This window comes from Anomaloglossus baeobatrachus, chromosome 4, assembly GCF_048569485.1.
Source record: "Anomaloglossus baeobatrachus isolate aAnoBae1 chromosome 4, aAnoBae1.hap1, whole genome shotgun sequence".
NCBI classification, from domain to species: Eukaryota; Metazoa; Chordata; class Amphibia; order Anura; family Aromobatidae; genus Anomaloglossus; species Anomaloglossus baeobatrachus.
In genome coordinates this window covers 175,216,683-175,288,771 of record NC_134356.1, presented here as the reverse complement: position 1 = coordinate 175,288,771, position 72,089 = coordinate 175,216,683, and the positions used below count along the sequence as shown (strand labels likewise).

General features: G+C 45.9%; 1 protein-coding gene across 2 annotated transcripts; it reads right to left on the bottom strand.

Annotated features, from left to right (window-relative positions):
* Positions 1-26,577: 26,577 nt before the first annotated feature.
* On the bottom strand, positions 26,578-55,840 carry YIPF5 (Yip1 domain family member 5). 2 transcript variants are annotated; one of them, XM_075344590.1, is made up of 6 exons: positions 55,751-55,840; positions 50,805-50,924; positions 42,251-42,420; positions 39,285-39,430; positions 37,803-37,984; positions 26,578-27,022 (listed from the first exon to the last, which is right to left on the bottom strand). In XM_075344590.1, exons 2-6 carry the CDS (start codon positions 50,912-50,914, stop codon positions 26,860-26,862), a joined length of 771 nt encoding a protein of 256 aa, XP_075200705.1. In that variant the 5' UTR covers positions 50,915-50,924; positions 55,751-55,840; the 3' UTR covers positions 26,578-26,859. The 2 variants fall into 2 exon arrangements, with proteins under 2 accessions (XP_075200705.1, XP_075200706.1); XM_075344591.1 differs by lacking the exon at positions 55,751-55,840 and adding an exon at positions 55,410-55,528.
* Positions 55,841-72,089: the final 16,249 nt, after the last annotated feature.

The following is a 72,089-nucleotide window of genomic DNA, read 5'->3' as shown; positions in this document are numbered from 1 at the left end:
CGGATGTGCGGCGTGACGGTCGGCAGCTCGGAGTGTCGGTGTCGGAAGCTCGAGTAAAGTGGCTCGGAATTCGGGGCATGACCTGGGGTAGGGTATGCCCTGAGGTGGCTTATTATAGCCGTATGGATCGTGTCCCTGATGTGTTAATTTTGCATGTGGGAGGGAACGATTTGGGAGTAAGGTCGGCGAGGGAATTGAAAAGGGATATAAAGCTGGACCTGTTACATTTGTGGAGGGCGTTCCCGGGCATAGTTATCGTTTGGTCGGACATTATAGCTCGGACGCAGTGGCGTTTTGGGAGGTCGGTGGACCGTATTAATAGGGCTCGGAGCAAGCTGAACCGGGCTATTGGCAGGTTTGTGGCGAGAAATGGTGGGTTGGTGGTGCGGCATAGAGAATGGGAGGAGTCCACGGAGCAGTATCTAAGGAGAGATGGGGTTCACCTGACTGATGTGGGTCTGGATTTATGGATGTTGGGTTTGAGGGATGGCCTAGAGCAAGCACTGGGGGTGTGGGGGGCCCGGGCCAAGTAAGGGTGTCACTTGGCCGGCCTGTGGCGGGGTGATAGGTCCGTCTGAGAGGTTGGGAGTACCGACAGTCGGCTTGTTGGTACGAAGTCGCTCAAGGGGAGTGGCTTCGGAGTGGATGGGAACTTGTGGGCGGAGGTCCCGCAGGTTCTGGGTAGGGGTAATTAACGATGGAACGTTGTTACCCCTCACCTCGGGCCGGGTGGTCACGGCCGAGGTGGTCCTCTGGGCCGGTTTGGAGGTTACGGCCGGGGGGTTAGGAATGATGGTTTGCCTCTCGGACGGATCTATCGGTGTTTCTGGTTATACGGGTATATATGTATAAGGTTAAGTTTAACAATTGAGTGGCATGTTGGGCCACAAGTTTGGTATACATATATACGGTAAAATAAAACTGTGGCCATTCCTGCAATAAAGTCGTGGTTCTCGTCTTCATTTAGGTAGATATGGTACGGGGGGTGTGTTTTACAGGATAACCTGCTTATCCCTTATAGATGCGTCATGGTTAAAGCAAGACATACCTTTTTTCACAGCCTGGCTGTAACACTGCTTCCGGGTCTGCTTATTACATCTCACGCCTATTCACTGGTTCCCCACCCACTGTCTGTGACAGCGCCTGTGATTGGCTGCCCTCACAGAGGCTGTGTCTACCAGAAGTGTACAAACAGCGATTTTTTTATTTACCTGTGTATCAATATAAGAAGACCCCATGCGGCTTTTTTTTTAATTAAATATTTTTTAAAAAAGGAAATAGCAGCCTACAGCTGCCCAGAATTGTCACATCCATTAGATGCGACAATTCCAGCGCTTTACCAGGCTCATCCTGATTACCCTGGAGTAACATAAGGGGTTAATGACAGCTGTGAGGTAAAAAAATCATAGCTGTTGTCAAGCCCTGGATTAGTAAGGGGTAGGGGGTCTATGAGACCCCCCAATACTAATCATGTAAGTCAAAAGAAATAGAGAAAAACCTATAAAAAAAAACAAAAAAAACAAACAAACACCCCTTTCACTAAATTTTTAACCCCCAAAACACCCCTGCAGGCCATATGTAATCCACACAGGGTCCCAAGCCAATCCGTCTCTGCTACATCTTAGGTAGCAGAGCAAGTTTACATTAGAAAACGTGACCGCTTACTGCGTTTCTCGCAGAAGTGGGCTCCTCAGGAGGCCAGTAGTAAATACAATGGTGGTTCAGGAAAACACCATCTCATCGAATAGGCTGTTTTCCCTTGGACACCAGCACTATTTGGGTCTGCAGTATGCTATTTATCAACAGGATCCCCTCTTTGAATCAGCCATTTGGCTACAGAGGGTTTCTCTGAACCACCATTGTATTTACTATTAACCTCCTGAGGAACCCACGTCTGGGAGAAACGCGTTGAGGCTTGAAATGATCATTCTGTTTATATCAATGAGATAAATTATCTTCCTCCCCACTATCCACCTGCCACACCAATTTTGTCTGTTGCACTGATCTTAGGCACTGCACCTTTTTCCGGCAGGGACTTCAGGGTCAGCAGGGAGAGTGTGGAGTGGGGGCACCATATAGCATTTTTAGGGTACCAACCACCGCTGATAAGCAGTGCACACATAGGTGCAGCTATTGATAGCTAGCAATCTACCCTGTGCACTTTTAGTAATCACGGTGTGGTTTTAAATAAGTGAATAAAGTATTCAAGTTTTATAGGGACAGTCTATGTTCATGTTTCTTAAGCAAAATCAGCAACCACTGGCAGAATTCCGCATATGCGGCAAAAAAACGCACCCAAAACCCGCAGACTGTTTTACCGCAGGTTTGGTGCAGATTTTCCGCGATTTTGTCCCTGCATTTTTTAACCATCAAATCAATGGCAAAATCGCAGGTACCTGCGGAAAAGAAGGGACATGCCAATTCTTTTTGCTGCATAAATTCTGCAGCAAAACCTATAGGGGGAGAAAAAAAAAAAAAAGCAGTGTGCAAACAGCATTTTGGATTTCTCAGATTTTGCTAGGGAAGGACTGAATGAACATTATGAACAACACCGCGGCCTTAACATCATAAACTTAGGTCTTGGAAGTGTTATTAACTGTGGATAAATAAAAAATTAATGCTATATGGATGACAATACCAGTCTGTTTTTGCTGGATGTGATATAGTTCACGGAAGTGTATAAAATAAAATCTTCCTAAGGCCTTGTGCACACGTTCAGCATTTTTTTTTGTTTTGACTTACAAATACTGAAGTGGTGCGCGTGTTTGTTATACTTTTCTTCTGATGATCAGGTACGCTACCTGATGAAGATAAGAGCGAAACGTACGTAGGAGCACATTGGGGATATACGAAGCACAGTCTGAGATCAGTAAGCACTGTTTTATCTATTTAAACCTTTTTGCACTTACATAATTTATTGACTAAATGTTTATTTGTCTGGCGGATAAGGAGCAAGATTTAAAAGCACTAGGCACTTTTTATCAGGTTCACACCAATGTTGGTTATCTGGGTGTTGGAGTGGGTAAAGATTCTGAGGAAACACTAGACACTGTACTTAAATATAGAGCATTATGTATGTTATATTGGTTTATCATTATAAATTTAATTGTCGCTGTTATAGTAATATAAAATACTAATTGCAAAAAGTGCAAAAATAAAATGTTGAGTTTTTCTAATATATATATATATAGCACTTTTTAAATTATATTTAATATTTTTTTTTTTCACTTGAATAATATATATTTTTTTAAACACCCTTACTATTTTATATTTATCACACTTTATATAATTATTTATTAGATATTACTATGGCACTGCGACACTTTAAATAAATATGGTATTTTTTCACTAAAAATTTTATATGTAAAATATATTTTTTCACCTTAATTTATTTTGTTCTAGTACATTATTTATTTATGCTCTCCAGATTAATTATATGGTCTTAAATTTTTATTTATGCTGTGTATTTGTTATAAGTGGATTTTTTGCCTTTATGATACCCTGAACTGTGGACGTTGAGTTATCCCCCTATTTGTGTACTTTAACACGTGCTATATATTTTTTATATGTTTTGTTTTGGATATATGTCTTTTTAAATAACTGAATATAAATAATAAAATAATTTTGGGCCTAATACCTTGTTTTGGTTGTTTTTAAAGCAACCTTTGAGTTGTGATTTTAGTATTGGTGGTTCTTTTGCCCAAAAAGTTACTTTTTACTATCTATAAGAGAATTGTGTATTTAAAAGCCCACTATAGACACAGCGATGAGTGTGTCTATATTGACATCACCGAGAGAAAGTGGCTTCTTCTCTCGGTGATGTCAATATAGACAATGTACAGCGTGAAAGCTGTGACAAATGAGGAACAGTATGGTGTTAATATTTGCCAAATATATATAGATATATATATATATATATCTATATATATATATATATATTAAAAGCAATTTTAGCTATTGATCTATAATATACATACATACACACACATTATATACAGACCACAAGTTTGGACACACCTCATTCAAAATTTTTCATGACTCTAAAAATTGTAGATTCACATTGAAAGCATCAAAACTATGAACTAACACATGTGGAATGAAATCCTTAACAAAAAAGTGTGAAACAACTGAACATATGTCTTATATTCTAGGTTTTTCAAAGTAGCCACCTTTTGCTTTGATTACTGCTTTGCACACTCTTGGCATTCTCTTGATGAGCTTCAAGAGGTAGTCATCGGAAATGGTTTTCCAATAATCTTGAAGGCGTTCCCAGAGAGTCTTAGCACTTATTGGCCCTTTTGCCTTCACTCTGCGGTCCAGCTCACCCCAAACCATGTTGATTGGGTTCAGGTCTGGTGACTGTGGAGACCAGGTCATCTGGCGTAGCACCCCATCACTCTCTTAATGCCTGCTTTACACGAGTCGACCGATCGCGCGATTTCACGATCGATCGTACCCGCCCCCGTCATTTGTGCGTCACGGGCAAATCACTGCAAGTCGTGAAACCCCCGTCACACGTACTTACCTGCTGAGCGACCTCGCTGTGGGCGGCAAACATCCTCTTCCTAAAGGATGAGGGACATTCGGCGTCACAGCGACGTCAAACAGCAGCCGGCCAATAGAAGCGGAGGGGCGGAGATGAACGGGACGTAAACATCCCGCCCACCTTCCTTCCGCATAGCCGCTGGGAGCCATGGGACGCAGGTAAGCTGTGTTCATCGTTCCCGGGGTGTCACACGGAGCGGTATGTGTGTTAATTCATAGTTTTGATGCCTTCAATGTGAATCTACAATTTTCAAAGTCATGAAAATAAAGAAAACTTTTTGAATAAGAAGGTGTGTCCAAACTTTTTGTCTGTACTGTATATATAAAATCTCAAACACGTCTCCATGAGCAGCTTAACTTTCTTCTAAAATTGTCTGTATAGCCAGTATTATATTATGTGTAACATGTTGGCAGCTGGAGAGGATAGGCGTTACTTGGCTGGGCCTGGCAGAACACAGAGCCCTGTGGGTATATATATTTTTTTTTTGATGGTAGGTTCCTTGTAACAGTATAGTAGTGCTTGGTAACATTAGTTGGAATATAATGACTATCCACTTAAAATTACTGCTACAAAGCAGATTCAGACTATTTCTTATGAATTTACACCCCAGCTCTTAAACTTGATGATTAACCCCCAAATATTTTAGTGATAAGGTAGAAGTGAGCTATCTAAATATCTTTACAAAAGGTGTTGCTGTGTTTTGCCATGTTTAAGTCCAAGGGGATGGATACGAACGCATGCTTTATATTTTTCTAAATTAAACCTGAATTAAAATATTTGTACGCAAAAGTCATCTAATAGCTGTGATGCCTATGAGAAATCTAACTGGGTCCTTGCTTTTTTTTTTTTTGGTGAGGAGGGGGGGGGGGGGGCACAAGAATCACAAAAATGGCATGTTTTGTATTCTTGGTCAGCAGTGGATATCGCCAGCCAAATATAGTCCAAGGAAGGACAGCCAGTGAACTGACAACATGGTTGTGTTTTAGCCACCCCTTGTTAACTGCTAAAATACAACCCCCCCCATCCTCCAGCCCACAAAGGCACACCTCAAACCGGCACCTGTCAACAGATGTTTTGGCAGTCAAGGGACATTGTTATAATGTGATTGATAGCAGCCTTTGAATATTCCACCAAAACTGACATCCAATAAAAGAATAGTGACGGCAACAAACGATTAGCGGTTACTGATTGATATGGTATTGTCAGATGATTACTGCAGCCAAACTTGTTAATTATTAGGGACTAGCATGGCAGCCTACAGCCCCCTGCGTCACAGGGCTGCCGATGGAAGCAAACGGCGCGATCTCCGTCGTGGCCATTTAAATCATGCTGTCACATTTGGACAGTGTGATCTAAGTGGCAAGCAGGCGCAGATGGATCGTGGATCCAGCAGCGCCTGTTAGGCTATGTTCACACTAGAAAAGTGATTTTTCTTAAGAAATTTCTTAAAGGGACTGTATCGTTTCATTTTTTTTTTTTTTGTAGACCAAATCAGCTAACAATATTATTATAATTGTGTAACAACTATTTTCTTAATGTATTTCAACTTTTAAATATGTAAAATAAAACTTTTATATTAAAAATACTTATAATTGCCAGTAGGGGGAGCTTCTTCCTGTGTACACATCAAAAAGCTATAGTAATCCTTAGTAGAATTACGATAGCTGCAAATTTCGGCAGTCACTAGATGACATGCCTATTCTCCTCCCCTTTTGGGTGTTACACTGCACCCAAAAGGGGAGGAGGTGTATTTCATAGTAATGTGTCGCCATTTTCTGGGTGATTGTATATGAATTATACAGCTCCACCCGGAAGTAAAGAGGAAACACATTATATATATATATATACACATATATACAGACTACGGTCATCAGTCTCCCGTGCGCCGCAGGCCCGCTCCCGTGTGGTCATCAGTCTCCCGTGCGCCGCAGGCCCGCTCCCGTGCGGTCATCAGTCTCCCGTGCGGGCGGCAGGCCCGCTCCCGTGCGGGAGATGAAGCAGCTGGAAATCAAGTGAACTGTAGAAAAAAATAAAAAAGACATACTCACCTGTCTGCAGACTCCCGGTGCCATGCCCGCTCCCAGCTCCTCTTACGGTACCGCTGCTCAGGCTGTGTGCCGGCTCCAAGGCTCGCCCGATGGATGCAGGACCTGGCGGAGGATCACCTGATGCAGTCACCTTACGCATCAGCTGATCGCAAGTCGCGCGGTGACGCCGGCTTTTTACCGCCCGGCTATCAGCTGATGCCGTCAGGAGACTATCAGCTGATCACCGGCAGTTCCTGCAGCGATCGGACAGGAGCCAGCATGTTTTTTCCACTGATGCATCAGCTGATTGTATAAACAGCTTTTATACAATCAGCTGATGTGTGATGTGATTCACATCCTTGATCCTGACATCATCTGATCGGTATGCCTTCCAGCAAACCGATCAGATGATATTGGACGGCGCGGGACCCTTGACCCAGGATTACTGCGGAGGGGGGTTCTTTATTTCAATAAAGATGGAGTCACTAATTGTGTTGTGTTTTATTTCTAATAAAAATATTTTTCTGTGTGTTATTTTATTTGATCTTTACTAGAAATTCATGGTGGCCATGTCTAATATTGGCGTGACACCATGAATTTCGGGCTTAGGGCCAGCTGATAATATAAAGCTAGCCCTAACCCCATTATTACTCAGCGAGCCACCCGGCATCAGGGCAGCTGGAAGAGTTGGATACAGCGCCAGAAGATGGCTCTTTTATGAAAGCGCCATTTTCTGGGGTGGCTGCGGACTGCAATACGCAGCGTGGGTGCCCAGAAAGCTTGGGTACTCTGCACTGCATATTCCAATCCCCAGCTGCCTAGTTGTATCTGGCTGGACTCAAAAAAATGACGTGGGCTTCGCCCAATTTTTATTTTAATTATTTCATGAAAGTCATGAAATAATTTAAAAAAAAAAGGGCTTCGCTATATTTTTGGTTCACAACCGGGTACAAATAGGCAGCTGGGGCTTGGGGGCAGCCCGTACCTGCCTGCTGTACCTGGCTAGCATACAAAAATATGGCAAAGCCCATGTCATTTTTTTGGGGGGCAAAAAACTACTGCATACAGTCCTGGATGGAGGATGCTGAGCCTTGTAGTTCTGCAGCTGCTGTCTGCTCTCCTGCATACACTATTAGATGGAGTATGCTGAGCCTTGTAGTTCTGCTCCCCCTGCCTGTCCCTCCAGCATACAGTCCTGGATGGAAGATGCTGAGCCTTGTAGTTCTGCAGCTGTCTGCTCTCCTGCATACACTAGTGGAGAATGAAGAATATATTGAAAAAGGAAATGTCAGACCTTTTATCTTTTTTTATTTTTTAAACAATCTTTAATGGCATTGTTCAATGATAAAAACGCAGCAAAAAAACGCGGTAAAAAATCATGCGTTGTTGCCGCAGTTTTTTGCACGTTTGTATGGTGGCTCAGTAGTTGGCACTGTACGTTGGCTCAGTACTTGGCACTGTACGGTGGCTCAGTACTTGGCACAGTACGGTGGCTCAGTAGTTGGCACAGTACGGTGGCTCAGTAGTTGGCACTGTACTGTGGCTCTGTAGATGGCACTGTACGGTGGCTCAGTAGTTGGCACTGTACGGTGGCTCTGTTGATGGCACTGTACGGTGGCTCAGTAGTTGGCACTGTACTGTGGCTCAGTAGTTGGCACTGTACGGTGGCTCAGTAGTTGGCACTGTACGGTGGCTCTGTAGATGGCACTGTACGGTGGCTCAGTAGTTGGCACTGTACGGTGGCTCAGTAGTTGGCACTGTACGGTGGCTCAGTAGTTGGCACTGTACGGTGGCTCAGTAGTTGGCACTGTACGGTGGCTCAGTAGTTGGCACAGTACGGTGGCTCAGTAGTTGGCACAGTACGGTGGCTCAGTAGTTGGCACTGTACTGTGGCTCTGTTGATGGCACTGCACGGTGGCTCAGTAGTTGGCACTGTACGGTGGCTCAGTAGTTGGCACTGTAAGGTGGCTCAGTAGTTGGCACTGTACGGTGGCTCAGTAGCTGGCACTGTACGGTGGCTCAGTAGCTGGCACTGTACGGTGGCTCAGTAGCTGGCACTGTACGGTGGCTCAGTAGATGGCACTGTACGGTGGCTCTGTACGGTGGCTCTGTAGTTGGCACTGTACGGTGGCTCAGTACTTGGCACAGTACGGTGGCTCAGTACTTGGCACAGTACGGTGGCTCAGTAGTTGGCACAGTACGGTGGCTCAGTAGTTGGCACAGTACGGTGGCTCAGTAGTTGGCACTGTACTGTGGCTCTGTAGATGGCACTGTACGGTGGCTCAGTAGTTGGCACTGTACTGTGGCTCTGTAGATGGCACTGTACGGTGGCTCAGTAGCTGGCACTGTACGGTGGCTCAGTAGCTGGCACTGTACGGTGGCTCAGTAGTTGGCACTGTACGGTGGCTCAGTAGTTGGCACTGTACTGTGGCTCAGTAGTTGGCAATGTACGGTGGCTCTGTAGATGGCACTGTACGGTGGCTCTGTAGTTGGCACTGTACGGTGGCTCAGTAGTTGGCACTGTACTGTGGCTCAGTAGTTGGCACTGTACTGTGGCTCTGTAGATGGCACTGTACTGTGGCTCTGTAGATGGCACTGTACGGTGGCTCAGTAGCTGGCACTGTACGGTGGCTCAGTAGCTGGCACTGTACGGTGGCTCAGTACTTGGCACTGTACGGTGGCTCAGTACTTGGCACTGTACGGTGGCTCAGTACTTGGCACTGTACGGTGGCTCAGTAGTTGGCACAGTACGGTGGCTCAGTAGTTGGCACAGTACGGTGGCTCAGTAGTTGGCACAGTACGGTGGCTCAGTAGTTGGCACAGTACGGTGGCTCAGTAGTTGGCACAGTACGGTGGCTCAGTAGTTGGCACAGTACGGTGGCTCAGTAGTTGGCACAGTACGGTGGCACAGTAGTTGGCACAGTACGGTGGCTCTGTAGATGGCACTGTACGGTGGCTCTGTAGATGGCACTGTACGGTGGCTCTGTAGATGGCACTGTACGGTGGCTCTGTAGATGGCACTGTACGGTGGCTCAGTAGTTGGCACTGTACTGTGGCTCTGTAGATGGCACTGTACTGTGGCTCTGTAGATGGCACTGTACGGTGGCTTAGTAGTTGGCACTGTACTGTGGCTCTGTAGATGGCACTGTACGGTGGCTCTGTAGATGGCACTGTACGGTGGCTCAGTAGTTGGCACTATATGATGGATAAGGGTAGGATTAGATACACAGCTGTGCAGACAGTATCACACAGGAGAGAAATACACAACTCAGCACACAGTATCACACATGAGGATTAGATACAGCTCAGCAGACAGTATCACACGAGAGGATTAGATACACAGCTCAGTACACAGTATCACACAGGAGAGAAATACACAACTCAGCACACAGTATCACACATGAGGATTAGATACAGCTCAGCAGACAGTATCACAGGAGAGGATTAGATACACAGCTCAGCACACAGTATCACACAGGAGAGGATTAGATACACGGCTCAGCACACAGTATCACACAGGAGAGGATTAGATACACAGCTCAGCACACAGTATCACACAGGAGAGGATTAGATACACGGCTCAGCACAGTATCACACAGGAGAGGATTAGATACACAGCTCAGCACACAGTATCACACAGGAGAGGATTAGATACACAGCTCAGCACACAGTATCACACAGGAGAGGATTAGATACACAGCTCAGCACACAGTATCACAGGGGAGGATTAGATACACAGCTCATCACACAGTATCACACAGGGGAGGATTAGATACACGGCTCAGCAGACAGTATCACAGGAGAGGATTAGATACACAGCTCAGCACACAGTATCACAGGAGAGGATTAGATACACAGCTCAGCACACAGTATCACAGGAGAGGATTAGATACAAGGCTCAGCAGACAGTATCACAGGAGAGGATTAGATACACAGCTCAGCACACAGTATCACACAGGAGAGGATTAGATACACAGCTCAGCACACAGTATCACATGAGAGGATTAGATACACAGCTCAGCAGACAGTATCACAGGGGAGGATTAGATACACAGCTCATCACACAGTATCACACAGGGGAGGATTAGATACAAGGCTCAGCAGACAGTATCACACAGGAGAGGATTAGATACACAGCTCAGCACACAGTATCACACAGGAGAGGATTAGATACTGTGTGTGAGCTGTATCACACAGGGGAGGATTAGATACACGGCTCAGCAGACAGTATCACAGGGGAGGATTAGATACACAGCTCATCACACAGTAACACAGGGGAGGATTAGATACACGGCTCAACAGACAGTATCACAGGAGAGGATTAGATACACAGCTCATCACACAGTATCACACAGAAGAGGATTAGATACACAGCTCAGCAGACAGTATCACAGGAGAGGATTAGATACACGGCTCAGCAGACAGTATCATAGGAGAGGATTAGATACACAGCTCAGCACACAGTATCACACAGAATTAGATACACAGCTCAGCACACAGTATCACACAGATGATTAGATACACGGATCAGCAGACAGTATCACAGGAGAGGATTAGATACACAGCTCAGCACACAGTATCACACAGGGGAGGATTAGATACACAGCTCAGCACACAGTATCACACGAGAGGATTAGATACACAGCTCAGCACACAGTATCACAGGAGAGGATTAGATACACGGCTCAGCACACAGTATCACAGGGGAGGATTAGATACACGGCTCAGCACACAGTATCACACAGGAGAGGATTAGATACACTGCTCAGCACACAGTATCACAGGAGAGGATTAGATACACGGCTCAGCACACAGTATCACACAGGGGAGGATTAGATACACGGCTCAGCACACAGTATCACACAGGAGAGGATTAGATACACGGCTCAGCACACAGTATCACACAGGGGAGGATTAGATACACGGCTCAGCACACAGTATCACACAGGAGAGGATTAGATACACAGCTCAGCACACAGTATCACACAGGGGAGGATTAGATAAACAACCATGCAGACAGTATCACCAGTACACACAGGGTAGCAAATGGAAGGGTTGACACACACACACACACACACACACACACAGAACGTGGACGGGGCTGAGGACAGCTGGGGGAGGGAGGGGGTTTCATTACAGACGGTAATGGCAGGGGGCTGGTGAGAGCACAGGGAGGGGACACACACCGGCGGCCGCCAGAACGAGGCTGGGGACAGCGGAGGGACGTGATTTAATAACAGACGGTAACGGCAGGGGGCGGGGGCTGGTGAGAACAGAGGGAGGGAGGGTTGTGTAATCGGTAACGGGGGGAGGGGAGGCGTCCCGGACTTACATCCCGGCGGTTGACAGGTGTAAAGCGGCGCAAAGAGCATGGATTGAATCTCCACGAAAATGGCGCTGAAATCTTCCGTTTGCTGTGATATGGACAGCCCAGGGGGCGCGTACAGATCACAGCACACACCCACTGTAACGTTAAACATAGGGTCGGATAGCGACCACTATTCTTTACGGCAGCCCCTGTGCATAGAGGAGTGTGTAACTGTCGTTACACACACAGCAAATCCAACATGGCCCCCAGTGCATACAGTAAAATTATAATTACATAAAAACTAAATAAGCTACGAATTTCATTTTGAATTAGAAATACTTCATTTCAGAATCACTTATTTTAATAAAAAAATAAAAAACCGCTATACAGTCCCTTTAAGAAGTTTCTTGAGAGTGAAGGATTAGCGCACCTGCGTTAAAAAACGCACCAATAATGCAGGTGCGTTTTTAATGCTTTTATAGCAATAAAGCACGTTAAATGAAGAAAAAAAATAAAAATAGATAGCTCGATATAGAAAGATAGATAATAGAGAGATAGATATATATCTATTATCTACCTATCTATATCTATTTTGGGGAATGGTTGGATAAATAAAGCTGGAATATCTATCCCTCCATTATCTATGGTGTTTATGTTCCCCCCCCCAACCCCCACACACACTGCAGTTCTCGCGGCCGGTATTGTGTTCACATCACTGGCCGTGAGAAATGTCCTGGAGTTACCCGCAGCCTCGCTGAGGGAGCCGCATTCAGCACTCGCTCACTGAACGAGGCTGCGTGGAGAACTGTCAGACGCGGCTGGAGCAGAGCTGGAAGCGCCGTGGGACACCGCTGTGGATTACGTCGGAGCTGTGTGTTTGGGGGTTTAATGAAGTGGAGAAAGAGGGGCTTTTTGTCTTTTATTCAAAATAAAGGATTTTTCGGTGTTTGTGAGTTTTTCTTTACTGTCACTTACAGATTAGTGACAGCGCATCATAGACACTGCCATTACTAATCTTGGACTTAGCGGCAGCTATTGGTTGCCATTAACTCCATATTAGCCTGATCGCCACCCCATCACGCCAACAGGAAGAGCTGGTAACACGCCGGGACTGCCGCATAATGGATACGACCAGTCCCGGGGCAGCGGTGGGCTGATATTCTGGGCTGCGGGAGGAGGGGGGGGAATTAACCCTGTCCCTCGCCCTCCCCAGCCTGAGAATACCGGGCCGCCGCTGTGTGTTTACCTCGGCTGGATGGTAAAAATACGGCGGAACACACGTTTTGTTTTTTTAATATGTACGTTTGATTTCTACATGTGTGTGCATTATATATGTATGTGTCTATGTGTGAGTGTGTGATCACTACTTTCTGCCAACACTGGAAATGGAAGAACTTCCTCATCCCCTCCTAGTGACATCACTTCCCTGCAAAACGCAGGGCAGTGATGTACACTGTCACGATATACGCAGGAATAACGCAGGAATAACGCACATCACTTGCTACCTGCGTTATTCCCTGTGCTATTTCATAATTACATTACAGTCAATTGAGTGAAATAACGCAGTTAGCTGCAGAAAAGAAGTGACATGCTCATTCTTTTTCTTAAAAAAATCTACTGAAAGAATTTTCTTAAAAAAAGAAGGGAATTTTGTTACTTACCGTAAATTCCTTTTCTTCTAGCTCTTATTGGGAGACCCAGACGATTGGGGTATAGCTACTGCCCTCTGGAGGCCACACAAAGCACTACATTAAAAGTGCAAGGCCCCTCCCCCTCTGGCTATACCCCCCCGTGGTATCACGGGTTCTCCAGTTTTAGTGCCAAAGCAAGAAGGAGGAAGCCAATAACTGGTTTAAACAAATTAACTCCGAATAACATCGGAGAACTGAAAAACCGTTCAACATGAACAACATGTGTACCCGCAAACAACAAAAAAACATCCCGAAGGACAACAGGGCGGGTGCTGGGTCTCCCAATAAGAGCTAGAAGAAAAGGAATTTACGGTAAGTAACAAAATTCCCTTCTTCTTCAGCGCTCTATTGGGAGACCCAGACGATTGGGACGTCCAAAAGCTGTCCCTGGGTGGGTAAATAAATACCTCATGTTAGAGCTGCAAAACAGCCCTCCCCTATGGGGGTGTCACTGCCGCCTGCAGGACTCTTCTACCTAAGCTGGCATCCGCCGAAGCATAGGTATGCACCTGATAATGCTTGGTGAAAGTGTGCAGACTGGACCAGGTAGCTGCCTGGCACACCTGTTGAGCCGAAGCCTGGTGACGTAATGCCCAGGACGCACCCACGGCTCTGGTTGAGTGGGCTTTTAGCCCTGAAGGAACCGGAAGCCCCGCAGAACGGTAGGCTTCAAGAATTGGTTCTTTGATCCATCGAGCCAGGGTGGCTTTAGAAGCCTGCAACCCCTTGCGCGGACCAGCGACAAGGACAAAAAGTGCATCGGAACGGCGTATGGGCGCCGTGCGGGAAATGTAGATTCTGAGTGCTCTCACCAGATCTAGCAAACGTAAGTCCTTTTCATACCGGTGAACCGGATGAGGGCAAAAAGAAGGCAAGGAAATATCCTGATTAAGATGAAAAGAGGATACGACCTTAGGAAGAAACTCCGGAATGGGGCGCAGCACAACCTTGTCCTGGTGGAACACCAGGAAGGGAGCCTTGGATGACAGAGCTGCCAGCTCAGACACTCGCCGAAGCGATGTGATGGCAACAAGAAACGCCACTTTCTGCGACAGCCGAGAAAAGGAAACTTCCTTCAGAGGCTCGAAGGGCGGCTTCTGGAGAGCAACTAGTACCCTGTTCAGATCCCATGGATCTAACGGTCGCTTGTACGGGGGCACAATATGACAGACCCCCTGCAGGAACGTGCGCACCTTAGGAAGACGTGCTAGACGCTTCTGAAAAAACACGGATAGTGCCGAAACTTGCCCTTTAAGGGAGCTGAGCGACAAGCCCTTTTCTAACCCCGATTGCAGGAAAGAAAGAAACTTGGGTAATGCAAATGGCCAGGGAGACACTCCCTGGGCCGAGCACCAGGACAAGAAAATCTTCCACGTTCTGTGGTAGATCTTAGCAGAGTTCGACTTTCTAGCTTGTCTCATTGTGGCAATCACTCCTTGAGATAATCCTGCAGATGCTAGGATCCAGGACTCAATGGCCACACAGTCAGGTTCAGGGCCGCAGAATTCTGATGGAAAAACGGCCCTTGGGACAGTAAGTCTGGTCGGTCTGGCAGTGACCACGGTCGACCGATCGTGAGATGCCACAGATCCGGATACCACGACCTCCTCGGCCAGTTTGGAGCGACGAGTATGATGCGGCTGCACTCGGATCTGATCTTGCGTAGCACTCTGGGCAAGAGCGCCAGAGGCGGAAACACGTAAGGGAGCTGAAACTGCGACCAATCTTGAACCAAGGCGTCTGCCGCCAGAGCTCTTTGATCGCGCGACCTCGCCATGAATGCCGGGACCTTGTTGTTGTGCCGGGATGCCATTAGGTCGACGTCCGGCACTCCCCAGCGGCGACAGATTTCCTGAAACACGTCCGGGTGAAGGGACCATTCCCCTGCGTCCATGCCCTGGCGACTGAGGAAGTCTGCTTCCCAGTTTTCTACGCCTGGGATGTGAACCGCGGATATGGTGGATGCTCTGTCCTCCACCCACATTAGAATGCGCCGGACTTCTTGGAAGGCTTGCCGACTGCGCGTCCCTCCTTGGTGGTTGATGTATGCCACCGCTGTGGAGTTGTCCGATTGGATTCGGATCTGCTTTCCTTCCAGCCACTGCTGGAAGGCCAGTAGGGCAAGATACACTGCTCTGATTTCCAGAACATTGATCTGAAGGGTGGACTCCTGCGGAGTCCACGTCCCCTGAGCCCTGTGGTGGAGAAACACTGCTCCCCACCCCGACAGACTCGCATCTGTCGTAACTACTGCCCAGGATGGGGGCAGGAAGGATCTTCCCTGAGATAATGAGGTGGGAAGGAGCCACCATTGTAGAGAGTCCTTGGCCGTCTGGGAAAGCGAGACTTTCCTGTCCAGGGACGTTGACTTCCCGTCCCATTGGCGGAGAATGTCCCATTGAAGTGGACGCAGATGAAACTGCGCAAAGGGAACTGCTGCCATGGCTGCCACCATCTTCCCTAGGAAATGCATGAGGCGCCGCAAGGGATGCAACTGGCCCTGCAGAAGAGATTGCACCCCTGTCTGTAGTGACCGCTGCTTGTCCAGCGGAAGCTTCACTATCGCTGCTAGAGTATGAAACTCCATGCCAAGATACGTTAGTGACTGAGTCGGTGATAGGATCGACTTTGGAAAGTTGATGATCCACCCGAAAGACTGTAGAGTCTCCAGCGTAGCATTCAGGCTGAGCTGACATGCCTCCTGAGAGGGAGCTTTGACCAATAAGTCGTCTAGGTAAGGGATCACCGAGTGTCCCTGAGAGTGCAAGACTGCTACCACCGCCGCCATGACCTTGGTGAAGACCCGTGGGGCTGTCGCCAGACCAAATGGAAGAGCTACGAACTGAAAATGGTCGTCTCCTATCACAAAACGTAGAAAACGTTGATGTTCTGTAGCAATTGGCACGTGGAGATAAGCATCTTTGATGTCTATTGAGGCAAGGAAGTCTCCTCTGGACATTGAGGCAATGACAGAGCGGAGGGTTTCCATCCGGAACCTCCTGGCGTGCACATGTTTGTTGAGCCGTTTTAGGTCCAGAACAGGACGGAACGAGCCGTCCTTTTTTGGAACCACAAAGAGATTGGAGTAAAACCCTTGCCCTTGTTCCTGAGGAGGGACTGGGATAACCACTCCTTCCGCTTTTAGGGAATCCACCGCCTGCAGCAGAGCATCTGCTCGGTCTGGATGTGGGGAGGTTCTGAAGAACCGAGCTGGAGGACGAGAATTGAACTCGATTCTGTACCCGCGAGACAAAATGTCCGTCACCCACCGGTCTTTGACCTGTGACGTCCAAATGCCGGAAAAGCGGGAGAGCCTGCCCCCGACCGGCGATGCGGAGGGGGGGGGCTGGAAGTCATGAGGTAGCCGCTTTGGAAGCGGTACCTCCATTTGCTTTCTTGGGGCGTGTGTGAGTCCGCCACGAATCTGAGTTTCTTTGCGTCCTCTGAGTCCCTTTGGACGAGGTAAATGGTGTCTTGCCCGAACCTCGAAAGGACTGAAACCTCTGCTGCCACTTTTTCTGCTGAGGTTTGGATGTTCTGGGTTGTGGTAAAGAGGAGTCTTTACCCTTGGACTGCTTAATGATGTCAGCCAATGGCTCGCCAAACAGTCTATTTCTAGACAAAGGCAAACTGGTTAAACATTTTTTGGAACCAGCATCTGCTTTCCAGTCCTTTAACCACAAGGCTCTGCGCAAAACTACCGAATTGGCGGACGCCATTGAGGTGCGACTGGTAGATTCTAGGACCGCATTGATAGCGTAAGACGCAAACGCCGACATCTGCGTGGTAAGGTGCGCCACTTGCGGCACTGCTGGATGCATGATAGCATCCACTTTTGCTAAGCCAGCTGAAATAGCCTGGAGTGCCCATACGGCTGCGAATGCCGGAGCAAACGACGCGCCTATAGCTTCATAGACAGATTTTAACCAAAGGTCCATCTGTCTGTCATTGGCATCTTTAAGTGAAGCGCCATCCTCCACTGCAACTATGGATCTAGCTGCAAGTTTGGAAATCGGGGGGTCTACCTTTGGACACTGTGTCCAGCGCTTGACCACCTCAGGGGGGAAAGGGAAACGCGTATCTTTAGATCGTTTAGAGAAACGCCTTTCTGGGTGAGCGTCGTGCTTCTGGATTGATTCTCTGAAGTCAGAGTGATCTAACAAAGCACTCAATTTACGCTTGGGATAAAGGAAACGAAACTTTTCCTGCTCCGCAGCCGCCTCTTCTGCTGAAGGGGCTGGGGGAGAAATATCCAACAGCCTATTGATGGCTGAGATAAGGTCGTTTACCATGGCATCCCCATCCGGGGTATCCAGGTTGAGAGGGGTTCCAGGAGTGGATTCCTGATCACTCTCATCAGACACATCACAGGGAGACTGATTGCGCTGAGACCCTGAGCAGTGTGAAGACGTCGAGGGTCTTTCCCAGCGAGCTCGCTTAGGGTGGCTGGGGCCATCATCTGAGTCATAATCCTCGGCCTGTGAAGCCGGGGACCCCCCTGTGGGCTGGATACATTCCAAGTAAGGGGGACCTGAGGACAGAGGCCTCGCCGTGCCCAGAGACTGAGCCCCATGCATAGATTGCAAGGTCTCAAGAATTTTTGCCATAGATACAGACATATTATCTGCAAAAACTGCAAAGTCTGTCCCTGTCACCGGGGCAGAACTTACAAGCGTCTCAGCCTGGGTCGCTACCTCTCCTGACTCCGGCTGGCGAAGCAGCACCGGGTCGGAGCATTGCACACAATGGGGGTCATCGGAGCCTGCTGGTAGATTAGCCCCACATGCAGCACACGCAGTATACACAGCCCTTTTTGCCTTGGCCGCCTTGCGTTTTGAGGATGACATGTTGCTGCTTCCACAGAGCGATCTGGGATATGCAGCCAGAAGCGCACCTCACAGTGCAAGTAATACAATAACTATATATCTGTACCCAGTACACTGATACACAGTGAGGCACTAGAGGGACCAGCACAGAAAAATCGCTTACCGCCCGCTTAAAAAGCGGGTGTGTGGTCGCCAGATAGCCCCTAGTCCAGGTCTCCCAGAGCCTTGCGTCCTTCCTCCAGCCAGGCATGCATGTAATGGCTGCCGGCGTCTCGAGAGAGGAAGGGGGGCGGGCCCTGGGCGTTCCTGGCCAAGAGCGGGAAGCCTGCTTCCCTCTGTGCCAAGTGAGAGGGCTGGAGCATGTAAATCAGGCTCCAGCCCTCGTCGCTGCTAGCGAACAGCGTCTCTCCCCTACCCTGAATGACAGGGTGGGGGCGGGAACGAAACGGAGCTGCCGGCGTCCTAGGCCCAAAAAGCCGGGGACTAAATTTATAACCGCCGCCGCCGTAAAAGCGCGGACGGCGGATCCCCGGCGCACCACAAGTCACAGCAGCGCCGCCCGGTCCAGAGGGGGTCGGCGCTGCGTTCCCAAACACAAACAATCCCCCAGTAATCTGTAGGGACACCAACTCCACGTTGCGGTCCCCGGCGCACTACAACACCCAGCCAGCCCGGAGTGTGTCTGTGCCTGCCGGGGACACAGAGTACCTGTATGATGCAGGGCCTGTCCCTGATCGTACTCCTGCTCCGTCTCCATCAGGTTCTAATGGGTCTGTGGATGGAGCCCGGCATCAGAGCTGAGAGGCCGGCAGGATCCCACTTCCACAGAGCCCTACAAGGGGATGTGGAAGGAAAACAGCATGTCAGGCTCCAGCCCTGTACCAGCAATAGGTACCTCAACCTTACAACACCATCCAGGGGTGAGAAGGGAGCATGCTGGGGACACTATATGTGTCCTCTTTTCTTCCATCCGAAACAGTCAGCAGCTACTGCTGACTAAAATCTGTGGAGCTATGCATGGAATGTCTGACCTCCTTCGCACACAAAGCTAAAACTGGAGAACCCGTGATACCACGGGGGGGTATAGCCAGAGGGGGAGGGGCCTTGCACTTTTAATGTAGTGCTTTGTGTGGCCTCCAGAGGGCAGTAGCTATACCCCAATCGTCTGGGTCTCCCAATAGAGCGCTGAAGAAAAATAGCTGTGCACACACTGCGTTTTTTTCTTGCCATAGGTTTTGCTGGGGAATGTCTGCAGAAAGGTTACAAGAATATCTCAAGAAATTTCTGCAGCAAAATGCACCAAAAAAAAAAAAAAAAAAAAAAAAAAAGGGTAAAAAACAGTGTGTGAACATAGCCTTAACCCAACATGTCTGCTGTTCAAATCAGTAGACATTTGCAGGATCACCGCTGGCTCACTATAGCAGCCGGCGTTGATTACCACTTTATGTTAAAAAGCAAACATTGATTTATGTTCTAAAGACCCCGTCACTCTAAGCAACATTGCTAGCAACATCGCTGCTAATGAACAACTTTTGTGACGTTGCTAGCGATGTTGCGGTGTGTGACATCCAGCAACAACCTGGCCCCTGCTGTGAGGTCGTTGGTTGTTGCTGAATGTCCTGGGCCATTTTTTAGTTGTTGCTGTCCCGCTGTGAAGCACAGATCGCTGTGTGTGACAGCGAGACAGCAACAACTAAATGTGCAGGCAGCAGGAGCCGGCTTCTGCGGAGGCCGGTAACCACAGTAAACATCGGGTAACCAAGAAGCCCTGTCCTTGGTTACCCGATATTTACCTTTGTTACCAGCCTCCGCCGCTCTCACTGTCAGTGCCGGCTCCTGCTCTGTGCACATGTAGCTGCAGGACACATCGGGTTAATTAACCCGATGTGTGCTGTAACTAGGAGAGCAGGGAGCCAGCGCTCAGTGTGCGCTGCTCCCTGTTCTCTGCACGTGTAGCTCCGTGCGCTGGTAACCAAGGTAAATATCGGGTTGGTTAGCCGATATTTACCTTAGTTACCAAGCGCAGCATCTTCCACGCGGCGCTGGGGGCTGGTCACTGGTTGCTGGTGAGCTCACCAGCAACTCGTGTAGCCACGCTCCAGCGATCCCTGCCAGGTCAGGTTGCTGGTGGGATCGCTGGAGCGTCGCAGTGTGACATCTCACCAGCAACCTCCTAGCAACTTACCAGCGATCCCTATCGTTGTTGGGATCGCTGGTAAGTTGCTTAGTGTGACTGGACCTTATGTCTCCAAAGACATAAAGATAGGGACTTTAGATTGTGAGCCCCAATGGAGACAGTGTTCCTGATGTATGTAAAGCGCTGCGGAATATGTTAGCACTATATAAAAATAAAGATTTGATTTTTGATTTGTCTGGGAAAAGTTGACCAAGGCTCTGATCACATGACTGGAATACCGTATTTTTTGGATTACAAGATCCAAATTTTTGGGAGGAAAAGTGTGAGGAAAGTGAGGGGTGCGTCTTATAATCTGAATATAACTTACCAGGGTGGTGGAGAGGGGTTGCAAGAGGCCGGGAGTATGCTGAGGGGCTGTGCAGGGTCTCCGGCGGCTGTGCAGTGTGTGCAGTGTCTGCAGAGGCTGTGCGGTGTCTGCACGGGGTCTCTCTGGCAGCTGGAATGGCGCAGTGGGTCGGGAGGTGAGGACTTCAAATAATGCTGCCTGGAGTCTGCGCGTGTGCAGATGGAGCTCTCGACTCAAGCTCTCATCTGCCCAGGTGCCGCCTCCGGCCCATTGATCAGCCTCCAGTGGGCTTCAGGAAAATGGCGCCCGGAGGTGGCGCTTGCACAGATGAGATCTAAGCTTGCCATTGAGCCTAGAGCGCAAATCTGCGCCGACTCCGGCCACCATTTCTTTAGCTCTCACTGCGCACAGCAGACAGCCACAGCAGCTAGTTTCTGGGACACCCACCGCCCCTGCCTCCTGTGACTCCTCTACCACCGCGCCGCTACTGCAGTAAGACACCACCGAATTACAAGAAGGACCCCACTTTTTTTCCCCAACCTATTTTTGCTCCCATTAGTCTTACTAAATACTGTATTTCATTATATATATATATATATATATATATATATATATACATATACATACATATACACACATACATACATACATACATATACATATATACACACATACATACATACATACACAAACACACACTAGCTGTAGTACCCGGGCGTTGCCCGGGATAGTAACTATCTCTCTTTGAGTTTGTCTGTCTCTGTATCAGTCTCTTTCCCGGTCTGTCTTTCTCTGCCTCTCTCTCACTCACTCACACATAAGCTTCTTATACACAGTTTATTTTGTTCCTATAGCAACCACTGACAGATGCTATTAATAGCCCGTATCTCCCAGCTCCATTCAGATTAATGGAGGCAGGATTTTTGAGTGTAACTGTAAAGCACGGGGTTTATTTTTCCTGTCAAAACATAGTCTATGACGTTCCCTGGGTCACATGGAGGGTCTGTGCAAAATTTCATGATTGTAAATGCGACGGTGCGGATTCCTTTAGCGGACTTACACACATACACTGAGCTTTATATTATTAGACTAGCTGTAGCACCCGGCGTTGCCTGGGATAGTAACTGTCTCTCCCAGTCTCTGTGTGTCGCTGTCTGTCTGTGTCTATGTCTCTGTCTGACCATTTCTATCTCTGTCTGTATTTGTATCAGGCTGTCTCTTTCCCCATCTGTCTGTCTTTTTCTGTCTCCGTCTATCCATCTCTCCACAGACATCATATAACCTCATGCATAAGCTTCAACTAACAGTTTATTTTGTTCCTGTAGCAACCACTGACCGTTGCTATTAATAACCTATAGCTCCCACCTCCATTCAGTTTAATGGCGGCAGGATTTTAGAGACTAACTGCAAAGCACGGGGTTACATTTTTCTGTCAAAACAGTCTACGACGCTCCCTGGGTCACAGAGTGTCTGTGCAAAATTTCGTGATTGTAGATGCGACGGTGCGGATTCCTTTAGCGGACACACACACACACTGAGCTTTATATACAATCATATGTAAAAGTTTGGGCACCCCTATTAATGTTAACCATTTTTCTTTATAACAATTTGGGTTTTTGCAACAGCTATTTCAGTTTCATATATCTAATAACTGAGGGACTGAGTAATATTTCTGGATTGAAATGAAGTTTATTGTACTAACAGAAAATGTGCAATCCGCATTTAAACAAAATTTGACCGGTACAAAAGTATGGGCACCTCAACATAAAAGTGACATTAATATTTTGTAGATCCTCCTTTTGCAAAAATAACAGCCTCTAGTCGCTTCCTGTAGCTTTTAATGAGTTCCTGGATCCTGGATGAAGGTATGTTTGACCATTCCTGTTTACAAAACAATTCCAGTTCAGTTAAGTTTGATGGTCGCCGAGCATGGACAGCACGCTTCAAATCATCCCACAGATGTTCAATGATATTCAGGTCTGGGGACTGGGATGGCCATTCCAGAACATTGTAATTGTTCCTCTGCATGAATGCCGGAATAGATTTGGACCAGTGCTTTGGATCATTGTCTTGTTGAAATATCCATCCCCTGCGTAACTTCAACTTCGTCCCTGATTCTTGCACATTATTGTCAAGAATCTGCTGATATTGAGTTGAATCCATGAGAAACTCCACTTTAACAAGATTCCGGATGCAGGCATTGACCACACAGCCCCAAAGCATGATGGAACATCCAAATTTTACTGTGGGTAGCAAGTGCTTTTCATGGAATGCCGTGTTTTTTTGCCTCCATGCATAACGCCTTTTTGTATGACCAAACAACTCAATCTTTGTTTCATCAGTCCACAGGACTTTCTTCCAAAATGTAATTGGCTTGTCCAAATGTGCTTTTGCATACCTCAAGCGACTCTGTGGTGTGCTTGCAGAAACGGCTTCTTTCGCATCACTCCCATACAGCTTCTCCTTGTGCAAAGTGCGCTGTATTGTTGACCAATGCACATTGACACCATCTGCAGCAAGATGAAGCTGCAGGTCTTCGGAGGTGGTCTGTGGATTGTCCTTGACTGTTCTCAGCACTTTTCTTCTCTGCCTTTCTGATATTTTTCTTGGCTTGCCACTTCTGGGCTTAACAAGAACTGTACCTGTGTTCTTCCATTTCCTTACTATGTTCCTCACAGTGGAAACTGACAGTTTAAATCTCACAACTTTTTGTATCCTTCCCCTGAACAACTATGTTGAATAATCTTTGTTTTCAGATCATTTGAGAGTTGTTTTGAGGAGCCCATGATGCCACTCTTCATAGGAGATTCAAATAGGAGAACAACTTGCAAGTGGCCACCTTAAATACCTTTTCTCATGATTGGATACACCTGCCTATGAAGTTCAAAGCTCAATGAGGTTACAAAACCAATTTAGTGCTTTAGTAAGTCAGTCAAAAGTAGTTAGGAGTGTTCAATTCAAGAAATTGATAAGGGTGCCCATACTTTTGCACTGGTCAAATTTTGTTTGAATGCGGATTGCACATTTTCTGTTGGTACAATAAACCTCATTTCAATCCAGAAATATTACTCAGTCCATCAGTTATTAGATATATAAAACTGAAATAGCTGTTGCAAAAACCTTAAAGGGAACCTGTCATCAGAAATTTCGCCTAAAACCTAACAGATTCCCCCTCTGCAGCTCCTGGGCTGCATTCTAGAAAGGTCCCTGTTAGTATTGTGCCCCCTTTCTGACCCAAAAAAAGAGTTTATATCGAGGTACCTTTTTGGCTTCTGATTCTCTAAATGTGTCACGGGGGCGGGCTGCCTGATGGCCGTTATTCTGCCCCCTGGTCCTGTATGCCGCACCCATCGCCGATTTCTATACTTCTGGACGCCGCCCACTGCTCCAGCCATCCCCGCGCATGCCCAGTGCTCATCTCTCGTGGATGAGCACTGTGCCCAGTGTCACCGGTGGTGACGTGCGCGCAGGGTTTAGATTATGGGCGGTGCTGTGATGTTAATTACCAAGCAACCGCCCATAATCGCGGGACCGCGCATTCCCCCTCGGCCTGCTTCGTGCTTCCTGCTTCCGCGCTCTTCCCATCTATTTCCTGCCTCAGGGCAAGATGGGAAGGAGGTGACGTGAGTTCAGCAGCAGCGCGCTTGCGCAGAAAGAAGCAGGCCGAGGGGGAATGCGCGGTCCCGCGATTATGGGCGGTTGCTTGGTAATTAACATCACAGCACCGCCCATAATCTAAACCCTGCGCGCACGTCACCACCGGTGACACTGGGCACAGTGCTCATCCACGACAGATGAGCACTGGGCATGCGCGGGGATGGCTGGAGCAGTGGGCGGCGTCCAGAAGTATAGAAATCGGCGATGGGTGCGGCATACAGGACCAGGGGGCAGAATAACGGCCATCAGGCAGCCCGCCCCCGTGACACATTTAGAGAATCAGAAGCCAAAAAGGTACCTCGATATAAACTCTTTTTTTGGGTCAGAAAGGGGGCACAATACTAACAGGGACCTTTCTAGAATGCAGCCCAGGAGCTGCAGAGGGGGAATCTGTTAGGTTTTAGGCGAAATTTCTGATGACAGGTTCCCTTTAACATTAATAGGGGTGCTCAAACTTTTTCATATGACTATTAGATTACAAGGATTTACAAAAATGTGTGTTTGATACATAGCAAAACAGAGTCACATTAGCGTTAAAAAATGATAGTCATTTTTAATGTTTTAGTATCAGGGAAATATCACTTAAATAAGAATAGTTTGTTTTTTATAAGCTATGATCAAAAAGTAGCTTAAACACACTCGGATGGTCACTTTTAAACATCATTTCATAATTCTACATGTATGAATACATTACTTTTTTTGTACTGATCCTGCTTTACTGCCTGAATTGTAGTTCAGACCTGTGTTCATAATTCTGCTGACTGTAGAGCTGAAATCACTCAGCAGTCATGGCCTGTTTAATGGTTAATTTACTTGAAGGGAACCTGTCATCAGAAATTTAGCTTGAAACCTAAAAGTTTCCCCCTCTGCAGCTCCTGGGCTGCATTCTAGCAGGTTCCTGTACTTTTTGTGGCCCCTTTTAAACCAAATTAAATACTTTATAAACTTGTACCTTTTGCTATGTAAATTTTGTAAATCGTCCATGGGGGCGGGCTCTCTGCTGACTGTTGCTGTTCCTCCAGCACATTGACGCAGTCCCTCCACGCTCCATTTCATCCATCAGGACGCCGCCTACTGCGCCCGAGGTGCCGCCCACGCCAAGATCGCTGGTGACGTGTGTCACAAGCACGAGATTATGGGCGGTGCTGTGATTGCATCGCAAGTGCCCGCCCATAATCTCGTGGACACGCTTTCCCCCACTGCCTCCAGCGTTCTGTGCAAGCACTCGCCGGCCAAATAACCCGACGTCACCTCCTTCCCATCTTAGCCTGCAGCAGGGCAAGATGGGAAAAGAGGTGACGTCGGGTCATCTGGCCAGCAAGCGCTTGCGCAGAACGCTGGAGGAAGAGGGGAAAGTGCGTCACGAGGTTATGGGCGGCACTTGCTGATGACACTCACAGCGCCGCCCATAACCTCGTGCCTGCGCAAAACGTCACCAGCAGTCACACGTGCACACAGTGCACAGTTCCGCTACAGTCGCACAGCGCATGCGCGGGACCACGGGCGCCCAGGGGCGGCGTCCTGAGATATGAAATTCAGCGTTGGGGGGGCGGCGTAAATCTGTTGGAGGAACAGCAACGGTCAGCAGAGAGCCCGCCCCCATGGACGATTTACAAAATTTAGATAGCAAAAGGTACAAGTTTATAAAGTATTTAATTTGGTTTAAAAGGGGCCACAAAAAGTACAGGAACCTGCTAGAATGCAGCCCAAAAGCTGCAGAGGGGGAAACTTTAGGTTTAAAGCAAAATTTCTGATGACAGGTTCCCTTTAAGTCATCTGAGGTCGGAAAAACAGACGCTTGTTGAAATGCTTGTCAAGATTGTCAAAAGAGCCTCTGTCAACAAGCTTTATTGTTTCAAAGGATGACCAGCAGAATTACAAATGCAGCTCTGGGCTAGAATATAGGACCACATTAAAAATAGTAACAAGGTATTTACAAAAACGAATTTGATATTTATATGTAAACTGTGAAATAGCGTTGAACATAGGGTCAAACACTGACAAATTGCATTAGCTTCTGTTACAAAATAGAAGACATCTTGAACTCAAAACCTTCTTTATTACTTGGAAATTTTGCTCCTTCATGCAATAACTCATGGCATGCTCGATGTTACAGCCAGTAAATGCCATCAAATGTGAGCACTTTACAATATTCTGAGTAACTTCAGTAATTAAAAAGTCCAATATAAAACATGAACGTACAATGTACGTCACTTGTTCCCCAAAGGTGTGCATGACAATAACGGCTTAGTGATCCACAGCAGCAGATTAGATCCATCTTCACCATGTGTTTGGTCCATTGCTGTCCAACAATGTACAGTTCAAAACACAGAAATTAGGGCGAATACACCATATAACAAAGCACAAGGATACGCGACAAGAAGCTGCTGTCCTTCCATGGCCAAAGCAGAAATGAAGATCTTCGAGGCAGAGAAGCTGCACCAGCCAATTATTAACGCTGTGAGGAGAACACCAACAATCCCTCTGTAATAAAAACACAGATATTACTATAGTAGAATATTACAAGACCGGTACATTTACACAAACATTTCAAATACTACAAGCTATATACAAATAATGGGGAGACAGTACAGCGTATACAGAATAGGAAACGCTGAGAGCTCCTCCTTCTGTCCTAGTGATCATCGGATGTTGGGAAGGAGCAAGAGTTGCTGGATCTTAGCAGGTCAAATCTGCTGTGCAGCCAGGAGGCTGAATTTGCGCTGTAAGGCTAAGTTCACATTTCCGTTGATTTGTATCAGTCACATGCGTCGCTTGACGCATGTGACTGATGCGTGATTTGTATCAGTCACATGCGTCGCTTGACGCATGTGACTGATGCGCTATTCAACGCTGATGACAAAGAACAGAATTCTTTGTCGGATTCCGTTGTGTGCGGGGGGCGGAGTTCGGGGGCAGAGCCGAGCGGGGGGGCGGGGCCAGGCGCTGAGGATGTCAGTGGAAGTGCTGCGGTCTGCATGGCTGGGGACAGGTGAGTGTATCTGTGAGTGAGTGAGTGTGTGTATGTGCATGTATGTATGTGTGTATGTATGTATGTGTGTGTGTGCACATGCAAAGTGCGGGAGGGGGCGGAGCCGAGCGGGGGGCGGGGCCAGGCGCTGAGGATGTCAGTAGAAGTGCTGCGGTCTGCATGGCTGGGGACAGGTGAGTGTGTGTGTGTGTGTGTGTGTGTGTGTGTGTGTGTGTGTGTGTGTGTGTGTGTGTATGTATGTATGTATGTATGTATGTATGCATGTATGCATGCATGTATGTATGTATGTATGTATGTATGTGTGTGTGTGCACATGCAAAGTGCGGGAGGGGGCGGAGCCAGACGAGGGTGTCAGTGGCAGTGCTGGTCTGCATGGCTGGGGACAGGTGTGTGTGTGTGTGTGTGTACATACATGTGCGGAGTGCGGGAGGGGGCGGGGCCGAGCGGGGAAGTGTCGGCCTCCCTGCACACGTAACCAGCCTAAATATCGGGTAACAGCAAAGCACCCGATGTTTACCTTGGTTACCCGATATTTACCTTGGTTACGGGCCTACACCGCTTAGCGCTGGCTCCTTGCACCGTAACCAGGGTAAATATCGGGTAACCAACCAAAGCTGGTGACGTGTGCAGGGAGCCAGAGAGCATGCGCAGCGAAATCCGACGGATCTCGCTGCTCAAAAAACGTTACATGCTGTGTTCCCCCCACCCGGCGGTCAGTCGTTCCACGACTGATCAGTCGGGCGGAGGGTGCAACGCAGCATCAGTCACAATCCGCTGCTCATGCAAGTCTATGGGAGCAGCGGAATCCGCTAAACGGATTCCGTTGTTTACAAGAGCAGCGGATTGTGACTGATAGATTTTAGCGGAAATGTGAACTTAGCCTAACTGGGACTAAAAAGCATAAAGTTACAGAAGTAATGAGCAATAAAACTTAATTTTTTAATATCCCTGCAAAATGTATTTTATAACCATATGGAGAGCAAAATGGGCGAGGGGGGAAAAGAAAAAAAAGGATTTTTTTTAGAGCTGTTAAAGAGACCCCATCAGCATAATTAGGTAAAGTAAAGACACAGATGTAATACTGATTAACCCCTTAACAACTGGGGGCAGTAAAATTACATTCTAGCAGTCAGTGTTAATCCCTCCCGGCTGCCGCGGGCAGCCAGGGGGGGGATCCGCGCACATGTCAGCTGATTTGTACAGCTGACACGTGTGCCTAGCAGGCACGAGCAGATCCGCGATCAGCCCGTACCTGTTAACCCCTTAAAATGGCGCTGTCAGAATTTGACCGTGCAATTATAACAGTGGTCGCGGTAAAAGTTTACTCACCACCTGGCACCGGAAGTCATGTGACGTGATCACGTGGATCCGATGGATGTCATAGTAGCACAGGGTCATGTCATGACTCATGTAGCTCACATGACTCAGGTACTGTAAGAAGCAGCCAAGTACTGCAGCTTATAAGAAAAGTTTTTCTCCCGATCTGAGTGATGCAGCTCTAAATCGGGAAAAATAAAATAAGCAAACTGCTGATCCTTATAGCCCCCAAGGGGGACCAGTAAAATGAATATAAAAAAAAAAGTTTAAAAACTAAAAAGTTCAAATCACCCCCTTTTCGCCTCATTGAAAATTAAAGAGTTAAAAAAAAAAAAACTCATTTGGTACTGCCGTGTTTAGAAATGCCCAATCAAAATATGAAATCAATTTGATCAGTAAATGGCGCCCAAACTACGTCTTTTTGGTCACCACGAATTTTGCGCAAAATACAATAACTGGCAATCGAAACGTAGCATCTGTGCAAAAATGTAAAATGCAAAACCGCTAAAAACGTCAGCTTGAGACAAAAAATAAGCCAACACTGAGCCATAGATCCCGAAAAATGAGAATGCTTTGGGTTGCGGAAAATGGCACAAAACTTGCGCCACAAACTTCTGATTTTATTTTAACCCCTTAGATAACAGTAAACCTATATATGTTTGGTGTCTATGAACTTGTACCGACCTGAGGCATCACACAAACACATCAGATCTACCATATAGTGAAAATCGGATACTCGTGAAGGGCTTAAATTGATACCTTTGATGATGAATTCCACTTTATAGTTTTTCCTTAATCAACATTTGAACTTGTCTGCTAATTAGCCTTCAGGGATGAGGGGCCAGACTGCACACTGGGTCTTCTCCTCCCGGAGTAATTCCTCAGCCCAACCGCCTGCCTCCAGTCTGTAAACGGACACTTCCTCTGTTGGAAATCTCAACAGTGATCTGTCATTCACAGACCGGAGGGGACGGGGAAACCACAGACCGGGAGAAATCCCAGTGTACAGTGCAGCTGCTGTGCACTGAAATCTCCTTCGCTCCAGCAATGTTGTCTTTTAGACATGCATAAATCTGTAGTTTTACTGGGTAGTGTTACACGAGCCACATTTTTGTGGATTTTTACCCTGTTTGCAGTGTGGGATAAGTGAGATAGATATACATACACATATTGTAAGTTATATATACTGTATATTTAAAAATGTAAGTAGTTTTATAGTGTGTAAATAACAATTTTTTTATTTATTTTTTTTGGAATGGCCATAGTAAATGTAGCAGAATACATAGCTTGTTCATTTTTTGGAGGGAGGTGTAAGTTTTATTCAGATTTCTTAGGAAGCAGACAAAACTAAAAAAAAAAAAAACAAAAAACACCTGCAAGAGTGAGCGACAATACATACACATATAATTACACACACACATACATACACATATATACATTATATATATATATATATATATATATATATATATATATATATATATATATATATATATATATATATATATATATATATATATATACATATATATACATATATATACACACATACATACATACATATATATATATATATATGTGAGGTAACGTGGTCGGCTGCGCGACAGAAGACACGGGATCCAGGCGCCAATGGTCACAGCACACAGTTTATTGCACAAACCAAATCCAAAAAACAGCACACCACACGGATTCCGGAATATCCTCCTCCAGAACCAACAAGCCAGAGTCCAGAAATGGCTCACATGTGCTTCTTCGGCAGAAGCTTAGGGAGTTGTGTTCACTCCCTCACACTAGGGCCCCACACCCCGGTTAATGTTTCCTTTTAACCCTCCTTTCAGCCTGCAGGGAAACAGCAATAAACCCTGGAGTGGAGTTGCTTTCTATACATGGAGGGAGCACAACCGGGGCGAGACGTACCGGCCGTCATAGACAACCCTGGTCAGTCTCACATATAAATATCATATCATATCTATATCTATATCCAGGGCCGGATTATAGGCAGGGCAGGCGGGGCTTCAGCCCCGGGGCCCCCACCATCAGAGCTTCCAAGGGGGCCCCCACCACCAGGGCCATACTTGCCACCCGTCAGCAATTTTTTTTTTTTCTTCTTCACACCCTCTCCCCCTCCGTAAAGACAGTCTAATAAATCAGCTGTGTTTTCGGGGGGGGGGGGTGCGCGCACCTACATTTATTTGTATCTGCGGGCGCAGGACGCTGATTGACCCCGGAAGTAGTTTGTACTTCCGGGGTCATAGGTATGCCTGCTCCCTGCTCTGCTGCGGGGTCCAATGCCGCGGCCGTCACAGCAGGACGCCGCCGCGGCCGCGGATGTCACAGCAGGACGCCGCCGCGGCCGCGGATGTCACAGCACGACGCCGCCGCGGCCGCGGATGTCACAGCAGGACGCCGCCGCGGCCGCGACGCCGGTCTTCTCATATGTGGCCGCGGCGCCGGTCTTCTCATCCGCGGCCGCGGATGAGAAGACCGGCACCGTGGCCAGGAGAGGAGACTCACCGGAGCAGGAGGATGGCCGCGGCACCGGAACAGCAGCAGGAGGACGGCGGCCTATACCGGAGCAGCAGGAGGATGGCATCAGAGCAGGTAAGGGCAGAGCTGAAGAAAGATGTGTGGTGTGTGAAGCAGAGCTGTGTGTGTGTGTGAGAAACAGAGCTGTGTGTGTGTGTGTGTGTGTGTGTGTGTGTGTGAGAAACAGAGCTGTGTGTGTGTGTGTGTGTGTGTGTGAGAGAAACAGAAGCTGTGTGTGTGTGTGTGTGTGTGTGTGTGTGTGTGTGTGTGTGTGAGAGAAACAGAAGCTGTGTGTTTGTGTGTGTGTGTGTGTGTGAGAGAAACAGAAGCTGTGTGTGTGTGTGTGTGTGTGTGTGTGTGTGTGTGAGAAACAGAAGCTGTGTGTGTGTGTGTGTGTGTGAAACAGAAGCTGTGTGTGTGTGTGTGTGTGTGTGAGAGAAACAGAAGCTGTGTGTTTGTGTGTGTGTGTGTGTGTGTGAGAGAAACAGAAGCTGTGTGTGTGTGTGTGTGTGTGTGTGTGTGTGTGTGTGTGTGTGTGTGTGTGTGTGTGAAACAGAAGCTGTGTGTGTGTGTGTGTGTGTGTGTGTGTGTGAAACAGAGCTGTGTGTGTGTGTGTGTGTGTGTGTGAAACAGCTGTGTGTGTGTGAAACAGAGCTGTGTGTGTGTGAAACAGAGCTGTGTGTGTGTGAAACAGAGCTGTGTGTGTGTGAAACAGAGCTGTGTGTGTGTGAAACAGAGCTGTGTGTGTGTGAAACAGAGCTGTGTGTGTGTGAAACAGAGCTGTGTGTGTGTGAAACAGAGCTGTGTGTGTGTGAAACAGAGCTGTGTGTGTGTGAAACAGAGCTGTGTGTGTGTGAAACAGAGCTGTGTGTGTGTGAAACAGAGCTGTGTGTGTGTGTGAAACAGAGCTGTGTGTGAAACAGCTGTGTGTGTGTGTGTGTGTGTGTGTGTGTGTGTGTGTGTGTGTGAAACAGAGCTGTGTGTGTGTGTGAAACAGAGCTGTGTGTGTGTGTGTGTGAAACAGAGCTGTGTGTGTGTGTGTGTGAAACAGAGCTGTGTGTGTGAAACAGAGCTGTGTGTGTGTGTGTGTGAAACAGAGCTGTGTGTGTGAAACAGAGCTGTGTGTGTGAAACAGAGCTGTGTGTGTGTGAAACAGAGCTGTGTGTGTGTGAAACAGAGCTGTGTGTGTGTGAAACAGAGCTGTGTGTGTGTGAAACAGAGCTGTGTGTGTGTGTGAAACAGAGCTGTGTGTGTGTGTGAAACAGAGCTGTGTGTGTGAAACAGAGCTGTGTGTGTGAAACAGAGCTGTGTGTGTGAAACAGAGCTGTGTGTGTGAAACAGAGCTGTGTGTGTGAAACAGAGCTGTGTGTGTGTGAAACAGAGCTGTGTGTGTGTGAAACAGAGCTGTGTGTGTGTGTGTTTGAAGCAGAGCTGTGTGTGTGTGTGTGTGAAGCAGAGCTGTGTGTGTGTGTGTGTGAAGCAGAGCTGTGTGTGTGTGTGTGTGTGAAGCAGAGCTGTGTGTGTGTGTGTGTGTGTGTGAAGCAGAGCTGTGTGTGTGTGTGTGTGTGTGTGTGTGAAGCAGAGCTGTGTGTGTGTGTGAAGCAGAGCTGTGTGTGTGTGAAACAGAGCTGTGTGTGTGTGTGTGAAACAGAGCTGTGTGTGTGTGTGTGTTTGAAGCAGAGCTGTGTGTGTGTGTGTGAAGCAGAGCTGTGTGTGTGTGTGTGTGAAGCAGAGCTGTGTGTGTGTGTGTGAAGCAGAGCTGTGTGTGTGTGTGTGAAGCAGAGCTGTGTGTGTGTGTGTGAAGCAGAGCTGTGTGTGTGTGTGTGTGAAGCAGAGCTGTGTGTGTGTGTGAAGCAGAGCTGTGTGTGTATATGAATCAGAGCAGTCTGTGCGGCACCCCAGAGCGCTAAGCCACCCATCCCAGTAATGTGTACGCCACCAGAGCTGTTTGCCACTCCAGCAACATCTATGCCCCCTCCTGTAATGTATATATTGTAGGCCCTAGCCCCTCCTGTGATGTATATACAGCAGTGCTGTGTCAGTGTGCATGGTGTGCAGTCATGTCTGTTATTGATGGCCATCATGCAACACAGCCATATGTCCTGGAGGAGCTGGAAACAAGCGGGGGAGGTGAGTGATGCTGCTTGTGACTTCTCCATATTAACACCTGTAATGCGTCTGTGTCTGTATGTATGTCAGTGTATATGACTGTGCATATATTTGTCTGTTTAAATGTATTTTTGTGAATTTGTCTTCAAATATGTATATGTACGTATGCCTGTATGTGTATGTGCGTGTCTGTGTGTGGATGGGGTCCACTGAGACTCAACCGGGGACCACAAAAACCTGGAGCCGGCCCTGGCTGCCTTAACATTGGGATGAATAAAAAAATATGTGAGTAACTCTACTTTCTGTGTATAAGTGACTGCTGTGAGTGATCCTGGACTGTATCTGTATTGTACTGTGTGTATAAGTGACTGCTGTGAGTGATCCTGGACTGTATCTGTATTGTACTGTGTGTATAAGTGACTGCTGTGAGTGATCCTGGACTGTATCTGTATTGTACTGTGTGTATAAGTGACTGCTGTGAGTGATCCTGGACTGTATCTGTATTGTACTGTGTATAAGTGACGGCTGTGAGTGATCCTGGACTGTGTCTGTATTGTACTGTGTGTATAAGTGACTGCTGTGAGTGATCCTGGACTGTATCTGTATTGTACTGTGTATAAGTGACGGCTGTGAGTGATCCTGGACTGTGTCTGTATTGTACTGTGTGTATAAGTGACTGCTGTGAGTGATCCTGGACTGTATCTGTATTGTACTGTGTATAAGTGACGGCTGTGAGTGATCCTGGACTGTGTCTGTATTGTACTGTGTGTATAAGTGACTGCTGTGAGTGATCCTGGACTGTATCTGTATTGTACTGTGTGTGTATAAGTGACTGCTGTGAGTGATCCTGGACTGTATCTGCATTGTACTGTGTGTGTATAAGTGACTGCTGTGAGTGATCCTGGACTGTATCTGCATTGTACTGTGTATAAGTGACTGCTGTGAGTGATTCTGGACTGTGTCTGTATTGTACTGTGTGTATAAGTGACGGCTGTGAGTGATCCTGGACTGTGTCTGTATTGTACTGTGTGTATAAGTGACGGCTGTGAGTGATCCTGGACTGTATCTGTATTGTACTGTGTGTAAGTGACGGCTGTGAGTGATCCTGGACTGTATCTGTATTGTACTGTGTGTGTATAAGTGACGGCTGTGAGTGATTCTGGACTGTATCTGTATTGTACTGTGTGTATATAAGTGACTGCTGTGAGTGATCCTGGACTGTATCTGTATTGTACTGTGTGTGTATAAGTGACGGCTGTGAGTGATTCTGGACTGTATCTGTATTGTACTGTGTGTATATAAGTGACTGCTGTGAGTGATCCTGGACTGTATCTGTATTGTACTGTGTGTATAAGTGACGGCTGTGAGTGATCCTGGACTGTATCTGTATTGTACTGTGTGTATAAGTGACGGCTGTGAGTGATCCTGGACTGTATCTGTATTGTACTGTGTGTGTATAAGTGACGGCTGTGAGTGATCCTGGACTGTATCTGTATTGTACTGTGTGTATAAGTGACGGCTGTGAGTGATCCTGGACTGTATCTGTATTGTACTGTGTGTGTATAAGTGACGGCTGTGAGTGATTCTGGACTGTATCTGTATTGTACTGTGTGTATATAAGTGACTGCTGTGAGTGATCCTGGACTGTATCTGTATTGTACTGTGTGTATGGGTGACAGCTGTGAGTTATCCTGGACTGTATCTGTATTGTACTGTGTGTGTATAAGTGACTGCTGTGAGTGATCCTGGACTGTATCTGTATTGTACTGTGTGTGTATAAGTGACTGCTGTGAGTGATTCTGGACTGTATCTGTATTGTACTGTGTGTGTATAAGTGACTGCTGTGAGTGATTCTGGACTGTATCTGTATTGTACTGTGTGTATATAAGTGACTGCTGTGAGTGATCCTGGACTGTATCTGTATTGTACTGTGTGTATATAAGTGACTGCTGTGAGTGATTCTGGACTGTATCTGTATTGTACTGTGTGTGTATAAGTGACTGCTGTGAGTGATTCTGGACTGTATCTGTATTGTACTGTGTGTGTATAAGTGACTGCTGTGAGTGATCCTGGACTGTATCTGTATTGTACTGTGTGTGTATAAGTGACTGCTGTGAGTGATCCTGGACTGTATCTGTATTGTACTGTGTGTGTATAAGTGACGGCTGTGAGTGATCCTGGACTGTATCTGTATTGTAGTCCTGTAAATCTGAATGTGGCAGAACAGGAGAAGATAAATGTTCATTAAATTTATATCTAAATGCTACAGTTCGCGCTCTACTGTTATGGCTAAAAATGTTAACGTTTATGGGGCCCCCACCAGATTTTCTGCCCAGGGGCCCCCACCAACCTTAATCCGGCCCTGTCTATATCTATATCTATATATATAGGGACTTTTCACACCATTTGTTCTTGCAGTCGTATTCTGAAAACCAACTTATTCTTACGCTCATAGAGCTATATGAGGACTTTATTTCTGTCAGATGATTTAGGCCACGGTCACAAGTTCAGTATTCTGCCTCACTATTTGTAGGAAATGCAGAAGTGGTGCACATATTTCTATTGTACTTTTCCTCTGGCTGTACCACTCCAAACACTGAGGTATAAAAAGCTCACTATATAAATACTCAACGTGTGAAAATGGCCTTCAAGAGATACCACTTTTCTTTACATACAACTCATTATGTGGCAATATAATGAAAAAAACGCATTCTCTGTTTTGTTCATATTGGTATCCCTTTCTTAAAAGGTGTTTATGGTGCAGGATAAATAATGTGACTTTTATAACTCTGGTTTTTCTGATCATAGTGATACCAATTTTTTAGTTACATAGTTACTAAGGTTGAAAAAAGACCTAGGTACATCTAGTACAACCTTCCTCCACCAGTTCTACATTTGGTCACTAAGTCATTTATAACCAACAATATTTTGTGTACTGAGGAAATCATCCAGCATTTTTTAAAAGCTGTTATAGTATCTGCCATTACTACCTCTTGTGGTAGGGCATTTCACAGTCTGACTGCTCTAACTGTAAAGAACCCTTTCCTATTTAGGTATCGGAATCGCTTTTCTTCCACTCGCAGTGAGTGCCCCCTGGTCCTTAGTATTGTCTTCGGAAGAAATAAGTCATGTGCCAGTCCTTTATATTGACCACACATGTATTTATACATATAAATGAGATCTCCTCTGAGACGTCTTTTTTCTAAGCTAAACATATCTAACTTTTTCAACCTGTCATCATATGGGAGGCCTTCCATTCCTTGTAATAGTCTAGTTGCCCGCCTTTGAACTGACTCTAACTTCTGAATGTCCTTTTTAAAATGTGGAGCCCAAAACTGGATCCCATATTCCAGATGTGGCCTTACAAGTGATTTGTAGAGGGGTAACAATACGTTGGGATCACGGGATCTAATCTCTCTTCTTTTTATACACCCTAAAATCTGGTTTGCTTTTTCAGCTGCTGCTTGACATTGAGTACTGCTGCTCAGCTTATTTGTAATGAGAATACCCAAGTCCTTCTCCTGTTCTGTAGTCCCGAGTTTACTTCCATTTAATGTATACGCAGCTATAGGATTACTCAGTCCTAGGTGCATTACTTTACATTTATCAACATTAAATCTCATTTGCCAAGTATCTGCCCATTCTGACATCTTATCCAGATCTTTTTGTAATATTGTACTATCAAGGTCAGTTTTTAATATCCTACATAGTTTGGTGTCATCAGCAAAGACTGACAGTTTACTATCAATCCCATCCACAAGGTAATTAATAAAGACATTAAAAAGAATTGGTCCTAGCACAGATCCCTGATTTTACAACTTTTTTGGTTTTTTTTTTTTTTAACAGTCTCACTTTGCATATTGAACACTTCAACCATTGGTCTAACATACAGATCTACCGCAGGCAGGTCCATGGTTTGCATGTTCATAAAGAGAAGATGTCACTGCTCCACCACCAACAGGTGTTTTATAATTATGCGCTGCGGCCCATCACAGGCAGCTACGGCCCATAGTCTTGTGAGGTGGTGACATCTTATTTCCTGTCTGCGCAGACCACAAGGCGGCCTGATTGAAGCCAGGTAGGTCCCTGTAGGAGCGTTTGACTGAGTTTGTTATTTTATTACATATCCCATGCTCCTTGATCAGGTTTTACTTTGACTGGACTACCTGTTTTAGGGGTTAATGTCACGTTTGGAGTCAATGGGGAAGGGGGAAAATGTGACGAGGGTGACATTTCAAAACCACAGTATAACTTGTCACACCCATGAGGTAAAGGGTTGTGTTGCAGTTAAACAATTTAGATAAAGAAAAACAGACTTACTGCAAAGAAAAAACTACAGCGAATCCAGACAGGATTATCATTGGAAGAAGACAGTAGCCCAATACACTGGAAACACAGCCAAATGAAACTCCGGTCATACTCATCAGATTAAGAAGGCAGAACATCCCTAGACATCCAATTGCACTGATTCCATAGACATATCCAAACTGAATTTTCCCAGCCTAGGAGGAAAAAAAAAAAAATTACAAAGAAAGAAAAACAGAATAAAAATGTACAAGCTGACTCATATGCCAGTCACAAGAAATCGAGTATAAGCTCCATATGCAAATCAGGCTGGAAGTGCACTCGACCTGCTTCTTCCTAGAAAATTAAAAGTGCTCCAGTGCACTCCCAGCTGGAGTTCCATATGGATTTGGTGTTGATTGATCATGACTGGCACAATGGTTCTCTACAAAAAGTAGCATTTTTATTAGTGAACAAGGATTTTTACAGATATACCACAACGTTTATGAGTAATAGTCCAACACGCGCCCTGTGATTAGCAGCTCGGTGTCTACAGACAGTTTACGTAGAGAAACTGGTGTGAGCAGGTTAAAAGGGAAGGGGGTCGCGGTTTTTTAATTTTGGTATTGATTATAGAATCAATTATTTTTAAATACAAAATTAAAAATTGTGTATTTAATTTTTATTTACTTCTATTTTTACTGAAACACTGGGGGCTGCCATCTTGGAGTAACGACAGTACCTCACACATGGCAGTTCCCAGTGCATTGGGTGTGATAGTCAGACTCCAACCCTATTCTCTAACACAGAGCTCCCTGCTGTTAGCTGGACACGTCCCTTGGGCTGTCCAGATCAGCTCTGGGAGGAAACCGCCGCCATCATTGTGGGGCCCACAGCGTATGCGGTGTGCTGCACTTTCCCAGTCACCCGCTTGGGATGGGGTGAGTACCAGGAGTGGTGATTGCACTCCCCCCTGTTCCCTCCCACTCTGCTACTCTGTTACTCAAAGACCCCTTTCCTGTTAGAGACCGCCCAAGCTCAAAAACAAAAATACACTTTATCCATTTAGTCACAGATTAATGGTATTCCTGGCTTTTTGTTGTAACAATACACAAGGAACACAAAACAAAGCTCTGGTGATTGTGGTGCAGCAGTGATGTAATGTGGACAGTGCTGCCACCAGTCACTGGGCGGAGTGATTTTTTGCTGATTACATCAACCGAGCCACTGAGCCCAGTGATTGGCTGCAGAGGTGATACATGCTTTTGTCCTAATATCACAACTACAACCAAATCAACTAACCACAATGGATAGGCAGCATTGAAGCCATGAAAGGTGAGCAACAGCTCCCGTTAATTATTTTATACATTGATAAGCCTTTAACTAAGAGTTTTTTGTTTAGCATAATGTCAAGACAGAGAACACTTCATGGACGTTGTGCTTCAGGTCCTGCAGCAAAGACTTTCAAAAAACAGTTCTATACACGAAATCAAAGAATACCAGAAAAATTATAAATACCAGCAACAAGGTGGCACCAAATGCAAGACAAAAAACCATTGGTCCAGTCAGATCCGTTTCGTTCATGATGCTGCCATCTGCGACCTTCAGAGGGTGTAGAACAGTTAACGTCTTCTGCCAAATGTGGTCAAAATTGATTCCAAGCTCTGCAGAGTAAGCATGCAAGCATAGTAACTGGGCTATATGGACATATATATGCAAAACTTGTGTTCATCCCCAAGTAGACCACATTTCAGATTATGCATATGAATACGCAAGCTGCGCGGTGATCGAATTCCAATTTGGTTAGTATGATGGTTGACCCTGTGCTCTAACATTCCACGCAACTCTTACAATTTTTTTCTTCTTCTTTTGCACTTTCATTTCATCCTCCCCTTCTCCCAAGAGTCAAAATATTTATTTTTCTGTCAATATAGCGGTATAAATGTCTTATTTGCTGGGCGAGCTGTACTTTAAAAAGGATTCTAAACATTTTATCATGTAATGTACTCAAAAGTAGGACATAAATTCAGGAGTACGTCAAAATAGAGAAGAAAGCGCAATTCCACAATTATTTTTTTTACTTTAATTTTTTTTTTTTTAAATAGTGTTCATTACATGGTAAAAATGCCCTGGAAATGATTTTTCAGGTAACTATTTAAAATGAAAGAAAAAAAAAAAAAAAAAAATTAGGAAATTGATAAAAAGGAAACTTTTTATTCATACTGTTGATATCATTTTAGGTTACATACGTTTTGATTGTTTTTTTTTTGTTTGTTTTTTTGCTAGAAAAGCAGGCGAACCAGCCTAATTCTGGCATTTTGTTTTTTTCTCATTATGAGGGGCTGCTGATAAGTCTTTGGCTTTGTGATTCTTTTGTTTATATGGTAATGAATGTTACATCACATGAAAGCCTTGTGTGTCTACTACACGTTTTCAAAATTGTGTTTGTTGCTTATAGCAACAGTGTTCTACAAATGGCAGAGTCTAATGCGATATTCACAGCAACTGAGAGCAGATGAGTGATACAATTGTTTCTGCAAGAAAAGTCCACAAAGGATATTCATAGTGAAATGTCGCAGACATTTGAGGAATCGATGCCCTTCATATTCCACAGTTAACAACTGGGTTGCCAAATTTAAAATGGGCCACTTCAGCACCAACGATGAGGAACGTCCTGGACGACAGAGTGGTGGTTGTTCCAAAAATCATTGATGCTGTGCACAGCCTCATACTGGAGCATTTATGAATTTCAGCTAAAGTAATAGCAGACATGGGGATTTCCCGTTAACGCGTTTTCTGTCATTATCCATGACCATTTGGACATGAGGAAGCTATCTGCAAAGTGAGTCCCCAAATGTTTGACAACAGATCAGAAAAGCAGGCGAGTGAAAACTTCCCGGTCCATTTTTCAGCATTTCTGGACTGATAAGAACTTCCTGGCTTGACTGGTCACTATGGAGGAGACCTGGATTTATTTGTATGACCCTGAAAACAAGGAGCAGTCAAAAGAGTGGAGGCACAGTGGTTCTCCTCGTCCAAAGAAATTCAAGGTGCAAAAATCAGCCACTAAGGTGATGGCGTCAGTGTTCTGGGATAAGGAGGGCCTGCTGCTACTGGACTACCTTCAAAAGGGTTCCACCATCAATGCAAGGTATTATATTAAACTTTTGGACCAACTGAAGGCAGCTATGGAGGCCAAAACACACAGCAAGTTGACCAAAGGAATCTTCTTCCTGTAAGACAATGCCTCCGCTCACACTGCACAAGCGACCATGGCAAAACTGGCAGAGTTGGGCTTCCAGCTGGTTGACCACCCAATCTTATGCACCAGATCTAGCTCCCTCCGACTATCATCTGTTTCAAAACCCGAAGAAACACCTCAAGGGTACCAAATTTCACACCATTTCTGATGCCATGAATGCTACAGATGCCTGGTATGACGCACAAGTGAAATCCTTTTTACTAGGTTTTAATTTTATTCTTTTTTATTGATCAGACTTACGGACATAGAGATATCATGTGTTATTTTTAATTAGGTACATAAGGGGTGGTGGTGTGATTTCAAATTTATATTTTTCAGTCTTTTAACACTTTTAGGTCTCTTTGGGAAAGAGAGAGTGAGAGAACACATTATTAGTGTACGTAAGGAATAAATAACTCCTATGAAAACCAGCCATGGGCTGGCTTTCTTAGTAGTATCGTCATTACATAGTTAGCAGTCTTCAGCAGGCACTCAGCCAGTATAGTAACCAACCACCACCCTATAATCAAGTCGGATGGGAGTCTATTGGAGGTTACAACAGTACACCCACTAGGGCGCGCACTGTCAGATTGACAGGAGCATTTAACAGGTTAACAGCCACCTTCAGCCGTTAAGAGGCAGATAATGACTGAATGACACAGCTATCATCTGCTGGGAAAAAATGCGGACTCCGCTCCAGAGCCAACATCAAAGAAAGGGAGCCAACCTATGAAGTAACATTATGTCATATGTAGTTAATGGGTTAAATGCTACAGAAAAGAAGACAACCATCTACAGGTCTTTGTCATCTCAAGCCAGTATCATAGACTTTGAAGGGTCTAGCAGGTCGAATGCTTGACTGCTAACAAGGAAAAAGGGGCCCTTGTTCTGGTGTTTGGTTGGAGACCTAGATGTGGGACCACAACTATCAGACACATTATTGTGTTGATTCTGAGGAAAACCCCTCTCAATGTCAAAGCTGAAGAGACAAATTAATAGTGAAATACAAGAAAAAAAAAATAAATAAATATTTATATATATATATATATATATATATATATATATATATATATATATATATATATATATATATATATATATATATATATATTTGGAAAAAAGTTAAAGCATATCACTTTCAGGTCACAATTCTGAAACATTGTTGTCCTGGCTGATAAGCAGTCATTGTGTCATTTTATTTACAGCTCAATATATCCTGTTTATTACAGAGACTGGACTTTACCTTCTAACAAAGGTGGCTCATCATCAAAACTGCTTCCATACACAGAATCTGGAGACGTCGGAGTGTACGTTTGCGTTGGTTGATAGATCTGTCCTGTGTAAGGCTGCTGTTGACTCATCATGTCTGGAGGTATAAAACCACCTTGTTGGCTATAGTCATATTGGTATTGCCTGAAAAATACAAGTGAATGTAACAAGATTTCACTTTAGTAAGTTTTTCAATTTAGAGGACAGAATCCTATTTATTAACAAGTCAGCAAGTTTTCCCCATAAAAATCCATTTGATATTTTAGATTCTGAAAAGCTGTGCTGTAAGATTCTAAATTCCCACATGTTGGGGGAAAGTGGGGGGTGCGTCTTATAGTCTGAATGTAGGGCATGGCTGCAGGAAATGAGGGTGTTGCGGGTCATCGGCAGCATGCACAGGCTGTAGCAGCTCCTGCCATGACCACGTGGGCCCGCTCATTTCATAAGCATCCTCCCGCCCATCATCTCTCAGCGCTGACAGGTAGTCGGGATGATGGGCGGGGAATGCGCGTATAATTAACAGCCGGCCGGCCCGCGTGATCACACCTGGAAACTACAGCCTGGAGTGATCATGGGTGGCTATATTCACTGTCCCCCGCGCATCATCAGCACAGGATGGGGGGCAGTGAATAAGTATACTCACTGGTCACCGTTCCCTGCAGCATCACAATGTCCTCCTGTCTGCCGGCCGCGGCTGTGTGTGGAGACTAGTGGTGCGTACAGCGATGACGTCACCCGTGTGCGCATCGCTCTCCACACACATCAGCGAGCTGGTACACAGGAGAACATCGCAATGCTGCATGGAACGGTGACGGCTCCACATAGGTCAGCGGCGCTGCTGCTGGCACAGACAGAAAGACGAGTGATGCTGCGTGGAGCGAGGAAAGGAAAGAGTACAAACGTTTATTTTTTGTGTGCCACAGGATTGGGGGGTGGGGCTATACCAGGATGGCGGTATGTAGCTGGATGGTGGCTATAGCAGGATGGCGGTATATAGCTGGATGGTGGCTATACCAGGATGGCGGTCTATAGCTGGATGGTGACTATACCAGGATGGCGGTATATACCAGGATGGCGGTATATACCAGGATGGCGGTATATAGCAGGATGGCGGTATATAGCAGGATGGCGGTATATAGCAGGATGGCGGTATATAGCAGGATGGTGGCTATACCAGGATGGTGGTATGTAGCTGGATAGTGGCTATACCAGGATGGCGGTAAATAGCTGGATGGCAGTATATAGCAGGATGGTGGCTATACCAGGATGCAGGATGGGGGCACATAGCAGGATGAGGGATCATATACAAGGCAGTATGATCATTACCAGAATGGGGTACCTTAGTAGAGAATTTGGAGACATTACCCCCATAACAGTGTTAACAGCAGATCCTCACCCCATAACAGTGTGTCATGACCACATTTTTTGCTAAAAATTTTAATTTTCCTATTTTCCTCCTCTAAAACCAGGGTGCGTCTTATGGTCCGAAAAATACGGTATCTTACATTGAGAAACTGGAGAACATAAGCGTATAATGCAAACAAAAATATATTTTATTTACAAAATGTAAAAGTGAAAAAACAAATACAAAAGTGACAGTGAATTAAACAAGACAGACAAAAAAAAAAGCAACCCCTACACAAAATAATGTGACGAGGCTGAGTAAAAAAAAACATAACATGCAGTAATAGGTTATAAAAAGTTTGCATGTACATATACTGTATATTGTTCTGAGACTTGTGTGAATGTTACTTCAGACCGGAAGGGGTATTTTAAGATGGTGCACGTCATGTGGCGAGTGCACAAATGGATTACATGACCGCAAGTAGCAGTGCATGTGCGTACGCTCCCCTAACCCCAAGTGAAGACACTCAGACATCAGGGTAAATTGCGCGTGTGCGGTGATGAGGGATGAGTCACCCGGGTCACCGCATATGTGCCGAAATCACAAGACACTGGCAATGTCCAGGGGGAGACAGCATCGAGATATCCATGCGCACAGCGGTACTCTGTATTCTGGTCAAAATTATGTGCCTGGATGCCCCAGTCCTTTTGGGTCCAGGGGGCACACCCATGCTTGTTTGCCTTGTGGTCACTGCCTCACATGCGTCAATGTCATTCACTACACTACTATCTTATGATATCAGACATTACATAAGTTGTAACACCAATCACGTAGTCTATTTTGCGACTTGTGCTTGCCCTATGACCTACGTGGGACTCCCTTCCAGGGAGCTCCGCCTTAGTGTCAGGGAACACACAATGGACATTGGCATAGAGAGGGCTGTAGATGACACTTTATTAAAACCACTTCCGCATCATTTTAAGTTGCACCATGGGTGTGATCGATGCCATTCATTGTGGAATTAGGTGGAAATTCTAAAAAAAAAAAAACCCCTCTTGCCTCAGTTTGAAACCACATGGATTGTCCCTTTGGATATACTTGTTCCTAAGAGTCTTAATGCGGCATTTAGGGTATGTGCGCACGTTGCTTTTTACCTGCTTTTTTGCTGCTTTTTCTTCTGCGCTGTTTAATGCCAAAATGGATGTGTTCTTCTATTCAAGCAAAGTCTATGGGAATTTGGGTTTCTTGTTCACACTATGTTGTTCAAAATGCTGCCTTTTTGTGGCAGAACTTTGCTCAAAAACTCAGCTTTGCAGTGCAAAACCCAAATGGCAAAAACAATTGACATGTTGCTTCTTTGAAAAGCTGAGTTTTTGACCAAAGTTCTGCCACAAAAAGGCAGCATTTTAAACAACATAGTGTGAACAAGAAACCTAAATTCCCATAGACTTTGCTTGAATAGAAGAACACATCCATTTTGGCATTAAACAGCGCAGAAGAAAAAGCAGCAAAAAAGCAGGTAAAAAGCAGGTAAAAAGCAACGTGCGCACATACCCCAAGTGTCACCTGTCTCCTTCAGTTTGCTCATCACCCTTTTCTTTTTTTCCCTTTTTATCTTCAGTTCTCGGTGAGGTTTTGATTTTAAATTCCTAAAGTTTCGTGTTCATTTTATTTTGATTCATCTTTTGACACAATCAAGTACAGTTGGATCTTATTTTTTGAGAATATATGGCCTTGGACCACCCTTTTAACCCCCCATATGCATTGTGGGTCTGCCTGATGACTAGCCCTGAATTTTATATGATTGTGTTTGTTATGCAAGGCTGCTTTCACACTACATTTTTTTAACATGCGTCCTGAACGTTTTTTTAACGTAAAAACTGATCCAGTGAAAATGCGTTTTCATTTCAATGCATTTGCAATGGACGCGCGTCAACATGCGTTCACCTGCGTTTGCGTGCGTTATAGTGAGGATCCAGCCACTTGCAGTTTAACTTTTTTCAAAAACGCTACTTGTATCGTTTTTGAGCTGCATCCAAATACTGCAAATTGCTGGATCCTGACTATACTGCACGCAAACGTATGTGAACTCTGGCATGCTGATAGACAGGATCCTGCTTGCTCTACTGAGCATGCCCAGAAACCAGCCTGGTGTGATCAGTCTCTCTCCCCCGCCTGAGAGCTGCAGAGGCTCGTAACCAAGGTAAACATTGGGTAACTTGCTTGGATACCCGATGTTTACCCTGGTTACGTGTGCAGGGAGCCCGGCTCCTAGCAGCTGCAGACGCTCGTAACCAAGGTAAATATCGGGTATCCAAGCAAGTTACCCGATGTTTACCTTGGTTACGAGTGTCTGCAGCTGTCAGATGCCGGCTCCCAGTCTGTCACGTTCAGTTCCCCCTCACTCCCATTTGCATGACTCCTATGCTCGCCCATAAATTTCAAGTGACAGGATCCTGCAAAATAACACTTGCGTTTGCATGTGTTTTTCTTTGTAAAAACAGGATCCGCTTTTACAGCAAAAAAACGTTCATGACGCATGTTAAAAAAAAAAAAAAAAAAAAAAAAAAAACAAAAAAAAACGTAGTGTGAAAGCAGCCCTATAGACTGTCATTATGCAGGAAACACAATTTAATGTTGTGGTTCATGAAGGGTTATACTCGATATACAGTATATGTCTTTTAATTTATAGGCGGTTATCCCTTTAAAAGCCTATTTTATATTGCTGTTTTTTTGGGGGGGGTTTTATGTGGTGTGTGCTACCATCTGCTTATTCTCTCAAAATATTGATGGTCAGATGTGCCATCCCTTTCCCCTCTTTGTTTCTTCCTTGTACCGCTGTGCGTATGGAGTTTGCCTTACCGTCTCCCCAATGGACATTGCTGTTGTCCACTGTGGTTTCTGCACGTGTGGTGGACCAAGTGACATATCCCTCACCACCGCGTATGTGCCGTTTGCCCTGACGTGTCTTCTTTTGGGGTTAGACGAGCATGCGCCGCTAGTTGCAGTCATATGATCCATTTGTGCACTCGTCACATGGTCTGAAGTAGCGTTCTCACACTTTTTCCTCCCCCAATGAAGTTTATGTAAAGAAAACAAAATGTTCGTTGGGCTCCCCTGCACTTGCGGCACTTTGCCCCTTATCTTCCTTTCTACACTATGGGTATGTGTTATCTTTAATTCTGAGGCAGGATCTTTCCATAACACTTTGTTCATGTGTCATTATGTTTGCTGCTCCCATGAGGTCTTCACTATAAAGCATAGCAGTATTTTGTGACTTAGTGATGGCATTGCATATCTATTTAGTTTATATACCAATAATTTCTTATTTATACCACTGCACTACCAAATCTCAGACCAATATTGCATGTTATATTGTTTCACTGAGCCTCGCCACATTACTTTGTGTAGGGGTTGCTTTTCTTATCTGTCTTTTTAATTCACTGTCTTTTGTATTGTTTTTTTCACTTTTACATTTTGTAAATAATTTTTTTATGTTTGCATTATACTCCAGTGTTCATAATACAATTAAAAAACTGGAGGAGTGTTTGCAATCCTTTTTGACACATAAAAATTATGTGCCTCAATGGATAATATTCAATACGTGCTTATTGCATTTGGCATTATTATCTTACATTGAAGCCCAAGAACTAAAGCGGGCTTTAAACGCTACGACATCGCTAACGAGATGTCGTTTGGGTCACGGAATTTGTGACGCACATCCGGCATCGTTAGCGACATCGTAGTGTGTGAAACCTCCGAGCAACCGCTAAAGAGCGCAAAACATAGAAAAATCGTTAATCATTGTCCGGTCATTCTTATCGCGATTATTGTTGCCATTTATGGAAGCAGGTTGTTTGTCGTTCCTGCGGCAGTACACATCGCTATGTGTGACACCGCAGGAACAAGGAACATCAGCTTACATGCGGCCGCTCGCAATGAGGAAGGAAGGTGGTGGGCGGGATGTTCTGACCGCTCATCTCTGCCCCTCCTCTGCTATAGGGCAGCCACTTAGTAACGCCGCACGAACCGCCCCCTTAGAAACCCATCACACATACTGACCTTAGCGACGTCACTAGGCAGGTCAGTATGTGTGACAGGTTCTAACGAGATTGTGCGCCACGGGCAGCGGTTTGCCCGTGACGCACAACCGACGGGGGCGGGTGCTTTCACCAGCGACATCGCTAGCGATGTCGCTGTGTGTAAAGCCCGCTTAAGATGTGTGCAACTTGCAATTAAGGATTCAACAAGTTTGGATGTTTTGGAACAGTTGTATCTGTGTGTGCAATGTTATCCCAGCAATCAGCCGCACAGCGCGGTCCTCATGTCACAATGATCTTCACGTTACTCTGTAGCTCTTGTATAAAGCATTGGATGGGATTTTACACATGCACTTCTTCTAAATTCAGTGAAATTGACACGGATGTCATTTTTTTTTTTATGTATAGAGGCTAAAGAACAGAGAGACACTTTCTGGGTGAAGGATTTTTATCTAGAATAAAGAACAGAGGAAAAAAAATAAAAAATAAAAATGGCTGTATTCTCAAGTTTTAGGCTGCATTCACACATTTGTTTCTCATCTGTGTGCTGCACACTGACCCATGGAACCATTCACATACTTTGACGGATCCATGTGTACGCTCTGTTAAACTCAACGTATGTCTTTATCTCATCAGTTTCTGCAGATCAAAGTCGGCAAATCTACGAGGATCACACGTTAAATCCCGCCAGCCATCGTGTGGGAAAATATGGAGGGCTCAGTGTCTACCTAGGTTATAATATAAATAATATATATTATACTAGCTGTACTACCCGGCTTCGCCCGGGTTAATAACTGTTGTTAACAAAATAGAATGTATTAACAAAAATTTATTGTGCACACAAAAACACAAAACAAATAGATATAAATGTAAATATAAAAAAGCCAAAAACTAAGCTAATAGAAGCATTTCACAACATATATTTCAACAACACAGATATTCCACACAGATTTAACTAAATTGGCCAAGTAATGTGCCCCGTCTGTCTCTGTCCCAGTCTGTCTATCCATTTCCCCACCGACATCTTATTACCTCACATATAAGCTTCTTATACTATGAATGTCTTTTGTTCCTATAGCAACCAATCACAGCTCATAGTAATAACCTGTAGTTCCAGGCTCCATTTACTTTAATGGAGGCATGTTTTTTGTAGAGTAACTGTAAGGTGCAGGGTTAAATTTTCATGTCAAAACATAGTCTATGACGTTCCCTGGGTCACATGAGGTGTCTGTGCACAATTTTGTGATTGTAAATGCGACGGTGTGGATACACTTTTCGTTTCACTTTCCCCATTATGTAGATAGGGGCAAAATTGAATGGTAAATTGGAACATGCGGGGTTAAAATTTCACTTCACAACATAGCCTATGACGCTCTCGGGGTCCAGACGTGTGAGTGTGCAAAATTTTGTGGCTGTAGCTGCGACAGTGCAGATGCCAATCCCGGACACACACACACACACCTTTATATATATATTCTACGCAATTATACCGGAATGGAGAATCATACTGCCAGGTCAGTTTTAGGTAAAATGAATGCTAGAAAAAAAGAAGAAAAAAAAAAATTAAAAAAAAAAAAAAAGCACCCTGAAAAACTATTGCAGATTTTTACATTTTAAGTTGTGGCCTTGGAATAAGGGAAGGAAAAAACGAAAGCGCAAGCATGGAAGACTGCCCAGTCCTTAACCCCTTCACAGTACATCCTATATCATGAAGGGGAAATCACCGCCGGCTGCTGTGGTGAGTCAGCGGTGATCCCCGCACGTCTGCTGATTTGTACAGCAAACGACATCTGTGCCTCGCAGATGCTGGTGGATCTGCAATCAACCCGCACCTGTTAACTCCTTAAATCGCGCTGTGAAAATGTGACAGCCCAATTTTAATAGCCGCAGCTGGGAACGCGCACTTACTGCCGCCATCAGAGGACCCGTGACATGATCACGGGGAGACGATTGTTTCCATAGTAGCACAGGGTCACGTGATGACTCCTGTCATTATCATAACTCTCTTCCTATTTCAGCTAGGAGTCTCAACACAGAAACCAGCCAGATATCCCTCCGGGAAGGGCCCAGCCAAGGGGTGACTCTTTTTAGGAGACCACCATAACCACCATATTAAGTGGCCCTTAAAGTCAAAATCCAACTTTTTGACAAGTTTAAAGATATGACAAGGGAAATACCAAGGCCAGGTATCCATCCACAGACAGCCATTTCGGGGTATTGCCCCTCATCAGTGTGGAGTAGGATTCTGGCCGGGTGGGAGCAATGCCTAGTAGACCAACAAAAAAAAAAAAAACAATCACTGATCTCGGGGAGACCAGCCAGAGAATACACTGCCGGCAGCCAGTGACCCTCTGAAAGAATCCTGCACCTGCGGTAAAACAAAAAAAAACAAAAAAAAAAAAAAATGCACTAAAGCTGCAACGAAATCCGTTATGGGGTTTTGCCGCAGTTTGGTGCAGTTTTTTCGCAGGTTAGTCCCTGCGGGTTTTTACCACCAATAATTAATGGAAAAACCGCAGGGACCTGCAAAACAGAAGTGACATGCACATTAATTCCACAGAGAATCCGCAGGTTAAAAACAAAAAAAAAAACAAAAACACACACCACCTAGAGGTTTTGCTGGGGAATGACTGCAGAAATGTTAGATATATTCTCTGCAGTAAATCCACGGTAAAATCCGCGGTAAAATCCACAGCGTGCGCACATAGCCCAACAGAAGTCAAGCATATCTACTGATCTGAGCTGTGCAGCTCTGATTGGGAGAAATGAATGAGCGATCAAACTGCTGATCCAAATTTTTAAAAAAAAACAAAAAAAATTAAAAATACACACACATTTGGTATTGCCAAGTTCAGAAACGCCCGATCCAGCAAAACATAAAAGCAATTAATTTGATTGGTAAACGGTGTACCAACAAAAAAAAAAAAAAAAAAATTTACAAACGCCAAAATTACGTTTTTTGCAAATTTTGCACAAAATGCAATAACATGCGCTCAAAATTGTACCATTAAAAACGTCAGCTTGAGTCACAAGAAAAAAAAAAGAAAGATTGACAGAAGAGTCGCCTCTGCGGAGTCATCAGGTTTTCATAGCGGACTACAAATATTTCTAGTGATCTGTAATGACAGAAGAGCTGCTCTTACTTGTTGTACTGTTCTCCACCTTGTGCACTGTAGCTGTAACCCTGAGAGTGATCATCAATACTATAGCTTGTTTGGTAGAAATCTTGATTGAAGTTGTCAAAGTTTGACATGGCAGCAGCTCTGAAAAGCAGAACACAGACAACAATTTCTGAACAACTTAACATTACCAGATGTGATGTGTGGAAATAAATCTGTAGTTATAAACCTGAGTCACAGGCTACAAGAACTGCACAAAAATATGTACAGTGGAACCTTGGTTAACGAGAACAATGCGTTCTGGGAGTGTGCTTGATAACAAAGTTACTCGTTCAGCAAAGCAAGATTTCCCATAGGAAAGCATTGCAATGCAGACAATTCCTTCCACAAATTATTAAATGTCCCATCCTGGTCCCCTATTCTGTCATTCCTCACATGCACAAATACACACAAACACGTACAAACACACACACGCACATATTATGCTCACCTTACCTTCCGTTCCATCGCCGGTCTCCTGGGACTTGCGGTTCTCCGGTACAGGCTGTGTATTGTGTTACCATAACGACGAGGTAGGAACTTCCACTGCCAGAGCGCCAACGTCAAAGGCAGAGCCGCTTACCTCTGATTGGACAGCGCGCTGCCTTTGAGCAGCAGTGACAGGAAGTTCCTGCTTTGTCACTATGGTTGCCGATGGACAGCCTGGAGTGAAGCGGAGCGGTGAACTACAGGACCCAGGAGGCCAGCGATGAAACGGAAGGTACACTATATTATATGTTCACCTTACCTTCCGTTCCATCCGTGTTTTATCAGATACAAGCCACACGTATGGTTATGGTCATACATGTGACATCTGTGTTTGCATACGGTGACACGTATCGGAAGAAACACGTTTCTCTGAAATAAAAAGATGTTCTATATTCACCTGTTTCTTTCCAGCACGTTTTTTTTTGCGGCTCTGCTGCCTTCCACTCCTGTCACCCGCTCATTATATTCATTGATTATTCACTGCTCGATGATCTGGAAGCATCATGGGGACAGCGCCGGACAGCATCGTCGAGGACAGGTGAGTATACAGTAGTGTGTGCAGTGACATCCAGGGGGTCATCGGAGTTCCCAATAAACTCTCATGAACCCCTGGAAGTCACTGTCGTGACACTCGTAGCGCAGTTGTCGCATGGGTGTCATCAGGAGGTCATCAGAATTCATTGGGAAATCCAATGACCTCCTGGACATCCCTCCAAACACACTACTGGCAGGATACTCACCTGTCACTAGCGATGTCCCCAGCTATGCTGTCCCCGGCGGTGCTGTCCCCAGCGGTGCCCCTGCTTCCTGTTGCTCACTGCAGTGCATAATGAAAATAATGAGCGGGGGTCCGGAGTGGGAGACAGCAAAGGCGAAGACCTCACCGCTGGGTACAGGTGAATATAGAACATTTTTTATTTCACAGACACTGAAATACGTGTCAGTGTGCGGTCCGTGTGACACCCGTGCTGCCGGAGAAAAAGTGGACATGTCTGTGTGCGTGCAGGGAATATAGGAGCCACACGGTCCGTGTGAAAACACGGCCATGTGAGTACATAATAGGATAACATGGGTACGTGTGGCATCAGTGTTAAAAACGGATGTTAGGCTGCTTTCACACTATGTTTTTTTAACATCCGTCATGAACGTTTTTTTAACGCAAAAGCGGATCCAGTGCAAATGCGTTTTCATTTCAATGCATTTGCAATGGACTCGCGTTAACATGCGTTCACCTGCATTTGCGTGCGTTATAGTGAGGATCCAGCGAGTTGCAGTTTTTTAACATTTTTCAAAAACGCTACTTGTAGCGTTTTTGAGCTGCGTCCAAATACTGCAAATTGCTGGATCCTGACTAAACAGCATGCAAACGCATGTGAACGCTGGCATGCTGATAGACAGGATCCTGCTTGCTCTACTGAGCATGCCCAGAACCAGCCTCACGTGATCAGTCCCTCTCTCTCTCCACCCTCTCCCTCCACCCTCTCTGTCTCTCCCCCTCCCTCTCCTGTCTCTCGCTCCCACCTGAGAGCTGCGGACACTCGTAACCAAGGTAAATATCGGGTAACCACTTCTCTTAGTTACCCGATGTTTACGTTGGTTACGTGTACAGACGCTCGTAACCAAGATAAATATCGGGTATCCAAGCAAGTTACCCGATGTTTACCTTGGTTACGAACCTCTGCAGTTGTAAGAAGCCGGCTCCCAGTCTGGCACGTTTAGTTCCCCTCACTCCCGATCACATGACTCCAATGCCCGCCCCTAAACATCCAGTGACAGGATCCTGCAAAATAACATGCGTTTGCATGCGTTTTTTGCTGTGAAAGCAGAATCCGCTTTTACAGCAAAAAAAACGTTCATGACGCATGTTAAAAAAACATAGTGTGAAAGCAGCCTTACACATACCTGAAACACAGACGTCTGAAACCAAGCCTAAGTGATATATTGCTGGAATCAGGGTCTATTTCTACTTTATGCTGCACTTACATAAGTTAGCAAAAACCTGGGGACACCTTTAATGGGGATTTCATCAATATTGAGGTGAATAACATACCTGGGAAAGTATTGCCTAATTGATTGAATACACTGGCTCACATCTAGGCCATGTGTGCACTAGAAAATTTACTTTTTCTTAAGGAAAAACCGGACCCGCTGAAAGAATCCCGCACCTGCGGTAAAAAATCTGCACCAAAACCGCAACGAAATCCGCATGCGGATTTACCATGGATTTTCCGCAGGTTGGTCCCTGTGGATTTTTACCTTTATCTATGGCAAAAAACGCAGATACCTGCGGAAAAGAAGTGACATGCTCATTAATTCCGCAGCGGAAATTCCGTGGGTAAATCCGCAGGTATAAAAAAAAAAAAAACTAACACAACTTTTGGATATCTATGGATGACCAAATCAGAGGAGTGACACAAATTGCAATAAAAAAAACAAAAACAAACAAACAATCTTTATTAGTATTCATAAAACATTTAAAAGTTTAGCATAAAGGTACCGAATAAATAAAGAGACAAGCAGGAAATCAACTGAGTCCTTATAATAATCACAAAATTGCAACTGGGACATTCACACCAAAATCCAGGTAAATATACATTTTAAACCTGTGCCAAATATCCATTCATCACAAGTGCTCCATCCTATATGCTCGCGTAGGATATACACAAACTGGAATGATGCTGCAGAGCGTGGCTCCATCCTATATGCTCGCGTAGGATATACACATATAGGAACGATGCTGCAGAGCGCGGCTCCATCCTATGTGCTCGCATAGGATATACACATATTGGAATGATGCTGCAGAGCGCGGCTCCATCCTATATGCCCGCGTAGGATATACACATATTGGAATGATGCTGCAGAGCGCGGCTCCATCCTATGTGCTTGCATAGGATATACACATATTGGAATGATGCTGCAGAGCGCGGCTCCATCCTATATGCTCGCGTAGGATATACACATATAGGAACGATGCTGCAGAGCGCGGCTCCATCCTATGTGCTCGCATAGGATATACACATATTGGAATGATGCTGCAGAGCGCGGCTCCATCCTATGTGCTCGCATAGGATATACACATATTGGAACGATGCTGCAGAGCGCGGCTCCATCCTATATGCCCGCGTAGGATATACACATATTGGAATGATGCTGCAGAGCGCGGCTCCATCCTATATGCCCGCATAGGATATACACATATTGGAACGATGCTGCAGAGCGCGGCTCCATCCTATATGCCCGCATAGGATATACACATATTGGAACGATGCTGCAGAGCGCGGCTCCATCCAATGTTCCCGCATAGGATATACACATATTGGAACGATGCTGCAGAGCGCGGCTCCATCCTATGTGCTTGCATAGGATATACACATATTGGAATGATTCTGCAGAGCGCGGCTCCATCCAATGTGCCCGCATAGGATATACACATATTGGAACGATGCTGCAGAGCGCGGCTCCATCCAATGTGCCCGAGTAGGATATACACATATTGGAATGATGCTGCAGAGCGCGGCTCCATCCTATATGCCCGCATAGGATATACACATATTGCAGGGGGTCTGACGCTTCTATTCATACAAGACAGTGCAATACCCGGTACTTTGGCATGTAAAAAGGGGCTGTCCAAGTCCCCCGGGTAAAATATAAAGATTATGCTAATTCTACCATGGCTGTCACGTGAGCGCTGTAGCCAGTCAGTGGCCACCGATCAGACAATGTCACCAGGGCGCATGTGACAATGCAGCAGAATAGGCAGTTCTTACATTACCTGGGGCACTAGGGTAATTACCAGGGTGTCCTCCAAGTGGAGAGCCCCCCACGCGCTGCTGTGATGGAGTAATGACAATGTGTATCCCGTGCAAGAAAGAAAAACCCCCTTCACAAGAGAACATTTGCTCCACTAGGAGCTGGCACGGACAACCTGTGCAGTGGACACACAAAGGGTTAACATCAAAGAAGCCTTCATAACAAGAGCCCTATGGTGACATCAGTGTTACCGCAGAGAAGCCGCCAATACCCGGCGCACTCAGCCCCGGCCAGCCCAATAACTAGCACACACACCACGGCCGCCCAATATCCGGCGTCCAGCACACTCACCTCCGGGCCGCTACAGCTGCAGCACACTCACCTCCGGGCCGCTACAGCTGCAGCACACTCACCTCCGGGCCGCTACAGCTGCAGCACACTCACCTCCGGGCCGCTACAGCTGCAGCACACTCACCTCCGGGCCGCTACAGCTGCAGCACACTCACCTCCGGGCCGCTACAGCTGCAGCACACTCACCTCCGGGCCGCTACAGCTGCAGCACACTCACCTCCGGGCCGCTACAGCTGCAGCACACTCACCTCCGGGCCGCTACAGCTGCAGCACACTCACCTCCGGGCCGCTACAGCTGCAGCACACTCACCTCCGGGCCGCTACAGCTGCAGCACACTCACCTCCGGGCCGCTACAGCTGCAGCACACTCCCGTTACTACGTGTCACACTGAACAACCCCGTGATTCACTTCCGGGTGACGGCGCAGACAGTTTCACATATGCGCAGTACTGCTATAGGAATCCACCAATCAGCGTCCTCACAGCCTCGCCCCGCCCAGTCCAGGAGAGGCGTGTCCCGACGTTGCTGGGAAGAAGGCAGAAGCGGAAAGCTGCTATTTGTCTGTGGAGTTCGCAGCTTTGTGCTAAATTGCTGGATGGGAGACGGCTCCTGACGCCGCGGCTGTGCACATGTCCAGGTCCACTGCTGGGGGAGCCCGCCCTCTGACCACATCTATTTCATTTCATAATCTCCATAATGGTGCCTGCAGTATAGGAAGGTTGGCGCTGAAACATGGCTCACATTACTTGGAGGGAAGTGTGTAGTCTGTCATTTATATTACTGTATATATATCAGGAGCAACAGAGAGAAAGAAGATTTACAATCACAACATTTTGCACAGACGCCTCGTCTGACTCAGGGAACATCATAGACTATATTTTGAATCGAAATTTTAACCCCGCACTTAAAGGGACAGTATCGCGTTTTTTTAGTTTTGTATTAAAAATAGTGATTCTGAAATGAAGTATTTTTAATACAAAATGAAAATCGTATCTTATTTAGTTTTTATGTAATTCTTATTTTACTGTATGCACTGGGGGCCATGTTGGATTTGCTGTGTGAGTAACAACAGTTCCACACTCCTTTATGGCAGCCCCTGTGCATAGAGAATAGTGGTCGCTATCCGACCCTATGTGTAACGTTACAGTGGGTGTGTGCTGTGACCTGGACGCGCCCCCTGGACTGTCCAGATCACAGCAGACGGAGGAAAGTAAGCGCCACTTTTGTGGAGATTCAAGCCATGCTTTTTTTCTCCACTTTTCACCCCCCCCCCGTTACCAATGACACCCCCTCCCTCTGTCTCACCAGCCCCCGCCCCCTGCCGTTACCGTCTGTTCTGAAATCACATCCCTCCGCCGTCCCCAGCCCCGTTCTGGCGGCCGCCGGTGTGTGTGTCCTCCCTCTGCTCTCACCAGCCCCCTGCCATTACCGTCTGTAATGAACCCCCCCTCCCTCCGCTTTCCCCATCCACGTGTGTGTGTATGCCACCCTGTGTACTGGTGATACTGTCTGCATGGTTGTTTATCTAATCCTGTCCTGTGTGATACTGTGTGCTGAGCCGTGTATCTAATCCTGTCCTGTGTGATACTGTGTGCTGAGCCGTGTATCTAATCCTCCCCTGTGTGATACTGTGTGCTGAGCTGTGTATCTAATCCTCCCCTGTGTGATACTGTGTGCTGAGCTGTGTATCTAATCCTCCCCTGTGTGATACTGTGTGCTGAGCTGTGTATCTAATCCTCCCCTGTGTGATACTGTGTGCTGAGCCATGTATCTAATCCTCTCCTGTGTGATAATGTGTGCTGAGCTGTGTATCTAATCCTCTCCTGTGTGATACTGTGTGCTGAACTGTGTATCTAATCCTCTCCTGTGTGATACTGTGTGCTGAGCTGTATATCTAATCCTCCCCTGTGTGATACTGTGTGCTGAGCTGTGTATCTAATCCTCTCCTGTGTGATACTGTGTGCTGAGCCATGTATCTAATCCTCTCCTGTGTGATACTGTGTGCTGAGCTGTGTATCTAATCCTCTCCTGTGTGATACTGTGTGCTGAGCTGTGTATCTAATCCTCTCCTGTGTGATACTGTGTGCTGAGCTGTGTATCTAATCCTCCCCTGTGTGATACTGTGTGCTGAGCTGTGTATCTAATCCTCTCCTGTGTGATACTGTGTGCTGAGCCATGTATCTAATCTTCTCCTGTGTGATACTGTGTGCTGAGCTGTGTATCTAATCCTCTCCTGTGTGATACTGTGTGCTGAGCTGTGTATCTAATCCTCTCCTGTGTGATACTGTGTGCTGAGCTGTATATCTAATCCTCCCCTGTGTGATACTGTGTGCTGAGCTGTGTATCTAATCCTCTCCTGTGTGATACTGTGTGCTGAGCTGTATATCTAATCCTCCCCTGTGTGATACTGTGTGCTAAGCTGTGTATCTAATCCTCTCCTGTGTGATACTGTGTGCTGAGCTGTATATCTAATCCTCCCCTGTGTGATACTGTGTGCTGAGCTGTGTATCTAATCCTCTCCTGTGTGATACTGTGTGCTGAGCCATGTATCTAATCCTCTCCTGTGTGATACTGTGTGCTGAGCTGTGTATCTAATCCTCTCCTGTGTGATACTGTGTGCTGAGCCATGTATCTAATCCTCTCCTGTGTGATACTGTGTGCTGAGCTGTGTATCTAATCCTCTCCTGTGTGATACTGTGTGCTGAGCTGTGTATCTAATCCTCTCCTGTGTGATACTGTGTGCTGAGCTGTGTATCTAATCCTCTCCTGTGTGATACTGTGTGCTGAGCCATGTATCTAATCCTCTCCTGTGTGATACTGTGTGCTGAGCCGTGTATCTAATCCTCTCCTGTGTGATACTGTCTGCTGAGCCGTGTATCTAATCCTCTCCTGTGTGATACTGTCTGCTGAGCCGTGTATCTAATCCTCATGTGTGATACTGTGTGCTGAGTTGTGTATCTAATCCTCTCCTGTGTGATACTGTCTGCACAGCTGTGTATCTAATCCTACCCTAATCCACCATACAGTGCTAACAACTGAGCCACCGTACAGTGCCAACTACTGAGCCACCGTACTGTGCCAACTACTGAGCCACCGTACTGTGCTAACTACTGAGCCACCGTACTGTGCCAACTAGAGAGACAACTAATGAGCCACTGTACAGTGCTAACTACTGAGCCACCATACAGTGCCAACTACTGAGCCACCATACAGTGCCAGCTACTGAGCCACCATACTGTGCCAACTACTGAGCCACCGTACTGTGCCAACTACTGAGCCACCGTACTGTGCCAACTAGAGAGACAACTACTGAGCCACCATACAGAGCCACCATACAGTGCCAACTACTGAGCCACCATACAGTGCTAACTACTGAGCCACCATACAGTGACAACTACTGAGCCACCGTACTGTGCCAACTACTGAGCCACCATACTGTGCCAACTACTGAGCCACCGTACAGTGTCAACTACTGAGCCACCGTACTGTGCCAACTACTGAGCCACCGTACTGTGCCAACTAGAGAGACAACTACTGAGCCACCGTACAGTGCTAACTACTGAGCCACCATACAGTGCCAACTACTGAGCCACCATACAGTGCCAGCTACTGAGCCACCATACTGTGCCAACTACTGAGCCACCGTACTGTGCCAACTACTGAGCCACCATACAGTGCCAACTACTGAGCCACCGTACTGTGCCAACTACTGAGCCACCGTACTGTGCCAACTAGAGAGACAACTACTGAGCCACCATACAGAGCCACCATACAGTGCCAACTACTGAGCCACTGTACTGTGCCAACTACTGAGCCACCGTACTGTGCCAACTACTGAGCCACCGTACTGTGCCAACTAGAGAGACAACTACTGAGCCACCATACAGAGCCACCATACAGTGCCAACTACTGAGCCATCATACAGTGCTAACTACTGAGCCACCATACAGTGCCAACTACTGAGCCACCGTACTGTGCCAACTACTGAGCCACCATACTGTGCCAACTACTGAGCCACCGTACAGTGCCAACTACTGAGCCACCGTACTGTGCCAACTACTGAGCCACCGTACTGTGCCAACTAGAGAGACAACTACTGAGCCACCGTACAGTGCTAACTACTGAGCCACCATACAGTGCCAACTACTGAGCCACCATACAGTGCCAGCTACTGAGCCACCATACTGTGCCAACTACTGAGCCACCGTACTGTGCCAACTACTGAGCCACCATACAGTGCCAACTACTGAGCCACCGTACTGTGCCAACTACTGAGCCACCGTACTGTGCCAACTAGAGAGACAACTACTGAGCCACCATACAGAGCCACCATACAGTGCCAACTACTGAGCCACCGTACTGTGCCAACTACTGAGCCACCGTACTGTGCCAACTAGAGAGACAACTACTGAGCCACCATACAGAGCCACCATACAGTGCCAACTACTGAGCCACCATACAGTGCCAACTACTGAGCCACCGTACAGTGCTAACTACTGAGCCACCATACAGTGCCAACTACTGAGCCACCGTACAGTGCTAACTACTGAGCCACCATACAGTGCCAACTACTGAGCCACCATACAGTGCCAGCTACTGAGCCACCATACAGTGCCAACTACTGAGCCACCGTACTGTGCCAACTACTGAGCCACCGTACTGTGCCAACTAGAGAGACAACTACTAAGCCACCATACAGAGCCACCATACAGTGCCAACTACTGAGCCACCATACAGTGCTAACTACTGAGCCACCATACAGTGCCAGCTACTGAGCCACCATACTGTGCCAACTACTGAGCCACCGTACTGTGCCAACTACTGAGCCACCATACAGTGCCAACTACTGAGCCACCGTACTGTGCCAACTACTGAGCCACCGTACTGTGCCAACTAGAGAGACAACTACTGAGCCACCATACAGAGCCACCATACAGTGCCAACAACTGAGCCACCGTACTGTGCCAACTACTGAGCCACCGTACTGTGCCAACTAGAGAGACAACTACTGAGCCACCATACAGAGCCACCATACAGTGCCAACTACTGAGCCACCATACAGTGCCAACTACTGAGCCACCGTACAGTGCTAACTACTGAGCCACCATACAGTGCCAACTACTGAGCCACCGTACAGTGCTAACTACTGAGCCACCATACAGTGCCAACTACTGAGCCACCGTACTGTGCCAACTACTGAGCCACCATACTGTGCCAACTACTGAGCCACCGTACTGTGCCAACTACTGAGCCACCGTACTGTGCCAACTAGAGAGACAACTACTGAGCCACCGTACAGTGCTAACTACTGAGCCACCATACAGTGCCAACTATTGAGCCACCGTGCAGTGCTAACTACTGAGCCACCATACAGTGCTAACTACTGAGCCACCATACAGAGCCACCATACAGTGCCAACTAGTGAGCCACCGTACAGTGGCAACTACTGAGCCACCATACAGTGCCAACTACTGAGCCACCAAACAGTGCCAGCTACTGAGCCACCATACTGTGCCAACTACTGAGCCACCGTACTGTGCCAACTACTGAGCCACCGTACTGTGCCAACTAGAGAGACAACTACTGAGCCACCATACAGAGCCACCATACAGTGCCAACTACTGAGCCACCATACAGTGCTAACTACTGAGCCACCATACAGTGCCAACTACTGAGCCACCGTACTGTGCCAACTACTGAGCCACCATACTGTGCCAACTACTGAGCCACCGTACAGTGCCAACTACTGAGCCACCGTACTGTGCCAACTACTGAGCCACCGTACTGTGCCAACTAGAGAGACAACTACTGAGCCACCGTACAGTGCTAACTACTGAGCCACCATACAGTGCCAACTACTGAGCCACCATACAGTGCCAGCTACTGAGCCACCATACTGTGCCAACTACTGAGCCACCGTACTGTGCCAACTACTGAGCCACCATACATTGCCAACTACTGAGCCACCGTACTGTGCCAACTACTGAGCCACCGTACTGTGCCAACTAGAGAGACAACTACTGAGCCACCATACAGAGCCACCATACAGTGCCAACTACTGAGCCACCGTACTGTGCCAACTACTGAGCCACCGTACTGTGCCAACTAGAGAGACAACTACTGAGCCACCATACAGAGCCACCATACAGTGCCAACTACTGAGCCACCATACAGTGCCAACTACTGAGCCACCGTACAGTGCTAACTACTGAGCCACCATACAGTGCCAACTACTGAGCCACCGTACAGTGCTAACTACTGAGCCACCATACAGTGCCAACTACTGAGCCACCGTACTGTGCCAACTACTGAGCCACCATACTGTGCCAACTACTGAGCCACCGTACTGTGCCAACTACTGAGCCACCGTACTGTGCCAACTAGAGAGACAACTACTGAGCCACCGTACAGTGCTAACTACTGAGCCACCATACAGTGCCAACTATTGAGCCACCGTACAGTGCTAACTACTGAGCCACCATACAGTGCTAACTACTGAGCCACCATACAGAGCCACCATACAGTGCCAACTAGTGAGCCACCGTACAGTGGCAACTACTGAGCCACCATACAGTGCCAACTACTGAGCCACCGTACAGTGCTAACTACTGAGCCACCATACAGTGCCAACTACTGAGCCACCGTACAGTGCTAACTACTGAGCCACCATACAGTGCCAACTACTGAGCCACCGTACTGTGCCAACTACTGAGCCACCATACTGTGCCAACTACTGAGCCACCGTACAGTGCTAACTACTGAGCCACCATACAGTGCCAACTACTGAGCCACCGTACTGTGCCAACTACTGAGCCACCGTACTGTGCCAACTAGAGAGACAACTACTGAGCCACCGTACAGTGCTAACTACTGAGCCACCATACAGTGCCAACTATTGAGCCACCGTACAGTGCTAACTACTGAGCCACCATACAGTGCTAACTACTGAGCCACCATACAGAGCCACCATACAGTGCCAACTAGTGAGCCACCGTACAGTGGCAACTACTGAGCCACCATACAGTGCCATACAGCGTATACTGTATGTGTAATAGTCAGTGTATATATGAGGGTGCGATGACCGCAGTCTGTATGTATATATATTATATATATATATATATATATATATATAATATATATTTATGTGTAACAGTCACTGTATAAAGTTAGGTCCAGAAATATTTGGACAGTGACACAATTTTCGCGAGTTGGGCTCTGCATGCCACCACATTGGATTTGAAATGAAACCTCTACAACAGAATTCAAGTGCAGATTGTAACGTTTAATTTGAAGGTTTGAACAAAAATATCTGATAGAAATTGTAGGAATTGTACACATTTCTTTACAAACACTCCACATTTTAGGAGGTCAAAAGTAATTGGACAAATAAACCAAACCCAAACAAAATATTTTTATTTTCAATATTTTGTTGCAAATCCTTTGGAGGCAATCACTGCCTTAAGTCTGGAACCCATGGACATCACCAAACGCTGGGTTTCCTCCTTCTTAATGCTTTGCCAGGCCTTTACAGCCGCAGCCTTCAGGTCTTGCTTGTTTGTGGGTCTTTCCGTCTTAAGTCTGGATTTGAGCAAGTTAAATGCATGCTCAATTGGGTTAAGATCTGGTGATTGACTTGGCCATTGCAGAAGGTTCCACTTTTTTGCACTCATGAACTCCTGGGTAGCTTTGGCTGTATGCTTGGGGTCATTGTCCATCTGTACTATGAAGCGCCGTCCGATCAACTTTGCGGCATTTGGCTGAATCTGGGCTGAAAGTATATCCCGGTACACTTCAGAATTCATCCGGCTACTCTTGTCTGCTGTTATGTCATCAATAAACACAAGTGACCCAGTGCCATTGAAAGCCATGCATGCCCATGCCATCACGTTGCCTCCACCATGTTTTACAGAGGATGTGGTGTGCCTTGGATCATGTGCCGTTCCCTTTCTTCTCCAAACTTTTTTCTTCCCATCATTCTGGTACAGGTTGATCTTTGTCTCATCTGTCCATAGAATACTTTTCCAGAACTGAGCTGGCTTCATGAGGTGTTTTTCAGCAAATTTAACTCTGGCCTGTCTATTTTTGGAATTGATGAATGGTTTGCATCTAGATGTGAACCCTTTGTATTTACTTTCATGGAGTCTTCTCTTTACTGTTGACTTAGAGACAGATACACCTACTTCACTGAGAGTGTTCTGAACTTCAGTTGATGTTGTGAACGGGTTCTTCTTCACCAAAGAAAGTATGCGGCGATCATCCACCACTGTTGTCATCCGTGGACGCCCAGGCCTTTTTGAGTTCCCAAGCTCACCAGTCAATTCCTTTTTTCTCAGAATGTACCCGACTGTTGATTTTGCTACACCAAGCATGTCTGCTATCTCTCTGATGGATTTTTTCTTTTTTTTTTCAGCCTTTTTTCAGCCTCAGGATGTTCTGCTTCACCTCAATTGAGAGTTCCTTAGACCGCATGTTGTCTGGTCACAGCAACAGCTTCCAAATGCAAAACCACACACCTGTAATCAACCCCAGACCTTTTAACTACTTCATTGATTACAGGTTAACGAGGGAGATGCCTTCAGAGTTAATTGCAGCCCTTAGAGTCCCTTGTCCAATTACTTTTGGTCCCTTGAAAAAGAGGAGGCTATGAATTACAGAGCTATGATTCCTAAACCCTTTCTCCGATTTGGATGTGAAAACTCTCATATTGCAGCTGGGAGTGTGCACTTTCAGCCCATATTATATATATAATTGTATTTCTGAACATGTTTTTGTAAACAGCTAAAATAACAAAACTTGTGTCACTGTCCAAATATTTCTGGACCTAACTGTATATGTGTAAGACTCTGTGCGCACTTGCCGTTTTTTGCCGCGGATTTTCTGCGGATTTGCGGCATGTTTCGCTGCAGAAAACGTTCATAACATCTCTGCAGTGAATCACCAGCAAATCCTATGGGAAAAAAATGCTGTGCGCACTATGCGGATTTTGACAGCTGCATGTTTTGCTGCGGGATTCCCGCAGCTAAAACAATTGCATGACAATTCTTTTACTCAGGTCCCTGCGGTTTCGAGGGCTGACAGACCAATCACCCGCAGACTGTGGGTCGGCAGAGGATTGATCCCCGGTATCTGGCCGGATGCTGCTCCCCATATAAAGTTTATGGGGAACAGAATCTGCCCCAAAGGGGTAGTAGCAAGCGCTTCATACTCACCGATGACCGGGCGGCTGTCACTCTGCTCTCACGGCAGTGGCTTTCATCTTCCAAAGCCGGCTCATTATTCCATCTCGTATTCACTCCTTCCCTGCTCACCGTTGGCTGTGATTAGTTGCAGGCAGACACACCCCAATGCTGAGTGACAGCTGTCTCAGTGCAACCAAACCAATCACAGCCGCCGGTGGGCGGGTCCATAGCGTACAGTAAACCAAAAAAATTATCAAAAGCAGTGTGCGATCCGCCCCAATTTTTCTAACCAGCCAGGATAAAGCATCACAGCTGGGGGCTGGTATTCTCAGGTTGGAGAGGCCCACGTTATGGGGAGCCCCCCAGCCTAAAAATATCAGCCAGCAGCCACCCGTAATTGCCGCATCCATTAGATGCGACAGTGCCGGACATTTCACGGGTCTTCCCGTTGCCGTGATGCGATGGCAATCGAGGTAATGAAGGAGTTAATGGCAGCAGCCGATAGCTGCCAATAAGTCATAGTTTACTGATGGCAGGTGTCTATATGACACCCCCTCATCACTAAACTGTAACTGAAAGTAAGGCTAGGTTCACACACTGCTTTTTTTTTATGTTGCTGTTTTGTGCATTTTTTGTAGCAAAAAACGTACAAAAAAGCACCTGTTGCAAAAAAACGCGGCAACAACGCATGATTTTTTACCGTGTTTTTTTGCTGCATTTTTGCTCACTGCGTTTTTATCATTGACAAATGCCATTAAAGATTGTTTAAAAAATAAAAAAAGATAAAAGGTCTGACATTTCCTTCTTCAATATGTTCTTCATTCTCCACTAGTGTATGCAGGAGAGCAGACAGCAGCTGAATAACTACAAGGCTCAGCATCCTCCATCCAGGACTGTATGCAGGAGTTTTTTGCCCCCAAAAAAATGACATGGGCTTCGCCATCTTTTTGTGTGCTAGCCAGGTACAGCAGGCAGGTACGGGCTGCCCCCAACCCCCAGCTGCCTATTTGTACCCTGTTGTGAACCAAAAATATAGCGAAGCCCTTTTTTTTTAAAATTATTTCATGACTTTCATGAAATAATTAAAATAAAAAAAAAAGACGTGAGCTTCGCACAATTTTTGAGTCCAGCCAGGTACAACTAGGCAGCTGGGGATTGGAATATGCAGTGCAGAGTGCCCAAGCTTTCTGGGCACCCACGCTGAGTTTTGCAGTCTGCAGCCACCCCAGAAAATGGCGCTTTCATAGAAGAGCCATCTTCTGGCGCTGTATGTAAACTCTTCCAGCTGCCCTGGTGATGGGTGGCTCACTGGGTAATAATGGGGTTTGGGCTAGCTTTATATTATCAGCTGGCCCTAAGCCTGAAATTCATGGTGTCACGCCAATATTAGACATGGCCACCATGAATTTCTAGTAAAGATAAAATAAAACACAACACACAGAAAAATATTTTTATTAGAAATCAAACACAACACAATTAGTGACTCCATCTTTATTGAAATAAAGAACCCCCCTCCGCAGTAATCCTGGGTCAAGGGTCCCACGCCGTCCAATATCATCTGATCGGTTTGCTGGAAGGCATACCGATCAGATGATGTGTCAGGAGCAAGGACGTGAATCACATAACACATCAGCTGATTGTTTAAAAGCTGTTTATACAATCAGATGATGCATCAGTGAAAAAAAAAAAAAAAAAAAACCTACACACTTACGTGCTGGCTCCTGTCCGATCGCTGCAGGAGCTGCCATTGATCAGCTGATAGTCTCCTGACGGCATCAGCTGATAGCTGGCGGTAAAAAGCTGTCGTCACTGCGCGACTTGCGATTAGCTGATGCGTCAGGTGACTGCATCAGGTGATCCTCCGCCAGGACGAGCCTTGGAGCCGGCACATAGCCGGAGCGGCGGTACCGTAAGAGGAGCTGTGAGCGGGCATGGCACCGGGAGTCTGCAGACAGGTGAGTATGTCTTTTTTATTTTTTTTTACTGTTCACTTTTGATTTCCAGCTGCTTCATCTCCCGCACGGGAGCGGGCCTGCCGCCCGCACGGGAGATTGATGACCGCAGTCTGTATATATGTATGTATAAATGTGTTTCCACTTTACTTCCGGGTGGAGCTGTACAATTCATATACAGTCACTCAGAAAATGGCTGCACATTACTATGAAATACACCTCCTCCCCTTTTGGGTGCACTGTAACACCCAAAGGGGAGGAGAATAGGCATGTCATCTAGTGACTGCCCAAATTTGCAGCTATCGTAATTCTACTAAGGATTACTATAGCTTTTTGATGTGTACACAGGAAGATGCTCCCCCTACTGGCAATTATAAGTATTTTTAATATAAAAGTTTTATTTTACATATTTAAAAGTTGAAAAATATTAAGAAAATAGTTGTTACACGATTATATTGTTTGCTGATTTGGCCTACAAAAAAAAAAAAGTTAGACGATACAGTCCCTTTAACAATTACTCTACAAAAACCCTGCCTCCATTAAAGTCAATGGATCTGCAAGCTACAGGTCATTAATAGGAGCTGTGATTGGTTGCTGTAGGAACAAAGGACATTGTTAGCATGAAAAGCTTATGTGTGAGGTATTTTGATGTCGGTGGCGAGACATATGTAAAAGGATTAGGACCCTGCTTCACCTTATAGGTGCTCTGGAGAAAAAAATATCAAGAAAAAGGGAGAACTCCAGCACACTACCCCAAAACAATGTCAAAAGACAGAATTTGAATCCACATTGTTCTTTATTATGTAGGAAATATCATAGAAAGTCCAAACAAAAAAGTTTCGACCAATTTGGTCTTCATCAATAGGACTGTCTAAACACAAGTGAGAGAACACAGATTAATAAAGACAAAATGAATCATACAGAAAAAGGGGGGAGGGAAAAATTGCTTGGAGGAGAAAACATATCTTTTCAAAGATATCCGTTCAAATTACACATCTTAGCTCAAGATAATGCATAGTGATGTATATCAGTAAGACGTTCTGCAATAAGCGATTCCACCTTTCACTATATGTAAAAAAATGGGGGGGGGTTTAGCCGGTGATGGTGAATTACCTTCGTGAAACAGGACAAGGTGAGTATAAGGTCAGAGATGCAGCACAGTGAGTGCCAGGAACGTTATTATCCTGAATACTTCAGAGAATACAAATAAACCTACCAAGGTAAAAAGACAGTCTTTTATCACTGAGTTATATATGCAAAGATATGTCTGCATAGGAATGTATCCAAGTACATTTGTTTAGGCCCTTCAGACCATTATAAGTAATATGTTGTCAATCAATAGAAAAATACTAGAGCTGATCGAACGGCCAATAATCCGGGGCCGGCGGATCACTAACATTTAAAAAAGAATCCGAACCGCTCCGGAATCCGGTACCCATATGAGTCAATGGGGACCAGAATCCGGAGGGTAAAAACATTTGTGGAGGGGCTAGGAGCGAGCGCGGCATACTCACCGAGGCACTGTCATGGCGGCACACTCCTTCCAGGTCACGCTATTACCTTCCGGAGCCGACAATTCAATATTCATTGTTTTCCCCGCCCACCGGCGTGTGTTGGTTGCAGCTAGACACGCCCCCACCCTGAGTGGCAGCGTGTCAGCTAACTGCAACCAATCACAGGCTGCAGGGTGGGCGGGGAAAACAGTGTGTCCGTCGCAAGTGTGACTCCGGCTTTTTTTTTTTTAATATTAATTAAATAAATAATTAAAAAACCCGACATGCGGTCCCCCCTAATTTTCATCCCCAGCCATGGTAATGTCAGCCGGGGGCTGGTATTTCAGCACGCAGCCGCCCGGTATAGCCGCATGTATTACATGCGGCTATACCGGTACATTAGCGGCTCTTCCCGGCGGCGTGATGTGGTGCCAGTCGGGGGTAATAGATTTGTGATCGCACGGGCGTCTGTGAGATACCCGCATCACAAACCTGCAAATGAATGTAAATAAACACAGAGAAATCCTTTATTTACAATAAAGTACAAACGCAGCCTCGTTCACCATTTTATTACCCCAACACCCTCCGGCGTAATCCACACGTCCCATGGCGACACATCCAGCTCTGCTACATCTCACAGCTAGCAGCCTTAAAGCACGGCTGCCCGCTCTGAGTGTAGACACTGACTGAGGGGCTGTGACATTGTCTCCTCCGCAGCTCGCTCCGGCCCCTCCCCTCCTCAGTGCCGGAAGCGGTACGCAAGTGTACAAGAGCCCTCAGACGTGTGCGGGTGATGCAATGTCAGACTCGTGCGGGTCTGACATGACATCATACCGCACAGCCTGCCACTGTCTGAACATGAGCATGCATGTACCTAGAAACACATGCACGCTCCTGTCAGATGTGTTTTCTGTGGCTGTGCTGCGATGTCACACTTGTGGGAGTCCCACGATGTGACTACTGCCTAAGATAAACCGCATGCGTTTTTTTTTTATATATATATATATATTAATATTAATAATAATATAAAAAAAAAAAATGACGTGTGGTCCCCCCCAATTTTCATTCCCAGCCATGAGAACGCCGGCTGGGGGCTGGTATATCCTCAGCCCGCAGCCGCCCGGTATAGCCGCATCTATTAGATGTGGCAATTCCGGTGCGATATCGGCTCATCTTGATTGCCCTGGTGCGGTGGCAATCAAGGTAATAGCAGGGGTTAATAACAGCGCATGGCTGTTATTAAACCACAAGTTTGTGATCGCACGGGCGTCTGTGAGATACTCTCATCACAAACCTGTAAATTACAGTAAATAAACAAGACACAGAGAAATCCTTTATTTGGAATAAATTACACACGCAGCCTCCTCCTTCACCACTTTATTATCCCAACACAGCCCTGCAGCTCCGACGTAATCCACACGAGATCCAGCGAAGATACAGCCAGCTCTGCAACATGTCACAGCGAGCAGCCATAGAGCACAGCTGCCTGCTCTGAGTGCAGCGTAGTACTGACCGCGATAAGCGATGACTGCACGGCAGACACTGTCACAGGCTTGGGGCGCGGCAGCCTTAAGGACGAAGCCAGTTTTAACCTTAATGCCCAGGCCATTTTTTGCAATTCTGACCAGTGTCACTTTATGAGGTTATAACTCTGGAACGCTTCAACAGATCCCAATGATTCTGACATTGTTTTTTCGTGACATATTGTACTTCATGATAGTTATAAATTTAGAACGATATTTTTTGCTTTTATTTGTGAAAAAATCGGAAATTTGATGAAAATTTTGCAATTTTCAAACTTTTAATTTTTATGCCCTTAACCCAGAGAGTTATGTCACACAAAACAGTTAATAAATAACATTTCCCACATGTCTACTTTACATTAGCGCAATTTCTGAAACAAAATTTTTTTTTCGTTAGGAAGTTAGAAGGGGTCAAAGTTCATCTGCAATTTCCCATTTTTTCAACAAAATTCACAAAACCATTTTTTTTAGGGACCACATCACATTTGAAGTGACTTTGAGAGGCCTAAGTGACAGAAAATACCTAAAAGTGACACCATTCTCAAAACAGCACCCCTCAAAGTACTCAAAACCACATCCAAAAAGTTTATTAACCCTTCAGGTGCTTCACAGGAACTAAAGCAAAGTGGAATGAAAAAAAGCAAAAAATATTTTACCTAAAATGTTGCACTACCCCAAATTTATTCACTTTTAGAAGAAATAACACAACAAAATGAACCCCAAAACTTGTTCCCCACTTTCTTATGAACGCGCCAATACCCCACATGTGGTCAGAAACCTTTGTTTGGACAAATGGGAGGGCTCGGAACATAAGGAGCAATATTTGAATTTTGGAAAGCAAATTTGGCTGAAATAGATTGCGGGCACCATGTTGCATTTACATGTCCGCTAAGGTACCTAAACAGCAAAAACCCCTCACAAGTGACACCATTTTGGAAACTAGACCCCTTAAGGCTTCTATCTAGGGGTATAGTGAGCATTTTGGATCCACAGGTACTTCACAGATTTTGATAACGTTACGTTGTCACATTGAAAATTTTCATTTTTTTCTCAAAAATGTTGCTTTAGCATCAATTTTTTTCACTTTTTCAAGAGGTAATTCCAAAAATTTGACCCCAATGTTTGTTAACCACTTTTTTATGAGCGCGGTGATACCTCACTTGTGGTCTGAAACCTTTGTTTGGAGAAATGGAAGGGCTTGGAACGGAAGGAGCAATATTTGAATTTTGGAAAGGAAATTTGGCTGAAAAAGATTGCGGGCACCATGTCGCATTTGGAGGACCCCTAAGGTACGTAAACAGCAAAAAAACACCACAAGTGACCCCATATTGGAAACTAGGCCTCTCAAGGAATTTATCTAGATGTTTGGTGAGTACCCTGAACCCCCAGGTGCTTCACAGAATTTTATAATGTTGAGCCATGAAAATAAAAAAATAAAATTTTACCACAAAATTGTTACTTCAACCAGGTAGCTTTTTTTTTCACAAGGGTAACAGGAAAAAAATCACCATGAAATTTATTGCGCAATTTCTCCTGAGTTTCTTGATATCTTGTACGTGGTGTTAATCAACTGTTTGGGCACACTGCAGGGCTCGGAAGAGAAGGAGTGCAATTTGACTGCAAAATTGGCTGGAATCAATAGCGGACGCCATGTTGCATTAGGAGAGCCCCTGAGGTGCCTAAGCAGTGGAGGTCCCCCACAAGTGACCCCATTCTGGAAAATAGACCCCTCAAGGAATTTATCTAGATGTTTGGTGAGTACCCTGAACCCCCAGGTGCTTCACAGAAGTTTATAATGTTGAGCTGTGAAAATAAAAAAAATATATTTTTACCACAAAATTGTTACTTCAACCAGATAGCTTTTTTTTAACAAGAGTACACGGAAAAATACCAGCATAAAATTTATTGTGCAATTTCTCCTGAGTATGCTGATACCTTATGTGTGGTCGAAATTAACTGTTTGGGTGCACAGCAGGGCTCGGAAGGGAAAAAGTGCCATTTGACTGCACAATTGGCTGGAATAATTAGCGGACGCTATGTCGCATTTGGAAAGCCCCTAAGGTACCTAAACAGTGGAGGTCCCCCACAAGTGACCCCATTCTGGAAACAAGACCCCTCAAGGCTTTTATCTAGGTGTATATTGAGCATTTTGAATCCACGAATACTTCACAGAATTTGATAAGCTTAGGTTGCCATATTGAAATTTTCATTTTTTTCACAAAAATGTTGATTTAGCGACACATTTTTCACTTTTTCAAGAGGCAACAACAAAACGTGTACCCCACAGGTTGTTATCTAATTTCTTGTGAGCGCAGGGATACCCCACATGTGGCCAAAAACCTTTGTTTGGATAAATGGGAGGGCTTGGAATGGAAGGAGCACCATTTGAATTTTGGAAAAGTTGAAGTAAATTGCGCCCACCATGTCACATTAGCAGGGCCCCTTGGGTACCTATACATCAGAAACCCCCCACAAGTGACCTCATTTTGGAAACTGGACCCCTCAAGGATTTTATTCAGGAGTATAGTAAACA

What these genes read in the sequence shown, in the direction of transcription:
- YIPF5 (XM_075344590.1), bottom strand. Translation starts at nt 50,914, where the DNA reads ATGTCAAACTTTGACAACTTCAATCAAGATTTCTACCAAACAAGCTAT. An exon ending in GGTGGAGAACAGTACAACAA is followed by an intron (nt 42,421 to 50,804) that starts GTAAGAGCAGCT and finishes TGTATTTTTCAG; the next exon opens with GCAATACCAATATGACTATA. An exon ending in GCTGTAGTTTTTTCTTTGCA is followed by an intron (nt 27,023 to 37,802) that starts GTAAGTCTGTTT and finishes TTTTTATTACAG; the next exon opens with AGGGATTGTTGGTGTTCTCC.